Raw genomic sequence first — 54220 nt, 5'->3', positions numbered from 1 at the left:
TGAACTGTAGCCTGCCAGGCTTCTCTGTCTAAGGGATTCCCCAGGCAAGCATACTGGAGTGGGTTGCGATTTCTTCCTCTAGAAGATATTCCCAAACCAGGGATCAAATCCAAATTTCTTGTGTCTACTGCATTAGCAGGTGGATTCTTTGACCACTGAGCCACTTGGGAAGCCCTGTTCATATGGACCTGCGCTTAATCAGTAATGATATCTCTACCCAGATACTTGTGAGATAACCTTTATTGCCCAACATTTACAATCTCATTCTTGAGAAAGCTTTATGGAGGAGGCTAAATGCTGAATAATCCATCCATTTCCTTAGAAATTCCCAATGAAATTAAACTCACTGTGGAGACCTTTGTCCCCAACTTGCCTTGTATTAGCCACACATCAATTTCCGCTTAGACTGTATTGTGAAGCTTTGCCAAGGATGACACTGGATCACTCTGACATACAATAGCTTTGAGAATCCACAGGAGAAACTTCAGGTTTCAGTTAGGAGTAAGTGTGCCTCTAAGTAACTATCTTTTAAAGTCTCTGACTAATGGAACAAGTCACATATTAACAGATGTGAAGTTAAGCCAAATTTGCAGTCCACCTGTAGCAAGTCCATAGGACATTAATGGTATGCATTGTTCGGTACTTACCTTCTGGCTTTATCTGACTTTTTAAATTCTTACTGCACCTTTGCTCTGAATTCTATTTAAAAAAAGAAGTTTTGTATTATATTCTTGGAAATTCTCATTTTAAAACAAGGTAGAGTGTAAATAAAGATGTGGAGTGAATGAATTTTGTCTCTTTCACTAACTGACCGGGATAAGTTTTCTCAGCTATAAAATGAGGATCAAGTCTTACAGGCTTCTTAGGATTAAATGAAGTCAATGTGTATGAAGCACCCGACAAGGCCCCTGACATGGTGTAAGTGTTCAGTAGATACCCCCACGTTGTTTATGACGGACATAGCCTCTAAAATAATGAACAACAGATACCTCACCAAGCGTTATTTGAATATATTTATTCTTCAGAATATAAGCCAAAAATAAGTTATAGGCTGTGAGATTCTTGGGACACAAGTAGTAACGAGATGTTGTTTGGCCGTTAAGTCGTCTCCAACTCTTGCATGAACTGTAGCCCACATGAACTGTAGCCCACCAGGCCTCTCTATCCATGGGATTTCCCAGGCAGGAATACTGGACTGGGTTGCCATTTCCTCCTCCAGGGGTCTTCCCGACTGAAGGATCGAACCTCTGTCTCCTGCATTGGCAGGTGGATGGATTCTTTACCACAGCCACCAGGGAAACCCATAATGAGATATAGGCCTAGTCATTAAGAATTTTGCACTGTGGTTGTAAAGGGAGCTGGGTAAGTTGAGAGTTCCAGGACAGTGTGGTACACAGTAAGTCCCCTACATACAAACAAGTTCCAATCCAAAAGCACATTGGTCAAGTCCAATTTGTTCATAGTCCAAGCCTAGGTATCCAACTAACAGAATTAACTATGTAGTGCTGTACTGAAATAGGTTTATAATACTTTTCACACAAATAATACATAAAAAATTTTTTTAAATTAAACATTTTCATCTTACGGAACAGAAGTACCAGCTACGTCACCACTGCTTTTACACTTGCTTCTGGACATCCTGGTCTGGAAATAAAGGTCACACTACTGCGCTCTATGCAGTACTATAAAGTACACAGAAGCACGACCACTTTAGAGGATGCATGCATGTGACAGTGTACACCAAACATGTGAACACCTGTTTTGCATCCTTGAAAGTTCACAACTTGAAGGTTGTTACTGTAGCTGCTAAGCTGCTAAGTCGCTTCAGTTGTGTCCAACTCTGTGCAACCCCATAGACGGCAGCCCACCAGGCTCTCCCGTCCCCGGGATTCTCCAGGCAAGAACACTGGAGTGGGTTGCCATTTCCTTCTCCAATGTGTGAAAGTGAAAAGTGAAAGGGAAGTCGCTCAGTCGTGTCCGACTCTTAGCAACCCCATGGACTGCAGCCCACCAGGCTCCTCCGGTCCATGGGATTTTCCAGGCAAGAGTACTGGAGTGTAGGGGACATACTATATATTCTGTGACAACTCTTAATATAAGAGGGACAGCCAGCCTGGACTGGGGGAGTGAGGAAGGCTTCTTCAGAGGAGATGGGGCCTGAGCTCAACCTTGCGGGCAGTCTTTTAAAAACTGTTTTTGAGGGTATCAAATGATTACTTATGAATTGCACTTTCCCAAATTAAACTGGACATATGAGGGAGAGGATTATAGTAGGTAACTCCCAAGGCCCTTTTGAATTCTGAAATTATATGAGAATTACTTGAATTAAGGAAGGTCTGGTCCAATGACTTGATTAAGAGGAAAAGTGGAATTAATGCTGGCTGAATAAGCCAGAGATGACACCAACTCAAAGAGTAAAATAAGTGAGATATATTGTTATTTTCTAAATTAATATTTATGTTTCATTGAACATTTCAGAAATTTGAGAATCCACACTTGTGACTTTAATAAAGATATACTGAATAGATAAATGTACTTTAAAACACTGACTCGGGAATTCCCTGGCAGTCCAGTGGTTAGAACTTGGTGCTTTCACCGTCAGGGATCCAGGTTCAATCCCTGGTGAGGGAACAAAGATTCCATAAGGCGCACGGCCAAAAAATAAACTGGATGGTTTCTGGGGTAAAAACTGGCATAATTGAACTTAGTCTATAAACCACCAGAAGATGTCACTGTCTTCCAAATAATGGTCCATGACATTGGCTATTTTTCAGGTACAGATTTGAACACTCGCTGGGACAGATTGATGTCTAGCCTCTAGAACTGAATCTATGAGGAGGATAGGACCTCACAGAAAATACTTGTTGAAGGTGTGTAGGCTTGTTCCTTCGTGATTCTTAATGCCCTAGATACATGAGTCCTGTTCTTTACTTCATGTTTTGAGGTTAACTGGACACTCTGGATTTCATTTGTGCTTTCAAGAAAACTTAAGGTGGTGAAAAATCCTCCAAAATATCCTCTCTGATCTTGACTTCCTCTCACATTTTCAGGTTTCATTTTTATTATTATGCAAATGCATTCATCAAATTTTCCATGTTCTATCTGGGACACCATCTAAGATATCCTTGAATCTTTTCTAACTCAATTTTCATGGTGTGTAAAGCAAAACTGGAACATACTTCCCATACTGTAATAATACTGGATGAAATGAACCAGTATTTCCCGTTACTTAGATGCAGACATTTCAGACTGTCTGAGCCAATATATACCAATATATAATAGGAAGTAACACATTAAAGAAAAATAAATGATCTTTATAGCAAGAAAGTGAAAGCTGCTCAGTCATGTCCAACTGTTTGTGACACCATGGGCTATACAGTTCATGGAATTCTCCAGGCAAGAATACTGGAGTGGGTTGCCATTCCCTTCTCCAGGGGATCTTCCCAATCTAGGTATCTTCCCAATCTAGGGATCAAACCCGGGTCTCCCGCATTGCAGGTGGATTCTTTACCAGATAAGCCACAAGGGAAGCCCAAAGACAGGTTATATCCCTGGGTCAGGAAGATCTCCTGGAGGAGAGCAGGGCCTATAACAAGAGAACAGACTCAAAAATTGATCGCTGAGTGTCTTATGCCGGGGGCTATGGGAATGGGATTGTCCAGGATACAAGGGTTAATAATTTGTTAAAGGCAGTTAACGACAGCAACCAGATGAGTAGATGGGTATGAGTTCATCTTCAATTCTGCCCCAAACTACAAAAGAACTGAATACATCACTTGCCTTCTCCATGCCTGTTGGTTTCAACAGTAAAGTAGAATGGTCTGCCCAACCTATTTCTCTAGGTAGATATAAACTCAAAGGAACAGTGAATAATGAAGATAAAGAATTTCATAAATAAAAGAAATTTATATAAATTCTTTTATGAAAAATGCAAAATACTCAAATCATTTCATGCTGTGTAAAGACATCCTGTATTTCTGTATTTTTATTATTTGACTTTAAAGATTTCATTAATAGGAAAAATTTGGGAAATTCTTTCCATTAATTGTGAAAATTTTAAATTTTCATTAATTGGGGGAAAATATTTAAGCAGTTACATTGATGAACTGAAAATAGAACTTGATAGGTTTCTATTCCATGTATGCAGGCTTATGTTTGCAAAGAATTTTAGAGACATTTATTTAATAATGGCATAAAATTATGTTCCTACTAGGAATATAGAGACAAATAAATTGAATTCCAGCTCACAGTGAACTGAAATGTAATGAGACTAACAATGCTTTACTGTGGACTGGAAACAGTGCTGTATAATAAAATCAGTGCATTTGTAATCAACTGTTTTCAATCCTGGCTCCACCAAAAAACTTTGTAACCAAAAACTATGTGACTATGTAACTTCTTGAGTTTGCGCCTCAGTTTCCTGATAGATTTCAGTTTCAGCTCAGTTGTGTCCTACTCTTTGTGACCCCATGAACCGCACGCAGCATGCCAGGCCTCCCTGTCCATCACCAACTCCCGGAGTCCACCCAAACCCATGTCCATTGAGTTGGTGATGCCATCCCACCATCTCATCCTCTGTCATCCCCTTCTCCTCCTGCCCTCAATCTTTCTCAGCATCAGGGGCTTTTCCAGTGACTTAGCTCTTCCCATCAGGTGGCCAAAGTATTGGAGTTTCAGCTTCAACATCAGTCCTACCAATGAACACCCAGGACTGATCTCCTTTAGGATGGACTGGTTGGATCTCCTTGCAGTCCAAGGGGCTCTCAAGAGTCTTCTCCATCACCACAGTTCAAAAGCATAAATTTTTCTGCACTCAGCTTTCTTTATAGTCCAACTGTCACATCCATACACGACCACTGGAAAAACCATAGCCTTGACTAGACGGACCTTTGTTCGCAAAGTAATGTCTCTGCTTTTGAATATGCTATCTAGGTTGGTCATAACTTTCCTTCCAAGGAGTAAGAGTCTTTTAATTTCATGGCTGCAATCACCATCTGCAGTGATTTTGGAGCCCAGAAAAATAAAGTCTGACACTGTCTCTACTGTTTCCCCATCTATTTCCCATGAAGTGATGGGACCAGATGCCATGATTTTCATTTTCTGAATGTTGAGCTTTCAGCCAACTTTTTCACTCTCTTCTTTCACTTTCATCAAGAGGCTCTTTAGTTCTTATTCACTTTCTGCCATAAGGGTGGTGTCATCTGCATATCTGAGGTTATTGATAATTCTCCTGGCAATCTTGATTCCAGCTTGTGCTTCCTCCAGCCCAGCATTTCTCATGATATACTCTGCATATAAGTTAAATAAGTAGGGTGACAATAAACAGACTTGACGTACTCCTTTTCCTATTTGGAACCAGTCTGTTGTTACATGGAGATAATAACTGGTCATTCTACTTTGTCATTTCTAGTTTTTCATTCTCCTTTTTGAGAATGAAATGAGATCAGGAAATTCAAGTCAGCAATGACTTGAAATGAGGAAGCATTGACTGCAGAATGAGATCATTGTTCCCAATGGGCATGGGTTTGAGCAAACTCCAGGAAATAGTGAAGGGGTAGGGAAGCCTAGTGTGCTGCAGTCCATGACGTTGCTGAGTTGGACAGGACTGAGTGACTCAACAAAAGTCTCCCCCTTAGAAAAGGAGTCTTATCAGACTTGGGTGGCTGGTGGCACTCTTAATCCAGGGGCTGGTACATCAGTGTTTTATGTTAATTTCTCTTTATGTTACTGTTGGTTTGCCCTATTTTTTGATGGAACATTTTAGGGAAAGCAAACATTAATATATAACCTCAAAATTTTTTCTAAAATTTTTGCCCTTGCTATCACAAGCTTACCTATACATTCACCCCTTTATATCCCTGTGGGGGAGGGGTTCCAGCCCCCTACCCTTATCCCCTTCAGGATGCCAAAATCTTGGCAAGTCCAAATCTCTCAAGTCCCTTATTAGTCCTCTGTGTCCACAGATGCAGAATCCATAGATATGGAGGGCAGGCAGTAGTTCTGTGCTCAATGACTTTTTAAAGACACAAGGATTCTCAACACATCTTTCCTGAGTTGTTATGTTACAGTCTTTAGTACCCACAGTGGATTTATAGGATCACAGTGTACCGTGTATTGTACTGACACAAGCTCAGGAGATGGATTTAAGGACCTGCTCCCCAGTCTCCACGTTCTACTTGCCAGGCTACCTTGGGCAAAATTGCATCAGTTTCTTTATCTGCTTGTTATATAGGTGGTTGGGAGAATCAAATAAGATACTAGAAAGTGCTTTGTAAAACAGACTGTTAATAAAAGAATGTAAAAAATAGAGTGCAGTGAAAAAAATCAAGTTTTATATACATTCAGATTAGTACTAATGGTAGTTATCAACAATATACAAACTTTTAAAGGATGGGAGAAGTGTTGTTTAACAGAAAGTTTTATGTTGGTATCAGTATGTTATAGGGAGCAGAGGAGAGCAGTGTGGAACTGGGGTGTAGCATGAGGCCTGAAAAAGCTGCCATAGAATTCAGGAGAGAAGGAACCTCAGGAAGATTAATTTTCTTCATTACCTCTGTTTCTTTATAAAATTTCTTATCCTAAAAGGTGAATAATTTGGCCATTAGCTCTGAGCTGGGTTAAAATTTTCCACCTAACACTTTGATCTGATTTGATGAAATTATTTTCTTGAATACATATTATTTTCAAGTTGTTTGGGATTTGTTTACTTTTTAGGGGGAGGGAGGTCTAGGTAGATTGGAATGAAATGACTTCACTAACAACCAACTTAAGAGGCCCACTTTTTTCACTGTTGGGAGATTGGAGTCCTACCTAAAATAAAACTGAACAGTCAAGCTTGCCCTCATGGTGTTAAATACAGGCAGTATTAGCATTTCAGGATTTGGGTTTTATTTATTTATTTTAATATAAATTTATTTATTTTAATTGGAGGCTAATTACTTTACAACATTGTATTGGTTTTGCCATACATTGACATGAATCCGCCATGGGTGTACATGTGTTCCCCATCCTGAACCCCTCTCCCACCTCCCTCCCCATCCCATCCCTCTGGGTCATCCCAGTGCCCCAGCCCTGAGCACCCTGTATCATGTATCGAACCTGGACTGGCGATTTGTTTCACATATGATAATATACATGTTTCAATGCCATTCTCCCAAATCATCCCACCCTCGCCCTCTCCCACTGAGTCCAAAAGACTGTTCTATACATCTATGTCTCTTTTGCTGTCTCGCATACAGGGTTATTGTTACCATCTTTCTAAATTTGATTTGGGATTTGGGTTTTAAATAATTGATATAGGCAGGATTCTTTTTTTTCCTTTTTTTAAAAAAAAAAACTTTGGCCACACCCCATGGCATGTGGGACCATAGCTTCCCAAACAGACCCCCACCACATGCACTGGAAGGAGGCGTTTTAACCATTGGACCACCAGGGAAGTCCCTAATATAGTCAAGATTCTTCATCCATGAAGAGCAGGAACTGTCTTACCTAAAGTAAACTAAAAAGAGGACAATTGGTTACAAGGATGTGGATATTTCAGAAACCAGAGAGTAGAAGGGACAGCTGGGTCTAGACAGACAGGAACTGGAAGGCCATTAGAAACAGATACCCTTGCCCTGCTAAAGGTTCATTGTGTTTCATTCTTCTTACTGAGCCAGACGTGTGTTCTCTGCAGCTCCAGTCCATGATGTGAATATACTCCCTCTCCTACCCGCCCCCACCTCCCCCTCCGCCGCCCCGGCCAGGGTTCTGCAAGATAACTAGCAGTCTTACAATTCTAAAGTTAAACTACAGGAGAATTTGGCATCTGATTGGCTCAGCATGGTGCAGGTGCCCATCCTTGGTTCATCCAACAGTGGTCAGAGGAGACAAGAAACATCATAGCATATAAAGGATTTTGGGGGGCCTGTTGCCATAAAAGAGGAGGGAGATGGTAGTGGGAAGGAAGTTCCCTGAGAATGAGGAATTGCTATGATCTTGGCTAGAACCTCTAAAGATGTCCTGCTGCTGCTGCTGCTGCTAAGTCGCTTCAGTCGTGTCCGACTCTGTGCGACCCCATAGACAGCAGCCCACTAGGCTCCTCTGTCCCTGGGATTCTCCAGGCAAGAACATTGGAGTGGGTTGCCATTTCCTTCTCCAATGCATGAAAGTGAAAAGATGTCCTAGTCAATCTTATTTTCTCAAAGGGAAGAGGCTGTTTCTGGATAGAATGACAGGAAGTCATCAAGTGCTTGTCAACAGCTGGATTTTTTTCCTAATGCATATTCAGTCTACATATTCCCAGCATAGACCAAAGCTCTAATTTCATGGCCCTTGGGTTTCTGCTCTACACATCATTTCCTCTATCTTTGTTTTATTTGATATTTTGAGATGGGGAGCACATGTTTTAATGTTCTTCTGTAAATTATATAAAGCTCACAATCACTGTTCCAACCTTGTTTTCAACCACATGGTGCACTCACCTGACCCTCAAACTATGCAGCTTTCCCCCAGGCACCATCTCTTTCCTGCAAGTCTTCTCTCCCACTTTGTTTTCTTTCATTTGCCTCACTCTTTCATCCCTGAAAGCATATACTATCATCCCCTCTTCAAGGACACCATCGTCCATTCCTTAGCAAGCTAATTTAGGTGTCCTTACCTCTGCTTTCATTGCCAGATGCATCATTCATTACACCATATGGACTTATTCACTTTCTGGATTGTTTCTTCAAGGGAAACATCACAGTGCAACCTACATCACCAGTGTCTCAAAAGGCGTATCACATACTAGGCCCTCAAGGGAGGGAACAAATGAATACAATGAGCCTCAGTTCTGCAAGTCTGGCTTTATATTTTCTTATCTCTATTATCAACAGATCTAATGTGGACGTTATTATCAACACTAGTGCACTAGTATAGAGTGCAAGCGTAGTACTAGTGTAGAGTACAGGCTCTAATGCCAGACTTCCTGTGTCCACAGCTGATCTCTGCCTAGTTTCCTAATTGTGTGAACTTCAGTTCAGTCGCTCAGTCCTGTCCAACTCTTTGTGACCCCATGAATTGCAGCACGCCAGGCCTCCCTGTCCATCACCATCTCCCAGAGTTCACCCAAACTCCTGTCTATCGAGTCGGTGATGCCATCCAGCCATCTCATCCTCTGTCTTCCCCTTCTCCTCCTGCCTTCAATATTTCCCAGCATCAGGGTCTTTTCCAATGAGTCAACTCTTCGCATGAGGTGGCCAAAGTATTGGAGTTTCAGCTTCAGCATCAGTCCTTCCAGTGAACACCCAGGACTGATCTCCTTTAGGATGGACTGGTTGGATCTCCTTGTAGTCCAAGGGACTTTCAAGAGTCTTCTCCAACACCACAGTTCAAAAGCATCAATTCTTCGGCACTCAACTTTTTTCACAGTCCAACTCTCACATCCATACATGACTACTGGAAAAACCATAGCCTTGACTAGACAGACCTTTGTTGGTAAAGTAATGTCTCTGCTTTTGAATATGCTATCTAGGTTGGCCATAACTTTCCTTCCAATGAGTAAGCGTCTTTTAATTTCATGGCTGCAATCACCATCTGCAGTGATTTTGGAGCCCAGAAAAATAAAGTCTGACACTGTTTCCACTGTTTCCCCATCTATTTCCTGTGAAGTGATGGGACCAGATGCCATGATTTTAGTTGAGCTTTAAGCCAGCTTTTTCACTCTCCTCTTTCACTTTCATCAAGAGGCTGTTTAGTTCCTCTTCATTTTCTGCCATAAGGGTGGTGTCACCTGCATATCTGAGGTTATTGGTATTTCTCCTGGCAATCTTGATTCCAGCTTGTGCTTCTTCCAGCCCAGCGTTTCTCATGATGTACTCTGCATATAAATTAAATAAGCAGGGTGACAATATACAGCCTTGACATACTCCTTTTCCTATTTGAAACCAGTCTGTTGTTCCATGTCCAGTTCTAACTGTTGCTTCCTGACCTGCATACAGGTTTCTCAAGAGGCAGGTCAGGTGGTCTGCTATTCCCATCTCTTGAAGAATTTTCCACAGTTTATTGTGATCCACACAGTTAAAGGCTTTGGCATAGTCAAAAAAGCAGAAATAGATGTTTTTCTGGAACTCTCTTCCTTTTTATCTCTGGTTCCTCTGCCTTTTCTAAAACCAACTTGAACATCTGGAAGTTCATGGTTCACATATTGCTGAAGCCTGGCTTGGAGAATTTTGAGCATTACTTTACTAGCGTGTGAGGTGAGTGCAATTGTGCGGTAGTTTGAGCATTCTTTGGCATTGCTTTTCTTTGGGATTGGAATGAAAACTGACCTTTTCCAGCCCTCTGGCCACTGCTGAGTTTGTGTGAACTTAAGTTGACTTAAAATCTCTGTGCCCCAGTTTCCTCATTTGTAGATGGTAAAATGAGAGTACTCACCTAAGAGAGTCATTCTGGGGATTAAATTAGCTAAATGTGTAGAGTCTGGCCCCTAGAGGGTGCTCCATAAGTGTTAGTTATTATCACCAACCATCTAAATCACCACCAAAAATCCTTTGCAGTTTCAGATGCGTTCCATGAGCAATACATTCTCCAGGAATGGTTAGTGCTCTTAATAGTCATTGACCCTTAAGAGAGATTCATATGGTCTTTGCCTATTGGTGCTTCCATTATGTGCTCTAAGAGATCAGTAACTGAGGGTATCTGGAGATTGACAAGAAGGTTAAAAGCTTCACCAGAGAATGACTTCTGTAGCAAGAGAGTGTGTTTATCATATTTTAGTTAGATTGTATTTGCTTTTGATGAATGAGTGAGTTTTCTGGAGACAGGGTGAAGACATATTGGTGGAGTAATTAGATATGTGATTTCCTGGAGTCTTAGCATTCTCAGCCTTGATGGGTTGTGGGTGGCAAATTTGGTGGCCTGAAAATACCTATCCTTTTCAGAGCACAAGGCTGGACAGGATTTTTTACAGAAACTGATAAGTGGGTTCTAAAATTCATATGGAATTATGAAAGAATAGGCAAAACAATTTTAAAGAACAAAGTTGGAAGGATTTCATTTCCCGATTTCAAAACTTACTCTATAAAACTATAGTCAACAGAGTATAAATTGTTAGGAGGATAGACACAGAGATCAAAAGAAGAGAACTGAGTCCAGAAATAATTTTTTTTAATATTTATGTTTCACTGATTTTTGACAGGGGTGCTAAGGCAATTCATTAGACAAAGAATAGCCTACTAATAACTGGAGATCCACATGGGAAGAGTTGAACATAGATGTTTACCTTATACCTGTGTATACCTGTGTAAAAATGAACTCAAAATGGATCGTAGACTTAAATGTAAGAGCTAAACAAGCAAACTTTTAGGGGAAAAAAATAGAAAATCTTTAAGACCTCAAGTTAGGCAAAGATTTCTTTCTTAGGTGTATGAAAAAGGCACAGTCTATGAATGAATGAACAAAGAAGTTTGCACTTTTAAGTACAGCATGAAGAAAATGAAAAGACAAGCAGTAGACCGGGAGAAAACATTTGCAAATCATATTATCTGATGAAGAATTTGTATTGAGAATATATACTCATACACCTCACTAATAAGGAAAAAATTCATTTTAAAAATGGACAAAATATTTAAATAGAAAATTTACCCAAAATGTATACACAGGACTAATGAGCACACGACAAGATGATCAATGTCATTAGTCATCGGGGAAATGCAAATTAAAATCACAATGATATGCCACTTCATACCCACTTGAAAGTCTAAAAAAGACAATCAATATTGGTGATAGTGTCAGAAATGGGACCCCTCATACATGCTGCTGCTGCTAAGTCGCTTCAGTTGTGTCCGACTCTGTGCGACCTCATAGACCCCATAGGCAGCCTACCAGGCCCTGCCGTCCCTGGGATTCTCCAGGCAAGAACACTGGAGTGGGTTGCCATTTCCTTCTCCAATACATGAAAGTGAAAAGGGAAAGTGAAGTCGCTCAGTCGTGTCCGACTCTTAGCGACCCCATGGACTGCAGCCTATCAGGCTCCTCCATCCATGGAATTTTCCAGGCAAGAGTACTGGAGTGGGGTGCCATTGCCTTCTCTGCTCATACATGCTACTGGGAATGTAAAATAGTGCTGTCACTTTGGAAAGTAATTTGGCAGTTTCTTAAAAACACGCTTACCACGCAATCCACCAATTCCAATCCTAGGTATTTCCCAAGAGAAATGAAAAGATTTGTCCAAAGAAAGATTTGCACACAGATGTCCTTAACAATTTTGTTCATAATAGCCAGAGATTAGAAGCAACTAAACGTCCATCAACTGGTCAATGGATAGATACAATGTGATATGCCCATGCAATAAACTATTTCACTGAAAGCAGTGAAGGAGGAACAAACTACTGATAAAGTTGTAACATGGGCAAATCTGAAAATCATCATATTAAATGGAAGATGTCAGACACAAGAGACAATATACTGTATGGTATAGTGTGTTGATTCCATTTATAGAAAATGTCTGTTAAAGGAAAATTTATAGAGACAGAAAGACTGATGGTTGCCTGGTGCAGTGTGAGGGATGGGAGACAAGGATTAATAGTGAGTATGAGGGTTCTCATTGGGATGATAGAAATGTTCTATCTGCTTTGTGCTTTATGGTGATGCTTGCACAACATGATAAATTTACTAGAAATCATTGATTGTCCACTTGAAATGGGTAAGGTATATGATATGCAAAATATATCTCAGTAAATTCAGAGGAGGTAATATGGGTTGGGGGGGATGGAAGGATGGAGGAGGAGAAAGAAAGAGGGAGGAGAGAGAGCATGAGAACAGGACTGCATGAAGTCAGGCTGTTTGAATCTGAAACCTAGCAAGCCCAAACCTATCTTAGCCTCAGTTTCCTGTCAGTGAGGTTGGGGAAAATAATAATTAGCTTATCCACAAAGTAGTGTTGGAAAGATTGTGATAATATGTAAACAATGCTTAACACAAAGTTTGGACCATAAAGACAGCAATATATATTAGCCATTATAATAATAATTATTATTATTGATGGTAGTATTTAACCTGCCTAGGATCCAGCTCATTTAGATCAACTTAATTCAAATCCTGGAGAAGGATTTGGACTGCAGCTGCAGAAGGCAGGGACTGATCTTGTGGAAATGACTCCGGGGGAGTCTGAGAGTCTAAAGCACAGGGTCGGTCAGTCCATTGCAAGTTGGGAGACTGGACCTCTGGAGCCTCACAGATGCAGGCTGTTTCTTCATGGCAGCAGCGTTCGTGGAGGGGTCATCCTGCTGCCATCAGTGTGGGAGCAACATGTGCTGTTTCTACTCCAGTCCAACAAGGATTTTTTCACTGCTTCATGCCAGATCCTGTTGGCTTGGAGGACAGTGGATTCGGGGGCACAGAGGAGGGACACCTAACCTTGTCTATGAGGGCTTCTAGAGGAAGTGATGTCTCTGTGAGACAAGAATACGTTGGCATTTCCCAGATGAAGGGTGAGGAGAGTTACCCAGGCAGAAGGCACAGCTTGAGTAAACCCCAGAAGTGATAGGGAGATTGCAGAATTCAGTGAAGTGCTGATAGAAAGAGCAGAGTGACAAGAAGCAGGGCTGGAGTCACACAGAGTGTCTTCTGTGCTGTGATAAAGAATTTAGGTTTATTCTGAAGACAATGAAGACCAGAGAAGAGCACTAAGCAGGTTCTAGGACTGGCTCAGTTACCTTCAGTTCGAGGGTCCCAATGGCACTTAACACGCTACACCCTAAGTGAGCCTGCTCTGTTGATCAGACAGATGCCCTCCTAGAGGCATATGGCTTGGGTTTTGCGTTTAGCCTCCTCAAGTACAAATGTTCCTCCAAGGACCACATCCGTACTGGTGTCTGATGCAAAAACTGCTTCAACTCTCCCAAGAGAGACATAAAAGGCCCTAATGCAGTGGCTGAGAGCCTGTCTTGGGGGCCAGACCTCAGAAAAGCAGAGGACTTGTGGGTGTTGAACACACTTCATCCTGGGTGCTTGCTCTGGCTGAGAGCCATTAATAAGCCCAGCGGCCAAGGGACAGGTATTGTGCCGGTTACTATGGCATCACCTTGGAAAGGATCCCTCAGTGAAAGCCACAGCTGAGCTGAGTGAGGCAGGAGGGGAATGTGGTCAGAAGCAGGAGGGGCTGGAGATAGGCTGCAGAGGCTTTCGCTGGTCGCAGGACACTTCGTGGGCTGGAGCCCCCTTTAGCTTCTCCAGCTGCAGCCCAGGGAGGGAGCCGGGCTGCACTCAGCCTGAGAGTGGCTGCCTGAGACAGCACCACAGGCTGCTGCTGAGCTGGGAGCTGAGAGGGGCTGAATTCCCAGTCACAGATCATCTGGCCTCTCCTGTTTGGGGGCGCGGGTGTTGTGTCTCATCTGGAAAGATCTGGGCTGGGTTTCATGCCTTTTTTATTTTAAATAGTCACCTCCCTGAGAACTGACTTCCAGGTGTTCATCGAGGAAAGCAGAGTGATCCCCATGCTGGAATGAAGGATGAGAGTTCCTGAGACTGACTGTTGAAGGCTTGGAGGTACCCCAGTATCACAATGCCTTTTAAAGCATTCAATACCTTCAAAGAAAAAATTTTGAAACCTGGAAAGGAGGGAATGAAGAACACTGTGGGAGATTCGTTGGGGATTTTACAAAGGTAAAGTCTGAATGCAAACTTTAGATTTATTTCAGAGTAGCTTCACATTGCTGATGGTGTTTGAAAGAATTTGTCTTATGTTTTTAAAGCTACATTTTAAAAAGGAGTGGGAGGGTCAGAATAAAGGGCTTCTGGAGCCACTTCCAGCTCCAACAGACTACACCTGGAGGAAAAGAAGATGCATCAAAAGGATAAGGTTAAATTAGGAAAACACCAAGACAAGCACTCCGTTTATGCAGCAAGATTAGCACTTATTGGACACAGTAATATTGAAAGTTGTGTGTTTGTCATTGAATTAGAAAATATTTGGGGATATACCACTTTATGTTAATTCAATAGTAACAACAAAACCAGGAACCACTTTGCATGGTTATGCTTTGAGTTGAAATAATTTTTAATAATTTTTCACTGCAGATGAAAATTAGGTATTTTCAAATTGTATAGCTTGTAATATAAACTGTATGAAGTGGTTCTTGATTGTGTAGTTTTCAAAGAGAAGGATTATTGCACAATAATATGAAGAAAGTAACTTTAAAAATTAGTATTTAAAGCAGAAAATCTTACATGATTAAATGGGAAAGTGTTAAGTGGTGTCCTTGAATTGAATGTTTTTGTCCAAACAAAAAAATAGATCTTTTTTTTAAAGTAAAATATATTATTATTGAAAGGAGAATTTGCTATAAATGAATGAATTGATGTGATATTTAATTTGTGGTTTTTAAAATAGACGTAGTAAATGCCCTCCTAGGTTTTATAAATGAATTAATAAGCCATCCTTATGTGCAAGGTAAAATGATTCTTTTAATTTCTCTGATGTAAATAAATGTGAAAATAACTGATAAAATTTTTATCATTATTTCTAATTATGATGAATGCAAATTTCCTTTGGCATCTGCTTTTAACTTTTCTATCTATGTTTTCTCATAAATTTAAAAACTAGCCCACAGATTCATTCCACTTCTTGTGTTTTATAATACACAGACTCCTGCCAGTGTTAATTTTTCCTCTGTATCCCTTTGGTGAGCTTAGCAAGAGAACTGTGTTGGGCACTTATTACTTTGGTAATTAAAAACAAAAAGTTTCAGTCAGAACTACACTGAATTATCATATATAAATGAAAACCTACCTCAGTGACAGCAGGATAAACTAGCTAAACACAGGAAATGATTATAATAACCTTTTCTTTTAAGAATGTTTTATTCTTCTGTTCAGCATTCCCAGGTAACATCTTTTTATGGTGGTGTTTCATTTGATTAAAAATGCACAAGGAAGCTCAGTGGCTTAATTGGCGTATTCAAGTTATGATAACTATTTAGCTTTATATAAATACTTAGGAGTGTTCTTTTTCAACTTTAGCTGCTTTTTAAAATTTAATCACTTTTCTCAGTTCTAAGTGCTGGTTTTACTATGTTTGATTGAATGATCCACTTGAATATCCTTTTGTTTACCAGATTGGTTTGCTTTAGGGATATAACAAAATCAGTAATTTCCAAGTTGTGCAACTTCAGCCCCAAATTAAGCTATGTGTCTATTACTCTGAAGAGTTTTCTCAGAACTGGCTCACTGAACAATTAAAAAAAAAAAAACCCTGCTATCAGTTCTAGATAGAGAGCACACTAAATACATGCTAGATGTTATCATTGTTGTCATAATTATAGAATGATTGGTTTTAGAATAAAGCCAAATTCATACCTCGTCTTTCAGTGATCCCTGGAGAGAAATTATTGGCAGAAGTAGGCATTAACTGACTGGAAATCTGAACTGATCCTCAACTCTGGTGATCTTTGAGCAGAGCTCCAGAATTAGGGCTCCTCCAGCAAAAACAGCTTTGCTGTTTTAACACTGGGTGTTAACCTCAAGTCTATAAGATAATTATATATATATATATATATATATATATATATATATATATATATAATAGTTTGCCCAGAACCTAGTATGTAATGGATGTTTCCTCTCATGGTTGATTTTTACGTAAAACCAGTCGACAGGATCCAGTGTAAGAAAAAAGTCACAAAGAAATGTTTTCTGTTTTCTAAGGGGCAGGAACATTGGGAAGTTAAGAATCCCGACTTTCTAACTTAGCAATCAGTATAAATCATAGATGTCTAATAATGTTTACTACTGAGATCATCATCTGAATGGAATTTTCTGTATGCTTTTGAACTGTGGGGTCTTCCTCATGGTCAAGGGAGAGGTAAATGTATAGAGAAGTGTCTGGAGTCTACACATGGGGTTGATTACAGCCAGACACTGTCAGTCTTCCTGGAGAGCAGTCATTGATAAGAAGCAGCTGAGCAATTCATCAGCTAAAGGTACATTAATATTTTTGAAATGTAGGAAGAAAGATGATGTATTCACTTATCGTCCACTGTTGGAACAGATAGAAGGCATTGCATTTGGAAATTAATGTCCAGAAACTGATATACAGACTTTTTTCAGCTTAAATGATGAATGTTCTCTAATTGCTTATGTGTAGGCAATGGCACCCCACTCCAGTACTCTTGCCTGGAAAATCCCATGGATGGAGGAGCCTGGTAGGCTGCAGTCCATGGGGTCACTGAGGATCAGACACGACTGAGCGACTTCACTTTCACTTTTCACTTTCATGCATTGGAGAAGGAAATGGCAATGCACTCCAGTGTTCTTGCCTGGAGAATCCCAGGGACGGGAAGCCTGGTGGGCTTCCGTCTATGGGGTCACACAGAGTCGGACATGACTGAAGTGACGTAGCAGCAGCAGCAGCAGTAAATGATAGTAATAACACTATGTTCCAGGTACCATTAATTCTATTAACAACCCTATGAGGGAGGGCCAATTATAATCACAGTTTTACAGATGAGAAAACTGAGGCACAGAGAGGTTAAGTAATTTGCCCAAGGTGACACAGTTTGTAAGTGGCAGAGCTGGGTTTCAGACCAGACATTTTGTGCCCATCTTTCTTACTCATTACACTGTGCTACCACTCAAATCAACTGTCTGGTGGTAGACATTCATTTAATCTTAACCACAGCTCTATAAGATAAGTATTATATTCATTCATGCCAGAAATTCATGGATACCACTGGGGCTGCACATTATAAAGAGTCTTATGATCTGAATAACTCTTAGATATCAATATAAATGGCAGTAAATGGCATTTATGTTCATCCTAGCAGAGTGGACTCAGTAAGTGGTTATGAGGATTAATGTAATAAAAATAGCTGGCACATGTGTTAAGTTCTGTTCTAAATGATCTATTCTGTTGTTGTTTAGTGGCTAAGTTGTGTCCAATTCTCTGTGACCCCACAGACTGCAGCATACTAGGCTCCCCTGTCCATGGGATACTCCAGGCAATACTGGAATAGGTTGCCATGCCCTCCTCCAGGGGATCTTCCTGACCCATGAATCGAACCCATGTCTCTTACATCTCTTGCATTGGCAGGCGGGTTCTTTTACCACTAGAGCCACCTGGGAAGAAAGCTCAGAGAGGTTAACTAGGCCAAAGTCACACAGCTAAGTAAATGGAAGAGTACAAATTCAAACTAAGGGCGCTGATGCATAGATTGGATGGAGATTGGAGAAGAGATGCATCCAGGATGTCACCCAACTTTTTTTTCTGAGCAACCAAAGGAACAAAATTGTCATTACTTGGAATGCGAAAAGCTTCAGGAATTAACTTTTTTTTTTAGAGGGACTCAGTTTGGATATGTTAGGTTTGAGGTGCTGATCATGTGTCTACAAAGATGTCAAATAAATCTAGATATGAAAATTGAAATCTGTTAGCATATGCATGGTGTCTAAAGCCCAGAGATGAGTGAGGTCACCTAGAAAGTACAGACAGAAAACAAAAGCGATCTATAAACTGAGCTCTAGGCATCCCAGTGTTTACAGGTTGAGGAAGTAACAACTCAGCTTAAGAGACAAAACAGGAGTGTTCAGGGGATTAGAAGGACCACCAAGTGAGTGTGGTATCCATGAAGGAATCAAAGTCGTCAAGGAAGAAAGAATAATCAGTAGTGTCAAGTGCTGCTCACAGGTCAACTAGATGAGGACTAGAAAGAGCCTTTGGGTTGAACCATGTGGACTCATGGTTGACTCATTGGAAAAGACCCTGATGCTGGGAAATATTGAAGGCAGGAGGAGAAGGGGATGACAGAGGATGAGATGGTTGGATGGCATCACTGACTCCATGGACATGAGTTTGAGCAAGCTCCAGGAGTTGGTGATGGACAGGGAGGCCTGGCATGCTGCAGTCCATGGGGTTACAAAGAGTCAGACACGACTGAGCGACTGAACTGAACTGAACCATGTGGAGGGCATTGACAGCCCAAGAAGAGCAATTTTGGTGGACAGGTTTGGAGATATACCTGTTTGGAGTGTGTCCAAGAGAGAATGGGAGAAAGGGAAGTGAGACAGTGACTTCTGAGTTTTTCTATAAGAGGAAGGTGAGAAATAGGCAGGTAGCTGAAAGAGAAAGTGTTTTTATTTTAAATGTTGATGTGGGACAAATAAGGGCATATTTGTAGACAGTAGGAATGTTCTAGTAGAGAGGAGAAATAATTGATGAAATTTGTGGATAGGGATTTCCTTGAGTACATGAGAGGCAATGAGATCTAGTGCCCAGGGAAAGAGGTTGGCCTTAGCTGGAAGCTTGGAAGACAATCATAGAAGAAAACGTAGAACACATCAGCATACATGCAGGTAGGTTACAAAAGTGCATTGGGAGGTTGATGATGTTCTCTTCTGATTACTTCCATATTCTTGCATATTTATTAAGCTACCATTCTGACCTCACAAATTAAAATTGAAAGTTCCTTTCCTGTTTTATCACTGCACTTCACCTTGATTTCAAGAAAACCTACATCATCCAGCAATTACAACTGTGTATGTGTCTTTCTTCCTCTAAGAGCTGAAGGAGATCAGAAACCATGTCACTTTCTTTATTCTTCCGTAACACTCAGTATAGTGCCTGACACACAGTAGGCACTCAGTAAATATTTGATGAGCTGAATTAAATCCAGTACATGTGCTGTCTCTCAGCACAGTTCAGTGGCTCAGTCGTGTCCGACTTTTTGCAACCCCATGGACCGCAGCACGCCAGGCTTCCCTGTCCAGGCTCTCTCTATATGTGCTTTAACCTCATTTGCTTGAGTCATAAGAAGCTACTAAGATGATCTCTGCTATGAATTGGTGGGCAAATTATTTGTGCTTCTATGTAGTCTGTTAGACATTGTATTAGTTATTAATGAATATGATACTCTTGAAAACATATAAGCTTTGCTTATTTTTACAAAGACTTGGACCTTAATCAGCCATCTTCAGAAGGGTTATGGTACGTGTGATGATGCAAACAGCTCCTTTTATTATTGACAGATAGTGTTCAGTTTGCCCAATTACTTTTTTTTTTTTTAAAGAAGAGAGTAAATTCACTGCAATGGACTGCCAAAATCTGAATTTATGGGACTCAATGAGAAATCATGCCCTCTGTTTAAAAAGTGCCAGCAAATCACCATAGAACCACTTAAGAAAGAACAGATACACAACCAACTGGTTCGTGCTGTGATCAAAAATGTACCTCCTTACCTAGTATTGTATTAAGACTTAGAAAAAGAAGAAAAAAGAATCTGAAAATAAATTGATTTTTTACTGTATATCTTTTAGCAGGCTTCAAATGACATTAAAATTAAAGTCAAACATAATAGTCAGCTGGGTCATGTCATGTGGATGAAGTTTATAGATACTCTTTCAGCAGGATATTCAGTAAGGCATACTGTTGAGGATACAAACTCTGGACTTGAACTTGCATCCTACCTCAGAGGACTTGGTTTTTTGTCTATAAATGGACAAGATAACACTATCTACCTTGTGTAGCTGTTATGAGATTAAAATAAATTAATGTCTATAAGGGTGCAACACAATATCCAGAATATCAGTAAATTTTAACCAGTATAATTTATTTTAGTAATAATGATGATGATGTTAAAACATGCAGGATGCATCCTACTCTGAGTTTTCCTTTTTCTTTCTTGGTACACTTTTTCTTCTTCCCTAGTATACTTTGTAATCCTGGTCTTTCTTCCCTGTCCATTTGCCCGCTGTAGGAAAATTGATGGGACCAATGAGGAAGGAGGTAACATTGAGCTGAATGAAGAAGGGAGGCCCGTGCAGACGTCCAGGCGGAGGCCCCCACTCTGTGACTGCCACTGCTGTGGGGTCCCCAAGCGCTACATCATTGCTATCATGAGTGGGCTGGGGTTCTGCATTTCCTTTGGCATTCGGTGCAATCTTGGAGTTGCCATTGTGGAAATGGTCAATAACAGCACTGTATATGTTGATGGAAAACCGGAAATTCAGGTCAGTGTCTGCCTATGTCTATGTCAGTGTCTTTTAGCAACAGCTGTATTAATGTTTTAAATTCTTAAAGTAAAACACACAGGGGACTTCCTTGGTGGTCCAGTGGTTAAGACTCTGCACTTCCACTGCAGGAGATGAGGGTTTGATCCCTGGGTGGGGAGCTAAGATCCCCCACGCCACATGCTGCTGCTGCTGCTAAGTCGCTTCAGTCGTGTCCGACTCTGTGCGACCCCATAGAGGGCAGCCCACCAGGAGTGACTTAAATAAATAAGTAAATAAAATAAAACTTTAAAAAACACATAGGATCACAAAGGAAACCAATTATTTTAAATACAGATAACAAACTAAGAAATGAATTTGTGATATAGAAACATATGGGTTTCTTTATGAACACATCAGATGACAAAATCTAGCAATGGGTCTAATAATTTCTGTAATTTTGGTGTTTGAAGGGTGAACAATAATTTGAGATAATGACAACAGCCATCATGGGATAGAACATATTTACAATTTCTTCTAGTAATAGAATCACAAGTCCTGATAATATGACTGGGGTTTGTTGCCTACACTCACAATTATAGGAAATGCTGCTTTATTAGTTAGTAGCAATAAAGATGCTGATTTTTCCCCATTCAAGTTCATAGATCCACAGGATTCCATCCACAGACTCCAGTTAAGAATCCTGGTAAAAGGATAGAATGAGGTAAGCATCAAAAGAAGGAGGCAACAGGTAAAGTGGGGTTAGGTTGTGGAGAGCCCGGCAAGTCTAAGGGGAGTCAGGCGTGGGCTTTAAGCAGAGAAATGGTACCATCAGATCCATACTCCAGGATGATCACTGTCCAGCCAGTCATCTCCCAGTGGATCCAGTGGATCAGGACTGGAGTGAATAGAAGCAGAAGGCCCCATTCAAAGGCTCTTATAGTCATAAGCAAGCCTTTAGTGATGTCACTTAAACAGTACTGTTTTCATGAATCACTGAAAAGATGAAATCTGGTTTGTTTCTTAAATGATAAGCCTTGAGAAGTATTGAGATTATGGGAGAATAAAACAAAAATGTATGTCCAGTGGATACCCAATATATCTGTTTCATTGTGTTGAATGCACACACTGGAGTGACTCATGTGGAAATCCATCTGTTTGCAGAGAGACTTCTAGCACTGTGTACATGACCTTCCCAAAGTACTTACTACCCCTTCTCCCCAAGCCCTGGCAACCACAAGTTCGTTTTCTAAGTCTGTGAGTCTCTTTCTGTTTTGTAAGTAAGTTCATTTGTATCTTTTTTTTTAGATTCCATGTATAAAGGATATCAAATATTTCTCCTCTTTCTGGTCTGATTTATTTCACTCAGTATGACACTTGGTCCATCCCTGTTGCTGTGTGTAGCATTATTTCATTCTTTTTAATGGCTGAGTAATATTCCATCATGTATATGTAACACATCTTCTTCATCCATTTCTCTGTTGATGGACATTTAGGTTGCTTCCATGTCTTGGCTGGGGCTTCCGTGGTGGCTCAGATGGTAAAGAATCTGCCTGCAGTGCGGGAGACCTAGGTTAAATCCCTGGGTTGGGAAGGTCCCCTGCAGGAGGGCATGGTAATCCACTCCAGTATTCTTGCCTGGAGAATCCCCATTGACAAAGGAGTCTGGTGGGCTACAGTCCATGTGGTTGCAAAGGGTTGGACATGACTGAGTGACTAAGCGCAGACACACAGACACACACACACACACACACACATGCCTTGGCTATTGTGAACTGCTGCCAGGAACATGGGGGTGTATGTATCCTTTCAGATCATGTTTTTCTCCACACATATGCCCAGGAGTAGGATTGCAGGGTCATAAGGTAGCTCTATGTGTAGTTTGTTAAGGAACCTCCATATTGTTCTCCATAATGGCTGTACCAATTTACATTCCCACCAACAGTGCAGGAGGGTTCCTTTCTTGCAGAGAGACTTCTAATAGTTCTCCAGTCTCTACCCATGTTTGGGAAAGCATCTAGATCAGAGTTTCCCAAACTGGTGTCTGGACACCACTGTCCTGTAGGCTGTGCTTTGAAGAAGGTGTCATATGAACTAGGAACCTTTACTGTGCTGCGTCCTCTGAGAATCTCCAAGAGTGGGCCATGGTGTGCCTTATTTCCTGGGCTTAACTGCGGAATGCTTTCCTTCATGCTGTGTCTATCAGCATTACCTGGAACAGTTTCTGCCAAATACTGATTTCAGTTCATTAAAAATAAGTCTTTAGTTGGCCGGCAGATTCCCCCGCCCTTTTTCTTTTTTAACTAAGAGATTATTCTACCAGAAGAAAAGGGTACCATGGAGATTCTTCTAACCATTCTCTTTTTTTATGCCACAGTTGAATCTGTTTTTAAAAGGATATCCTGGTTGTTTATTTTGGGGGAGAGGGGCAGGGAGGGCAGTAGAAGTGTAAGAGGGATGTCATACATTTTGAAAATAAAGAATGATGGACATTAATGAGGTTTCAGATGGGTATCACATGCATTCTGGCAGCCTTTTGTGAGGAAAGGCAGCTAATTAAACTTGTCTGCTAAGGCCTGGATCAAAATTAGATGCTGGTTTGCATTTGTTTGTTGCATGAAAAGATAGGCCTAGGTCAACAGAATTTGCTTTGAGGCAAATGGAAAAGGCATTTTGATAAACTTAAGAAACAATGCTGTGTGTGCTCTCTAGTTTCTATGGTTTTGTCCTCTGGAGTCTTAGAGAAACTGATTAAGATCTAAAATACGCTTTACATCATTTTCTCTGGCCTCATAAGTAAGAGTTTAGTAGCATTTCAGAAGTTCTAATTTATAGCAGGCCATTTCTCACTTATCCAAACAGAACAAAGCTGAGATATCATCTGCGCATGTTCAACCCAATGACAAAGATTTCACTAATTGTATTAAGAAAGCCTCTCAATGGCTGGTAATTTTGTTTTGTTGACTTTATTGGAGAAAAACTAGATATTTTGCACTGAGATATTTTTAAATATTTATTTTCAATAGAGGGAGAAAAGTAAGTAGTATGGATAGGTGTGCGTGCTCAGTTGCTCAGTCGTGTCTGACTATTTGCAGCCCCATACACTGTATAGCCTGCCAGGCTCCTCTGTCCATGGAGTTTTCCAGGCATGAATATTGGAGTGCGTTCCATTTCCTACTCCAGGTATAAATAGGTAGGCCTTGCAAATAACTGGCATATATTCTGATAGTCGTATAAACAGTAGCTTCAGTTGATGTGTGAAACATAATCATTTTTTTTAGTTTAATAATTATGAGTTTTAAGACATGTGAATCATATAGAACAGTGTCTGGCACATGGTAAGCAATAAATGACTGAAGTTTGAGAAACTTGGAGATTAGTTCTCATTACCCTCAGGGAAAACCCAAACTCCTTCTCATGAATCATGAGCCCTGTAGGGTTAAGAAGAATCGGGCTTTGGAATCTTCCAGACCTGATTTCACACTTGACTCTGTTGTTTATTAGCTCTGGGACCTTGAGCAAGTTGCCCTTCTGTCCTGGTTAGGGATTGCTGGTTGCAAAGAACAGAAATGGGAAACCAGCTCAAGTTAAAAAGGAAATGACTATAGGGCTATAGGGGATCTCAGGAAAGTGAAGGGTGGAAAGCTATCTGCTGTGTATGCTTGTGCAGTCTGTGCCCCAGAAGGAGCCAGCCTGAGGAGGGACTGAGATCCAGGCTGTACTGCACTGTGGGGCGGAGAAGGAGTCAGGAGGGGCAGAGTGGAGCCGGACCTCATGGGAACTAGGAAATCCTCAGCTTACTCTCCAACTTGCTGGCCTTTCAGGGTCTTGCATCTGCTTCTCTCTGAGTTGGCTCCATTCTCCCAGGTCTCTCCATAGACTGTTTTTTTGTTTTTTCTTTTCCGTGGTATCTCACTGCTCTCCAAAGCCAAAGTTCCTCAAGCCGTTGCCTTGCTGGGGAGCTGACTTACCTGGCCCTGACTCCGATGCAGCTTGTTTCAAGTGTGCAGTATTGTCTAACTAGAATCTCCGGGTTCAGATTAGAGAGAGAGAAAGAGAAAGAAGAGAGACAGACAGACAGGTAGGCTGAGTCCAGCCTATACGTTGGCTCCCTCTATTCAGATGTCCATCCACAGTCACGGGGGAGAGGCCCCTGGCACTGAGGGGAGGAGGAGAATCCTCTCAGAAGGAAATGTGAGCAGGGAGGTAGAAACTGGCATTTCTAGAAATTCTTTATTAAGTCTCATTGCTGTATTGTGAAATGGGAATAAAAGGCCTGATTGCAGATCAAATGAGATAATCTGGTACCAATGTATTAAACACCTCTATTACTTTCCTAAGGCTGCTGTAACAAATGACCATGAACATGTGGCTTAAAAACAGTGGGAATTTAGTCTCTCATAGTCAGGGAGGCCAGAAATCAACTCGACTTTGGAGGGAGCCACACTTCCTCCAAAGGCTCCAGGGGAGAATCCATCTTTGCCTTTTCCAGCTTTGGCGGCTCCAAGCGTTCCTTGGCTTGTACCAGCATCACTCTAGTCTCTGCCTCCATCTTCACATGGCCTTCTTTCCTCTTATGTCTCAAGTCTCCCCCTGCCTTTCTCTTACAAGGACACTTGTCATCAGATTTAGGGCCCAGTTAGATAATCCAGAAAAACTCACCTTGAGATCCTTGACTTTATCACATCAGCAAAACCCTTTTCTCAAATAAAACAGCCTGTATAGATTCTGGGGGTTTTGTGCATGTATCTTTGGGGACCATTTTCTCAGCCTAATACCGTCTCTGACATAGCACCTGGCTTATTATAAGAATTCATACATAGGACCATTATGATTCTCATGGACTCAATGATAGTGAAAGTCAGTTCTTGGCAGGCACAAGTACTTTTCTTCAGGTAACTTTGTCCAACTGGAAAGAAGCACCATTCTGTCAGAGGGAAAGACATGAGCAGGGGATGATGTGATTGACAGTTAGTTGTTGAATGAAGTGGATCCCTCTGTCTTGGATCTTTGGTTTCTTGGGAGCATTCTGTGACTCAAGGCAAGGAAGTCTAGTCTCTACTTCTTAGTGAGAAAGTCAAGTCTCCAGAGCAATGGAAAGAATATAGTCTTTTGGTAAGAGGTCTTGGTCTTGGCTTTCTTTACAACTGGTTCTATGACTTGGGGCAAGTAAATTAATCTCAATTTCCTCTTCTATAGAAAATGACGTAATTAACTCTAGGTATTGTAAAGAGGAAATACATGGAAAGTGACTTAAAATCATGTCCTTCGGCTCAGTGCTTCCATCTCTTTTTGAGTAAAAGTCAAAGTCCTTATGGTGACTTAGAAGGCCCTTCATCACTTGAATCTCTCCTATTTTAATGCCTGTTATTCTCTTCCTCATCCATCACCCTCCAACTCCTCTGACATCTGGCTGTTCCTCTAACACACAAGACACATCCTTATCTCAGGGCCTTTGCACTTGCTATTTCTTTGTCTAGAAAGCAATTTATTCTGATAAGGAAAAGCCTCACTTGCTCCCTTTCTTCCTTTAGGAGTTCACTCAGAAATAATTTCTTCAGGGAAAGCTTCCCTGACCACTCTGTGTAAAATATCTCCCTACATCACTCCTACCCAACATTTCCTGTCTCCTTCTCTGTTCATATTTCTTTCTTCCTCACTGATTACCATCTAACACAGTAAACACCTGTATATACTCCCTGCCATCCCCACTGACATCTTGTGAAAACAGCAATTACTGTTGTTGTTCACTGCTACGTGCCCAGTGTCTAGTACAATGTGTGGCACTTAGTAGCATAAAATAAAAATTTGGTGAACTGATTTGAATGAATGATGGTTAGGTTCATTTTACTCTTGAGTTTCAACTTCCTAGTCTGCAAAATGGGAACTACAGTGCAGAGCATATGCCAATATTACCTGCACTGTGATCTCCTAGAAGGCAAAGGCAACACTTGAGTTTGTATTTATACTATCACCTGACCTGGCACACAGGAAGCACACAGTGCATATTGAATAAATGAGCAAATAAGTACATAACAATTTGTGATAGGAAAACAAAATGTGATGAAAATTCATAAAAGGTACTATGTTGATAATTAAGAACTCTTACTCCATAATAGGAACATCTTGGATTTTGATACCAATGCTTTACAAAGCCATTCATTAATTTGGCAAATATTTACTTGCATCTTCTATGTTGTAGACACTTGTTTTAGGTACAGAGGTTATAAAGTCAAAAGGACACAGCTGCCACCTTAGTCACCTGCCACCTCATGTGGGAAATGGACATGTGACAGGCTAGTTTGAGAACAGGGGTGGCGTGCCATGACTGCAAGAACAGAGGTCTGTGGACCAACGCCTAGGAAAAATGATTACTTCAATTCAGGGAGGCTGAGGAGCTTCCTCAGAGGAGGGAGATTTGTAAGAAATCTGAAAAGCGTGAGTTACTTTGCTGGAAAAGAAAGCGAGGAAAGCGTCAGTGGTCTGAGAGCTGTGTAAGGGCGTTTTGTTGCCATTGTCATCATCAGAGCGAAAACAACAGCTGCTAACATTTACTGAATCTACACTGTGCTCCAGGCATTATCCTAATGTGTTAAATGCAAAAATCTCTAAGCAGAGGAATAACCTACTAGAAATATTCATGGCATTTATCCCCAGACATCCTATGGGTAGGTAGGTTTTATTATCTTCATAAAGAAAAGAGAGGCATGACTGTCATTCCCTTAGTGTCTGACTAAACTGGTACCTAAATAACCCAGTAAACCTAGAATTTACCTTTTGTTTTCTTTACAAGTTGTTTTATTTTCTTCTTAGCCTTCATCATTTTTTTTTAACTTGTTCATAGTCTCTCCTTTCTCTCACCAGAAGTTGAGCTCAATGACAACAAGGACTTTGCTGTGTCCCTGCTGTCGTTGAGGCCCCCCATCAATATTTGCTGAATATCCCTTCACTGTTCACCTGAAACAATCACAGCATTGTTAATCTGCTGTACCCCAACACAAATTAAAAAATTAAAAAATATTTGCTGAATTTAAAGGAGGGAAAGAAAGACTTTGTAGGGTTATTATATAAGATCATCAGTGAATGATGACAGGCGAGTGTTTTCTTACAAACCAAGTGTATCTGATTTGTCATTTCCAGACAGCACAATTTAACTGGGATCCAGAGACGGTGGGCCTTATCCATGGATCTTTTTTCTGGGGTTATATTGTGACACAAATTCCAGGTGGTTTCATTTCAAATAAATTTGCTGCGAACAGGTAAGATAAATTGGCTTAACATGAGTGCTACACAGATCATAATGTGGCTTTGTATGCTTTTATCAATTCTGCACAACTGGCTCTCAATTTAGGGGTGCAGAATGAAAGATAGAAGTCATTCCTAAAGATATGATTCACAGACATTGATCTTATATGATCCTGTTACTAAGAATCTTTTTGTTTACTTTTTTGTTTAATCTATCTCACAATTCTTTAACTGATTATGTAGTTGAAAAAAAAATCAACTGCATCTGAGTCTGGAGAAACAGTTTCTGGACCCTAAGTAACTCACTTGGTAACCTCTACCGAGTTCCTCTTTTTCCCTGGACCTCCATTTCCTCATCTGTGAGATGAAACATGGATTAGATTGTGTCTGAGTTCCCTTTGACCAATGACATTCTGTGATGCTGTTTACTATGTTGATATTATCCTGTACTATACTGGTTTTGTCATGTGAGTAGGAGGGGCTTGTCTCTAGACTGTAAGATGTCTTTCATACCCTTGGGATTCTATAGGAGGTGTTTGAGCAAATAAAAGTAGGTCCAAGAAAAAATGAGCTGCCTCAAGGAGTAGTAGTTCTCTGTTACTAAAAGTATTTAAGCAAAAGTTGATGGCCACTTGGGAGATATGTAATATGTATATGTACTAGAAAAGGAGTGTACTAGGAGAGTACTAATTATTTCCAGGTCATTTCTAATTATAATTGACTTAACATATATGTATTTTGTGAAGTGTATATTTTATGAAGCAGTATTTTTCAAACTCTAAAACAGAACTTATTAGATGGTAATAAAATCAATAGTGATTTACCAATATCTATTTTTCTAAAAAGAGAGAAATAGAAGGAAAGATAACGAAATAGAATAGAAAATATCTTAGCCCATTGCACATTTTAGAATCGTGTTATGGAAATTGTTTTGGTTACATCTGTGTGTATTAGAGTGTGTTGGGTTGCATTATAAAATTTATTTTGTTTTATGGATCAAGGAAAAAAAGTCTGAAAGTCATATCCATATGTAAAGTCATTTCTATGAGCATGACTCAAATTTTACTTATGTTCTTATCTAATTTGTGTCCTTTATTTATTGTCACTTGCCTGTTGTATGCTTCTTAAAAAGTGATAAAATCCTGGTTCCTATGGTCTTTGAAGTCACTATTCATACTCTGCCCTAAAAAGCAATAACATATAATAAGATTTCCCAGAATATAAAAGATCCGAAGCATCATTAGCATGTGTGAGAAAGAAATAAAATGATGCTTGCTCTCTTTTCCTGGGACACTCCTGTCCAGGCAAAGAAGAGACACACAGTACTTGGCAGAAAGCTGGAGGCTGAGACAGGTACCCGGCCTGTCCTGTGCTTGGCTGGTCCCAGGACACAGCATGCTTCTCAGATTGTTGGTATCCCCATCTGCTAACATGAGGGCAGAACTGGGAAGCAGGAGATACAACCCAAATGTGCAGAAGTCATGAGGTAGTAGTCAGAATGGATCATTCGGGTAGAATCTAGAAGAATGGTGGGTCTCCAGTAAGTTTACCTCATGCAGGTAAGTCTCCAGCTTCTGGATCTTATCTAGGCAGAACACCCCTGTACTGCCCCAAACCTTCCCATTATTGGCCCAAGGACTGGAGCTGGGGAATCAAAGCAACCTGACAGTCTAGCATGGCACACACCAGACCCTAACATGTCTATTTCTCTATTAATTTATACAGTGATCTTCCATGAACTGGTAGATTTGTTCCTGATGTTTAACTTATGTGCCACATCCATGGTGGGCCTGCCCAGTAACACAGTGTTTTGGTCTCTCAGGGTCTTTGGGGCTGCCATCTTCTTAACATCAACCTTGAACATGTTCATTCCATCTGCAGCCAGAGCGCATTACGGCTGTGTCATGTGTGTCAGGATTTTGCAAGGTTTAGTGGAGGTAAGAGACCCTTTTCTCAACAAATTTTGATATTGTTGGAGACAACATGAGTTTTTAGAAATTTTAATTTTTGAAGAAAACCTCCTTTATCAGTTTTCCTATCTCCCACCTTGTCTGGCTATCTGAACTTTCTGTTATATGATTATAATTATGAATACTTTAATTAAAATTCCATGTGTGATTCCAAATTTATACACAATGAAGGATCATTGCACAGAGTGCAGAATTTCAGATGAGCCAGGAGTGATCTTAGAGGTAATTTAATCCAACCACTTCTGCTTAATAAATTTTGAAACTGAAGCCCAAGGCCTTCAGTTCACATAACCAAGGCTCTTTCTACTAAAACAATTTAAATGGATTTATTAATAAATCTGTACATTTCCAGGGGTGTAGTCTTACACAGAGATTTAACTTGATGAAGTGGGTAGCATAATATAGAACCAGAAGGTAAATATTTTGTACTCTGCTGGCCATACTGTGGTCTGTTGCAACTTCTCAACTCTGCCATTGTTTACAAAAGCAGCCAGAGATATATAAATGTGTAGGCATGGCTACTTTCCAGTGAAACTTTTTGGACACTGATATTTTTTTTATTTCATATGATTTTTACATGCCAAGAAATGTAATTCTTTAAAAAAATTTTTCCTGGTCACTTAAAAATTTAAAAACCATTCTTTGCTTGAGGGCTGGACAAAAACAGATGGTGGGCCACATCAGGCCATAATCCGCTACCACCTGATGTAGAGAAATGTTTCCCAAACTCAGTCATTCACCTCTAACCATTGCCACTTTTGTCATATTCACACTATGATTCATATAGTTACTTGCTTATAGTTTTCCCCTGGTCAATTTACTTAAAAACAAAACAAAATAAAAGAACCTCGTCATAAGCAACAATATTTTTGATATCATGGGTTTAATGTGCTAGTTATATTTTTCTAAAGCATATTAGAATATATATGTAACAATGATAATAAAAATGTAGGTTGTTTTAGTACTTTAAATCCAATTCTTATCCCATTGGAGGGACATATACCACACTTTGGAAAATACTAACACAGTAGAAAGAATATGATATTAGCAGCCCTGAAGACTAGAATCTAGTCACTTAATGGCCGTCAGCCTCAGGTTCTATATCTTTAAATGAGAGGATGGATCAGCTGATTGTGGAAATCCATTTCCACACTGATATTAAATAATAAGAAATATGAAGACCCGCTTCCCTATTCCCCACCTTGCTTACCTTTGAACTAGTATTTGAACTTTAGCATCTCTGCTGTGAGTCAATGGAGAAGGCAATGGCACCCCACTCCAGTACTCTTGCCTGGAAAATCCCATGGGTGGAGGAGCCTGGTGGGCTGCAGTCCATGGGGTCGCAAAGAGTCAGACACGACTGAACGACTTCACTTTCACTTTTCACTTTCATGCATTGGAGAAGGAAATGGCAACCCACTCCAGTGTTCTTGCCTGGAGAATCCCAGGGACGGGGGAGCCTGGTGGGCTGCCGTCTATAGGGTCGCACAGAGTCGGACACAACTGAAGTGACTTAGCAGCAGCAGCTGTGAGTCAAAATAGCTGACACATGTTATTTAGTTTCTGTAAGTTGGGCTTTTATATTGTAGTGTCAAAGAGGCAAAGTCCAAGTTTTAAACATAAAACGAAACTGGAGTCCAATCAAATCATCCATTTTCATCTGTTTTGCCAGGGTGTGACATACCCAGCATGTCACGGGATGTGGAGTAAGTGGGCACCACCTTTGGAGAGAAGCAGACTGGCTACAACCTCCTTTTGTGGTGAGTGTATTAGAATAATAGCAAGTTTCATATAGGAATGCTTTTGGCTTTAGATGAAGACCTTGCTAAATAAAATTAATTTTTCCACGTAACAGAAGTCCAAAGGTGAATGGTTGGTTGCTAGTGTTGATTCTGCTGGCCTGTAATCTATCCAGGCCCTGTGCATGTTCTGACTTTCTACTCCACTGTCCTTAGAGTGATAACTTTTTGCATTCATGCATATTCCTCATGTCACAAAATGGCTACCACAATTCCAGGCATTAAGTCCATATTAAAGGCAGAAAGAAGAGGGGATGGGTGTCCTAACCACCTCTATTCTTTTCCATCAGGAAAGAAAAAGCTTTCCCAATTCCCCTAGCAGGCTTCCAGTTTTATTTGCTTGGTCCTAACTGTGTCATATGGAGAAGGCAATGGCAAGCCACTCCAGTACTCTTGCCTAGAAAATCCCATGGATGGAGGAGCCTGGTAGGCTGCAGTCCATGGGGTCGCTACAAGTCGGACGCGACTGAGAGACTTCACTTTCACTTTTCACTTTCACACAATGGAGAAGGCAATGGCAACCCACTCCAGTGTTCTTGCCTGGAGAATCCCAGAGACGGCAGAGCCTGGTGGGCTGCTGTCTATGGGGTCGCACAGAGTCGGACACGACTGAAGCAACTTAGCAGCAGCAGCAGCAACTGTGTCATAGGCTTTACTAACTGCAGAGAAAGCTGGGAAAGCCAGTGCCTAGCTTTTCTAACGTCTTTAATAGAGAAAAGTAAGAAAATAGTCATTGGAAATTGTTGTAGGATTAGCCAACAAATATTTCCCAAAGTTGAAAGTAGAAGATATAGAATAGTCAAGGCCCCAGTCCTTTTCTTTTTACAAATGGAGAAATTAAAACTAAAATTTAAAATTTCATTTCATTGAACTAAAACAGAAGTCCAGTGACTTGCTCAAGATCACATAGCTACCAAAGAATGGAGCAGTAGCTAGAACACTGGATTCTTGATTCAAAGCTTTCCTCACCACACACTACATTGTTCACATTGTCATCAGTTCAGTTCAGTTCAGTTGCTCAGTCATGTCCGACTCTTTGCAACCCCATAGACTGCAGCACACCAGGCTTCCCTGTCCGTGTCCTCCTATCACCAACATCCAGAGCCTATTCAAACTCATGTCCATCACATCAGTGATGCCATCCAACCATCTCATCCTCTGACGTCCCCTTCTCCTCCTTCCCTCAATCTTTCCCAGCATTAGGGTCTTTTCTAATGAGTCAGCTCTTCCCATCAGGTGGCCAAAGTATTGGAGTTTCAGCTTCAGCATCAGTCCTTCCAATGAACACCCAGGACTGATCTCCTTTAGGATGGACTGGTTGGATCTCCTTGTAGTCCAAGGGACTCTCAAGAGTCTTCTCCAACACCACAGTTCAAAAGCATCAATATTTTGGCACTCAGCTTTCCTTATAGTCCAGCTCTCACATCCATACATGACTACTGGAAAAACCGTAGCTTTGACTAGACAGACCTTTGTTGATAAAGTAATGTCTCTGCCTTTTAATATGCTGTCTAGGTTGGTCATAGCTTTTCTTCCAAGGAGCAAGTGTCTTTTAATTTCATGGCTGCAGTCACCATCTGCAGTGATTTGTCATAGAGACCATTTAATCAACTTTTGCTATTATCTTCCAGAAAAAAAAAAAGAAGAGGACATCATCCATTTTACCCAAAAGCAAATTAATAGCCCTTAAGTACTAATGTGACTTTAACTCCTAGGTGTCCAAATTTCACCTTGCTAAGGTTGCCTCATTTGAAGTCATGCCTTTGGGACTGGCCCCTCTATGAATCTCTGAGAATAATCAGTGTTCAGAAGACTCTACTAGGTACCCATCAATATTTGAACAAGAACAGCATATGCTGCCACCAATATTTGCAAATATTTTTTTAATGGGGGAAGAGGCCCAAGAAGACAAAAGTGACTTAGGCCACAAAAGTTAACAATGGGCCCACACAGAATTAGGATCAGAATTTAAGTCTGCTTAGTTTTTCAAGCTAGCATATCTTTCCTAACACAAGCTAACCTGTACATTTTAGCTAAGGAGGAAGCTTTACTTCTCTGAATATATTTATTTATTTTTCCCTCTCCTTCTTTGGGGCTTCCCTGATAGCTCAGACATTAAAGAATCTGCCTGCAATGCAGGGACCTGGGTTTGATCCCTGGGTTGGGAAAATCCCCTGGAGAAGGAAATGGCAACCAACTCTGGTATTCTTGCCTGGAAAATTCCATGGACAGAGAAGCATGGTGGGCTAGAGTTCATGGAGTCACAAAGAGTTGAACACAGCTAAGTGACTAACACTTTCACTTTCTCTTCTATAGCTGCACGAGTAGTAATAGTGCCAGCAGCAGCAGCAGCAGTAACAGCAATAGTAGTAATAAAGGATCCCAGGGAATTTGGTGTGAAACATTCACCCACGTGCCTATTTTGTGTCTCATTTGGAAATGCACGCACAGCTGAGATGCCTTTACATCTTTAGTCTTCCCCATCCTTAGGAACCATTTTTGTCCTCTTGCTTGCAGTTCAAGATCAACTCCACCTCCCCTACTGATCTTATACCAACTCTAGAAGAATGTAAGATTCTGCCACAGCTGACCTTGACCTGTTTTCTTCAGATGATTTACTTATAAGGCCTTTTATCTTGATTTGCCAGCAAACAAGAACAACTAGCAGCCACTCCCCATTCTTAGTGTTTTTATAGCCCTAAAATGGCTAATTTAAGAAATGATTTGATGCTCAAGGAAAGTTACCTGATCAAGGTCACAGGCTTTATTGCATTTCTCAGCTAAGGTGTGGCCTTGGTTTCAAAGAAGAGCACAGCAAAAATGTCATTAGAAGTAAACCCAGGCTTGGAGATAAATGGTTCTTATACTTAAAAAGTGTTGCAGTTGGAAGAGTCTTTAGAAAACATCTAGTCACATTCATTGTTTTATTTTTTAATTAATTTTTAAAGAAATAAAACTGGCTTTATTCAAAGACATAGCTTTTCAGTTTTGTTTTCCCCTAGTTTTATTGAGATGGAAGAGACATAGAGCACTGTTTACATTTCAGGTGTTCAATGTAATGATTTGACTTACATACATCATGAAATATTTGTCACAATAGGTTTAGTGAATGTCATCATCTCACACAGATACAACATCAAAGAAATAGGCAAAAAATCGTTTTTCCTTGTGATGAGAACTCTTAGGCTTTACTGTCTTACCAACTTTCATTTACAACATACATCAGGGTTAGTTATCTTTATTATGTTGTGTGATACACCCCTAGTACTTACTTATACCTGGCAATTTGTACTTTTTTATTGCCTTCATATGATTTCCCCCTCTACCCACCCCTGCCTCTGATAGCCACAAATCTGAATTCTTTTTCTAACTCCATTGTTTTATAGTAGAGGAGACTGATGTTCAGGGAGGGGGGAAAAGATATAAATTCTCATAGAAAGTGAGGACAGAACTGGGGACTCTCTCATCCCCAGTTCAGCTACTCCTCTCTGTCTATGCCATTCAATAAGCACCCTCCTCTTCCTCTGTGGTGACCACACAGAAGGATCAAGGTGCAGTTAGGGTAATATGGGTGGAGAGTGCTATTGGGGTATGCTCAGGGCCTATGGATGTGATAGGAGATCACATTCAACCACATTTGGAAGGATGAGGAAGAGTTATCTAAAAGACAGGAAAGGACAATTTCAAGCTGTAAAATTTCCTCAGTGGAAGAATGCTTCTTACTATGAGGAATTATTGGCTATTGTTGAATGGAAGAAGCAGGACTGAATTATTAAACAGTTAAGGTTAAAGGCTTTGGATTCCTGCAGACCTAGATTCTGGTTGCTTACACCAATATGACCTCAGGAAATTTACCTCCCATCTCAAGCATTCTTGTAAAATGAGGATGACACTAGTAGCAATGTTACCAGATTGAAAAAAAGGTTAAGTAAAATCAGGGGTCCAGAGTACTCGGCACAATACTAGAAATCACACAGCACTCGATGCATCTTATAGTCAGTTCAGTTCAGTCACTCAGTCGTGTCCGACTCTTTGCAACCCCATGAACCACAGCATACCAGGCCTCTCTGTCCATCACCAACTCCTGGAGTCCACCCAAACCCATGTCCATCGAGTCAGTGATGCCATCCAGCCTCTCATCCTCTGTTGTCTGCTTCTCCTCCTGCCCTCAATCCTTCCCAGCATCAGGGTCTTTTCCAATGAGTCTGCTCTTCCCATCAGGTGGCCAAAGTATTGGAGTTTCAGCTTCAGCATCAGTCCTTCCAATGAACACCCAGGACTGATCTCCTTTAGGATGGACTGGTTGGATCTCCTTGCAGTCCAGGGGACTCTCAAGAGTCTTCTCCAACACCACAGTTCAAAAGCATCAATTCTTTGGCGCTCAGCTTTCTTTATAGTCCAACTCTCACATCCATACATGACCACTGGAAAAACCATAGCCTTGACTAGATGGACCTTCATTGGCAAAGTAATGTCTCTGCTTTTTAATATTCTATCTACGTTGGTCATAACTTTCCTTCCAAGGAGTAGGCGTCTTTTAATTTCATGGCTGCAATCAGCATCTGCAGTGATTTTGGAGCCCAGAAAAATAAAGTCAGCCACTGTTTCCCCTATTTCCCCATCTATTTCCCATGAAGTGATGGGACCAGATGCCATGATCTTAATTTTCTGAATGTTGAGCTTTAAGCCAACTTTTTCACTCTCCTCTTTCACTTTCATCAAGGCTCTTTAGTTCTTCCTCACGTTCTGCCGTAAGGGTGGTGTCATCTGCATATCTGAGGTTATTGATATTTCTCCCAGCAATCTTGATTCCAGCTTGTGCTTCCTCCAGCCCAGCATTTCTCATGATATACTCTGCATATAAGTTCAATAGATGGTTATCCCCGACCCTCCCCATTTGCATCATCTAAACTGGAGCTCCCACCTCCCACTCCCAGGGTATTTGCTCCAGGAAAGGAGACCACCTTCTCCACACGCACAGAGGAATCAGATCTGTAGCTCTTCTTTATAGATGATATGTCCTGGAACATTTGCCTTATCAGTCTAAGGAAGTCTGAGGTTAAAAAAATTAAAAGTGCTCTATTATTCTGTTGGAGAAGGCAGTGGCACCCCACTCCAGTACTCTTGCCTGGAAAATCCCATGGGTGGAGGAGCCTGGTAGGCTGCAGTCCACAGGGTCGCGAAGAGTCAGGCACGACTGAGCATCTTCACTTTCACTTTTCACTTTCATGCATTGGAGAAGGAAATGGCAACCCACTCCAGTGTTCTTGCCTGGAGAATCCCAGGGACGGGAGAGCCTGGTGGTCTGCCGTCTATGGGGTTGCAGTGAGTCGGACACGACTGAAGTGACTTAGCAGTAGCAGTATTATTCTATACACAATAGCAGCATTAATAGTTGATGTTTGAAAGTAAAAGTGTTAGTCCCTCAGTCGTGTCTGACTCTTTGCAACCCCGTGGACTGTAGCCCACCAGGCTTCTCTATCCATGGAATTCTCCAGGCAAGAATACTGGAGTGGATTGCCATTCCTTTCTCCAGGGGATCTTCCTGCCCCAGGGATTGAACCCAGGTCTCCTGCATTGCAGGCTGATTCTTTACCATCTGAGTCACCAGGGAAGCCCAGTTGGTGTTTGAAAGTGAGAGTGTTAGTTTCTCAGTCATGTCTGACTCTTTGTGACCCCATGGACTGTAACTCACCAGTCTCCTCTGTCTATGGAGTTCTCCAGGCAAGAATACAGGAGTGGTTGCCGTTTCCTTCTCCAAGGGATCTTCCTGATCCAGGGATCACCCCAGGTCCCTTGCATTGCAGGCAGATTCTTTTACTACTAGCGCCACCTGGGAAGCTGTAAAAAGCAGCCCAGTTGGCTTGGTTCCATTGGGACTCGAACCCAGGAGTTTACACACTTCTGTGTGTAAAGCAGACATGATAACCACTACTCTAGTTGGTGTTTATGTAACACTTAATTAGAGCATCTTCATATAGTAACTTATTTGCTCCTCAAAACAACCTTGTAAGACAGAGATTTCACTTCCATCTGAAAAAAATGATTTGTAGGAAATTGAGAGACTTCCTCAGGGGTCCTGATATTCAGATCCGGGATTCCAGGTCAGGCGTTTCATAGCCAGCTGGGCCCAACTTGGAAAGATGGGATTTAATTTCTTTGTCTGGAAACTCTCCAAGCTCCCGTTTCCTGAAGATCTTCCTTAGCACTGGGTTATGGGATACAGCATTTCCTTTTGCTGCTCACTTGTGCTGAAGCAAGAATTTTTTCCACTCATACCCAGAGGGAATTTCATATAGTAATTTTTTGGATTCAGTTAATATTTATTGGGAGTTCGCAGGGCTCGTGTCTCTCCACCAGATATCATAGAGCTGCAGGAGATAGTGAAGGTGAGGTCACTGCCTCTAGCCCTTGTTATCTTGTCTAGACAAGATAAACATCCACACACAGGTAAGTATTTACAAGGTTAGGTATTTCAAAGTAAGAAACTAAAAAATGTACCCATTTAGGAGGCGGATGAAGACAGTAGCTATCCTGGTCATCCTGCCATCCTGAAATTTAACAGTTTTCTGGTATTAAAAAAAAAAAATTGAGACACTAAAAAGCATGATCCTTTCATAGTTTGAAGTTCCTTATTTAAAGACCTAGGTGAATTATATATCAATATAATTATATCTCAATAAAACAGGGAGAAGAAAATTTTTTAAAAATAAAGACCTAGGTAATAATCCTTCTGAATTGTGAACCCTGAGAGATAGATACATAAATGCCTTCACTTTCTTTCTTTCTTTTTAATGTTCTGGCTATTTATTTACTTATTGGCTGTATTCCGAGTATGTGGGATGTTAATTTCCTGACCCGGGATTGAACCCATGCCCCCTGCAATAGAAGCACAGAGTCTTAACCACTGGACCACACTTCACACACAGTGAAGTCCCTGTTCCTTCACTTTCTGTCTTCAGCACCCAATATTGTGCCTGGTTGACTTTTTCAGAGTTCTGTCACATTTTTCTCATTTTTTTTCATTCCATTTTCTTGTAATTCCAAATCAAGGTGCCTGAGCCATCTCTGTCTAATCCTTCCATGCTGTCTGGATGAAGTTAAAGGGTATCCTGGAGACCTTTCTCTCTCGGAGGCCTGTTTTTAGGCACGGTGGGAGTTGGCCAGCTCCTCTGCACAGAGGCATCCTAACTCCCACTCAGTGTGATTGGTCTTCAGGTTGACTGTTGAACTCTAAATGGGTTGGATGGGCTTGCCTGATGACTGGTAAGTTTCCTTCAACTTTTCTTGTCCTAGGTTCCTATGCAGGAGCAGTGATTGCCATGCCGCTGGCTGGGGTGTTGGTCCAGTACATTGGATGGGCCTCTGTCTTTTATATTTATGGTGAGTGATTTGATTTCATGAGTTCCCATGGATAACTAGGTTTCCCAGGTGGCTCAGTGGTGAAGAATCCCCAGCCACTGCAGGAGATGCAGGAAATGGAGGTCTGATCCCCGGGTTGGGAAGATCCCCTGGAGGAGGGAATGGCAACCCACTTCAATATTCTTGCCTGGAGAATCCCATGGACAGAGGAGCCTGGTGGGCTACAATCCATAGGGTTACGAAGACTTGGACAGGACTGAACTGACTGAGCACACATGCGCACATGGGTAATTGATAGATATGACATTTGACTATCTAATGGGGTTGGCTTAAGAGTTTACTGTATGAAAATAGGGATCACTAAGACAAGTTTATCACATAAATGGAATACTTGTCTAACAATGATTCATTTAATGTGTATATAAAAGTTGATTTCTTAATGAGCAGAACATAATCTTTCTTTAAATACCAGTTAATAACATAATGACAGGAAAAAATCAACCAAATGCTTTCTCCTAGCTGAATATAGTGCCATTTGAGAATACTTTGAAATTTGACAAATTTAGAGATGGAAGAAAATGAGACGATATCATCAAGTTTTTGTTTTTCAATTGCAGGTATTTTGGGGATTATTTGGTACATGTTTTGGCTGTTGCAGGCCTATGAATGTCCAGCAGCTCACCCAACAATATCCCAGGAGGAGAGGACCTATATAGAGACAAGTATAGGAGAAGGAGCCAACTTGGTTAGTCTCAGTGTAAGTAGAAAGGGGGAGATGAAGACTTCCCTCTTTTTTATGAGTATTTCTTTCAGTGATTGTGTTAGCCTCATAAGAAAAATAATCTGTCAGTATATTCACTAAAAATCTCACTGTATTTTCACTTTCTAGAAATTTAATACACCATGGAAAAGATTTTTCACGTCATTGCCAGTGTATGCAATCATTGTGGCCAATTTTTGCAGAAGCTGGACATTTTATTTGCTGTTAATAAGTCAGCCTGCTTACTTTGAAGAGGTCTTTGGATTTGCAATAAGTAAGGTAAACATACAGATTCTTGAACTTTAAATCTCTTGCTTCTACTGTGAAAATCTTTGCTTGATAAAATAATTACATTACTGATCAAAATTCATAACAGTTCTGTGACACCTAATACCCTGGAGGTCAGACAAGTTATGCATTCTATGCACAATATACATAGCTATTTAATTTCTTCTTAGTAAGGATCAGAGCTGTATTAAGCTGCTTTTAAAGATTTATGTTCTCCCCATTCTCAAAGTGTTTCTGAAGCTGACTCAAGAACTGCATATTAGGCAAAGATCAAAAGATTTAAGGGTGCGAGGTTTTTTTTTTTTTTCCTATAAATTATTCAGGGAGGAGCAGTAAGAACCTTAAAGCTCATTTTGCAGATCACAGTCATAGCACTAATGACCAGTACTTTATGGTTTAGAAAGAACCTTTTACAGTGTCCCCAACCACTGCTATCAGGTTGCCTGTGTTTCAGGTAGGAAGAGTGTGGATGGTAAAACATAAGCTGTCATCCTGCAAGTATTAAGTCTCCTTCCCACAGGATAAAGAACAGAGGCCTAGTAGAGGTAGATATCCGCATAGCTACAGGTACTGTCAGAAGTGACTATGGAAGAGCTAGCACAACCAGCAGTGGCTGCCATCAGGGAGCACTCACTCTGTGCCAAGGCTCTAACTGCCATGTGCTAGGTACTTAAACACCCATTGGGTACTGGGACCTCTGTGAACGATTTTAAGACCTACCCATCCCAAGGAGCTTCCTATCTGGTAGAGGAGATGAGTAGGTCTATTCTTAAAGTTGTTCACTCATTCATTGTTTATTCATTACAAACTTCAGGCCTGTCTCAGTCCCATATAATTAGATGATTAAATTTGGTGGTGAGGGTGAGGGGTCAGTGGAGATGGTGAGGGTGTTAAAGAAGTACATCTTTCAGAAGTAGCTAAAAACAGCTCACTGTTTCTTTTCATTCCAGGTGGGTCTCTTGTCAGCAGTCCCACACATGGTTATGACGATCATTGTGCCTATTGGAGGACAATTGGCTGATTACTTAAGAAGCAGAAAAATTCTGACCACAACTGCTGTCAGAAAAATCATGAACTGCGGAGGTACTGTGGATTTCATAGGTGGCTTAAGCAGCTTTTATAGAATGAGATGAAACTGAATTGCAAACCATATTTTTGAGGTTATGTCGAAGCACTGAGAAGGCTCTTAAAGGCCCCTAAGTCCATCCCCTAGTTGATACTTGAGTGTCCTTCACACCCCTGCCTAGTGGTCATTCAGCCTGTACTTGTGCAACCTGAGATATGATGATTTGCAAATTCCTTGGCGCTCCAGCGGTTAGAACTTTGTGTTCTCACTGACAAGGGCCTGGGTTCAATCCCTGGTTGGGGCACTAAGATGTGGGGTACTATTTTGGTCATGTGGCCAAAAAAGAGATATTTTTTAAAAAGATATGACAGGGAAGCCTGGTGTGCTGCCGTTCATGGGGGCTCAAAGAGTCGGACATGACTGAGTGTCTGGACAACAATATAGAAGGTGGAAAGTGTGACTGAGGTAAAAAAATCCCAGTCTGGCTGAATTGGTTGCCTATGTGAACTTCAGGTTGTTTTAATATGAAATGAAAAAATGTCTCAGACCTTTCAATTCTAGTTCTTGTCAGCTTGGAATAGTTTCACTTCCTAGGATCTCTTGATTACCCATAAAGTTTAAATTTTATCCTTCAGCTCCTGAAACATATAGTCCTAGCATTTTCACTGTAGATAGGAGTCACTTATGCTCTTAAATGGTTTTTCTTTCTTTGAAAGTCCATTATTTGGCAAAAATCTTTTTTTTTTCCTTATTGATGAATCAGTGTATCATTTATAGATTTTATTCACACAATGCCTTTATTCTAATTCTTTTGGGGGAATGAACTTTCTGGTGCCACTTTTTTAATACTGTTAAGATAAGGGAAGTTTGAGCCATGTGCCTTGTTGTATAAGACAGGCCACTTCCAAAACACAAATAGTATACAATGGTGTGCGTGTGTGCATGTGCTCAGTCATGTCCAACTCTTTGCTACTCCCTAGACTATAGCCTGCCAGGCTCCTCTGTCTATGGAATCTTCCAGGCAAGAATACTGGAGTGGGTTGCCATTTCCTTCTCTAGGGGATCTTCCTGACTCAAGGATTGAACCCACTTCTCCTGCATCAGCAGGCGGATTCTTTACCGCTGAGCCACCTGGGAAGCGCTTATACCATTACTACTTGTTATTAATTTTGTTTCCACAATTTGAATTATATACAGGGAAAAATAACCTGCCAATGCAGGAGACACAAAAGACACCGGTTTGATCCCTGGGTCAGGAAGATCCCCTGGAGGAAGAAGTAGCAACCCACTCTAGTATTCTTGCTGGGATAATCCCATGGACAAAGGAGCCTGGGGGGCTGCTGTCCATGGGGTCACAAAGAGTCGGACATGACTGAAGTGACTGAGCATGAATGCATGGTTCACTTCAGTTGCTCAGTTGTGTTCGACTCTTTGCGACCGCATGGACTGCACCACTCCAGTCTTCCCTGTCCATCACCAGCTCCCGGAGCTTGCTCAAACTCATTTCCATCGAGTCGGTGATGCCATCCAACCATATCATCCTCTGTCATCCCCTTCTCCTCCTGCCTTCAATCTTTCCTAGCATCAGAGTCTTTTCTAAGGAGTCAGTTCTTCGCATCAGGTGGCCAGAGTATTGGAGCTTCAGCTTCAGCATCAGTCCTTCCAATGAATATTCAGGACTGATTTCCTTTAGGGTTGACTGACTTGATCTTGCTGTCCAAGGGACTCTGGCAGTTCAAAAGCAACAGTTCTTTGGTACTTAGCTTTCTTTATGATCCAACTTTCACATCCATACATGACTACTGGAAAAATCATAGCTTAGGCTAGAGAGTCCTTTGTCAGCAAAGTAGTGTCTCTGCTTTTTAATATGCTGTCTAGGTTTGTCATAGCTTTTCTTCCAAGGAGCAAAATTCCATGGCTGCAGTTACCATATGCAGTGATTTTGGAGCCTTAGGAAATTAAGTCTGTCACTGTTTCCATTGTTTCCCCATTTATTTGCCATGAGGTGATGGGACATGGATGCCCAGTAATGGTATAAAGTCCACAGTTTAAAAAAATATTGATTAATTAAAATTTAAAAACTTTTAAATACAATTTTGAAGCTTTTGTTCCATTTAGAATTGTTATAAAATAGTGGCTATGTTCTTCCTGTTGTACAACACACATCCTTGAGCCTGTCTCACATCCAGTAGTTTGTACCTTTCATTCCCTTACCCCTATACTGCCCCTCCCTCTCTCCATCCTCCCACTGGCAAGCACTAATTTATTCTCTGTATCAATGAGTCTGTGAAGCTCACAGCTTAAAAAGCACCTCTGTGCCCATAATTTCACTGATTCTCTTTAGATGACCATCTAAAACAATCATTGATGCTTGCCCTATTTCTATAATAGTTTTGAAGAATGGATTCAGAAAGGTAAGCGACTTATTAAGGTTTGCAAAAAAGTGCCTTGGCTTGTATTTCAACTTAATCTTGATTTTCCTTTCTTTCCTTTGCATTAATTATCGAGTTCCCACTACATACTTGCCAGGCTCTGTACTGTATCCATGGTACCTTCCCTGGATAATATCACAGTTTTGTTGGGGAAGGCAGAAACACAAATGAAAAACTACAGGGCAATGCTGGAAAGTTCTATGAAATGAGTAAGAAGAAGGAGATGTCAGCTTCAGTGGTGGTGAGTGGCAGGGTTGTCAGCTTCTAAAGCAATATTTGAACTGGATTTTAAAGAATAGTAAGATTTCTCCAGAAATAAGAAGTAAGTGATACGAGAGGAGTACTGCAGATGAAGGAACAGTCTGTGGAAATACAGTATGGGCACAAAACAGTGTTGTGATCAGGAAATGGTGGAGAGACATGTGCAACAGTAGAGGGCTTTCCATGGGCTTTGGATGGTGAGCAAGGGGGTTAGAGTGACAGAAAATGAAACTGGGACAGCAGGAGGAATTTATTATAGACACTGTACTTATAGTATGGAACCACTGACATACGTTTTAAGTAAAGGGGCAACTGATCAGATTTGTAGTTTATAAAAATAATGACCCAGAGAATGGATCAGAGGAAAAAGAGATGGGAAGACCAATAAAGAGGTTTTTGAAGTTGTCTGGGTGAGAGGTAGTGGAGTCCAGAACTAAGACAATGGTAGGGGAAGGAAAAGCAGATATTTCTAAGGCCAATGTCATGGATTCTTATCTGAAAACTGAAGAAAAAGAGAAAAGTCCAAGTTGATTCTGAGATTTCTGCTTTGAACATTCAATTACCATTTGTTGAGTCATGCCCATGGCGGGTGATCATGCTCAACACCTTATATATCCAATTTCAGTTAATCTTTTGCCTGTTTTGGAGTGAATATAGGGGACAGAGACTTGATTTGGGCCTGTTATCTTTGAGGTAACTCAAAGGACAATTGTGTAGCGATGTCTGGAATCAGCAGACGGTCTCTAGGATGAAGCATCATTTCACTGTCTTCTATCTCCCAGGGTACTTCCTGTCCCTGGAAACAGTACTTATATCATCTTTCTGTCTGCTATCAACTGAACATGTGTGTGTGTTTGTGTGTTGGTGAGAAGGATCTTCATCATTTCCTTACCCTTTTTTATTGTGCTGGATTCACTTATTTTGAATGAGAGAAGCAAAAAGTATTTCTGTCCCACTGTATTTTATGTGCAAATATCTCATGGCATTATAAAGAGGCCTGAAAGCTTGGTAAACTTCTGAAAAGGAAGAATTTTGCCTTATGCTTTACAGATGGTGAGGTTCTGCTTTTTGTTTCAGATATTCACTACTGCTTTCTAATCACTTTTGGCAATAATAATACTATTTTATTTTTAAATTTTATTTTTGTTTCGTTTTCTGTGAGAGACCATTGCTTGTGTAATCAATGGAGAATCACTGACGATCTTAGAAATGGCAGGGGGAACTACCCATGAACAACTGATAATAAACATTCCTCATCCCATGGGCATCATTGTACCTCCTGGGACTATACAGTGTTCAAGGCACACCAGGAAATTGTTGGAAAGCTCACAGAACACCTGGGTAATATTAGCAAAGTCGTGTAGTCAAGAAATATCCCTATAAGGTTGTAAATATTGTGCCAAAATATGTGTACTAAAAGCTTGGGTCCATGAAAATAAATTCTTTGTGATAAATTCATGAACTTGGGCTGACTGACATGAAAATGACATTTTCCCCTGCTGTTTCCATTCACAGGTTTTGGCATGGAGGCAACCTTGCTCCTCGTGGTTGGCTTTTCCCATACCAAAGGGATGGCTATCTCCTTTCTGGTGCTTGCTGTAGGATTTAGTGGTTTTGCTATTTCAGGTAAAGTGTCCTTTGGGTTTCCAAATCTTTTCCATAGATTCAGCAAGACTTGGGAGAAAGGAAGGAAAGGATATTGAGCATCTACCTTTGGCAGCCAGGCCATTCCCAAGGATCAGGGCCACTGGCTAGAGATTTTCATCTAGTGGGGATGATTTTGAGTATCACTGAGAACTGGTCTTAGGAGCCCAGCCAAGCTGGAATTATCATTACTTTCTCCATCTTGGGAAAGACAACATGCAGATACCCTCTCTGGGGCCTGGGCAGAATGTGTGTTGCTGGGCAAAGTGGCACCTTCATACTTTAGCACCAGGCCACCCGACCTACCAGAGGCTCTTGTTACTTTTTTGATTCTCACTTCCTATAGGAGAACTGCTAACATTAACTCACAATCAAATGATGTAGTCATTTGTAAAGTTATAGAATCAGAAGGGCTTCCCAGGTGGCGCTAGTGGTAAAGAATCTGTCTGCCAATGCAGAAGGTGCCAGGAATGTGGATTCAGTCCCTGGGTTGGGGAGATCCCCTGGAGGAGGAAATGGCAACCCACCCCAGTATTCTTGCCTGGAGAATTGCAAGGACAGAGGAGCCTGGTGGGCTACAGTCCAGGAGGTCACAAAGAGTTGGACATGACTGAGCACATGCATACACACACATAGAATCAGAAAGTTTTAAGGATGCAATTTTTCTTTAGTTTTCTGTCTTCTCCATGGCTTTCATTTTCCAAACAAGGACATGCAGGTCCGGAGAGGTGATGTGACTTGCTAAGCCAGCAAGACTTAAGAAGAATAGTAATGATGATGTGAGCTAACATTGATCAGGCACAAACTCTGTGCTGGGGGCTGTTCACAACCCACTCTTGTGTATTAATCCCTGCAATTCTGACAGCTACCCTAGGGCCTTCAGTCTCCCCATTTTATAGAAGCAGAAACCAGCTACTGTATGAGAGGTAACAGTGCTAGCATATTACAGACTTCAGAAGTTCCCTGTGCAAAACTGGGTGAAAAAGCAAAACTTAGGGATTTTTTTCCCCTATCTTTAAAAAAGATTGTAATACTAAAAATTGTCATTTAATGGAACATTTGACATTGCATGTCTGACAACATTGTGAAGCAAATGATATTACCATTATTTTACTGAGGAATAACTTAAAGCTCAGGAAAATGAAGGACTTTCCTATTGTTATACAACTGGAGACAAAGGAAGAACTAAGGTGCAGTCCTGCCTGGTCTTCATGCCTGAGCTCTTTCCATGATTCTGGGCTGTCTTAAAGATCAAACAGGGTGATAATATCCTAGAACAGAAAAGCACCCAACCTCTGGTCAAAACTACTCTTAAAACAGGGTCTTGGTCTTATCAAAATACAGCTGACCCTTGAACGATGTGGGGGTTATAGGTGCTGATCCCCCAACCTGCACAGTCAAAAATCTGACTATATGGGAGTGGGTAGCCTTTCCCTTCTCCAGGGAATCTTCCCAACCCAGGGATTGAACCCGGGTCTCCTGCATTGCAGGTGGATTCTTTACCAGCTGAGCCACAAGGGAAGCCCAAAATACTGGAGTGGGTAGCCCATCCCTTCTCCAGTGGAACTTCCCAATCCAGGAATCAAACCAGGGTTTCTTGCATTGCAGGCAGATTCTTTACCAACTGAGCTATGAGGGAAGCCCTCTGTATAAAGTATTCCCCTGCGTCCTGGGTTTTGTTGTATCCTCGATTTTGCATCTGAGGAGTCAGTCAACCACAGATCCTGAGCATGCATGCTTGCATGCTTAGTTGCTCAGTCGTATCTGACTTTTTGCGACCCTGTGAACTGTACACCACCAAGCTCCTCCGTCCATGGAATTTTCCAGACAAGAATACTGGAGCGGGTTGCTATTTCTTCCTCCTAGCGATCTTTCCGACTCAGGGATTGAACCCATGTCTCCTGCATCTCCTGCAATACTGTAGTATTTACTGCTGAGAACTAAATCTGCCTGTAACTAGACCCATGCAGCTCCAACCCACTTTGTTCAAGGGTCAACTATAAATAGAGCTGATGAATAGTTAAAGTGGAAAAAAATGTTTGCACTTAAAGTAGCTTGAAGCTAACAACTTGGGTTTAGGGATGCAAAGACCTAGGTGTAAGGCCCCTCTTTAGTCCTTACTATTTACAGAAGGCAAAAAAAAAAAAAAAAAAAAGCTGAGTTATTTAAATTCTCAGCCTCAGTTTACTTATCTAGAGACTGGAGAGATATAATGGCAACTTCATAGGGTTGTTGGGAGATTGCGATGAACTGAGGTCATTCTCTCATTCCTTCACACTTCCCAAGAGTCAGACACTGTTCTTGGCGCAGCAGATACTGCAGTGAAAAAAAGAAAAGTTTCTGTCCTTATAAAGTTTACATTCTAGTGGAAATAAAGCTTTTGAAGATCTTAGTCTCAGTACCAGATGCATAAAACAATTTAAAAATATTCACTACAGTTGTTCAATTATTATTCAATCTAGCCCAAAACTTCTCAAAATTTAATGGTGCATACAAGTCACCTTACTGCTACTGCTAAGTCACTTCAGTCATGTCCGACTCTGTGCGACCCCATAGACAGCAGCCACCAGGCTCCCCATCCCTGGGATTCTCCAGGCAAGAACACTGGAGTGGGTTGCCATTTCCTTCTCCAATGCATGAAAGTGAAAAGTCAAAGTGAAGTTGCTCAGTCGTGTCCAACTCTTAGTGACCCCATGGACTGCAGCCTACCAGGCTCTTCCATCCATGGGATTTTCCAGGCAAGAGTACTGGAGTGGCGTGCCATCGCCTTCTCCAACAAGTCACCTTAGGATCTTGCAAAAATGCAGATTCTGATTTAGCCAGTGTAGAGTGGAGCCTGAGATCCTGCATTTCGAGCAGGCTCCCCAGTGAAGTTGACGCCACTGATCAATAGTCCACACTTTGAATAGCAAGGATAGAATTGTTCCCAGCAGGATGTTAAGGGACATCTTCTTTTGATAGCTCTGTAATGCAAAAGAGATTCATATCCTGTCCACAGAGATATTGAAATATTCAGGCTCATATTGTCCCCAGATTGCCAGTTTAAGCGACAATCAGACGGAGAGAAATTTTTTTTTTCAGCATTTACACCATGCTGGTCACTTTTAAGGTATGAACTCATTTAATCCCTGTAGCAGCCTGATGAGAAGAGTATTGCTATGTTCATTTTACTAGTGAGGACACTGAGGCTTGGAGAGGTGACTTAACTTACTCAGGTAAATTAAATGATTAGGATTGGAATAAAGGTTTATCTGATTCAACAGTGAGACTATGGGAGGGACTATGGTCATGGGGAGGACGATTCCTTAGGATCGGCTGTATGTCAACTTTATAAGGAGTTAATAGGGATGCTAAGGGAGACTTGCTCAGTTTAGGGACTGATTATAAATAGGAGAGCTGAGGCAGGTGAGATTAGAAAGGTACAAAGAATGGGTGATATCTGCTTTAGAAGATGTCCTGTGTAGAGAAGACAGACTCTCAACTTGTGTGTAACTTGCTTTATGTGTCTGCTTCAAAAAAACAAACAAAAAAAATCTATTAGTATCTCAGTTTCTCAATGATATTTCCCCCAAACCCCAGGATTATGTAGCTAGAAACTGAAATGGCTTTTCTCATATTATCTTTAGCTGAACGCAGATGTCTAGGCTTTGTATCAGAATATAATACTCGCCAATCATATTAATTGCTTCTTATCTCTGGGTTCTTTTCTAATAAAGTGTTTATCACATTCAAATAAACAGTAAGATTAATTAATCTTGCAGCTGTTTTATATTCTGATTTTCTGCCACTTTGATCTGCAAGAGAAGGTGTGTTTATTCCAGAAAGGTTTTCTTAAAATTCTCTCTGAACAGAGGTAAGAAATAAAACAAGCAGCCAATAGGCTGGATTAGAAAAAGAATTTTTTTAAATTATATTTTTAGTTCTTTGCACAAAATAGAGCATTAAAAAGCAAGACAAGGGAAAATAAAAATATGAGTAAATAAAACCTATAACCCCCTGCTGTAATTTCAGAGTTCAAGTTGGTAATTAATTAAATAATTATATATTGAGTACCTACTATGTGCCAGACACTTTGCCAGCTCAGGAAAGTAAACTGGGTAGATAGATGTTGTACTGAAAAGAACCTGATGTTGGCTTTCACCTCCTTGAACCTATGTAATTGACATATATTATTTATCTTAATTCTTACAACAGTTTTATAAGAATGATTATCCCAGTTTATAGATGAAGAAGCTGAGGTTCAGAAAGATTAAATCATTTGTCCAGGTTTGCATCTCAATTAAAAAGCCAGATCCAAGGTCTGACTCTAAAATGCAACCGTGGGCTACACTGGCAGAATTGGTTCCCAGTGCCTGATGCCTCCTCTTTCAAAGCCTTGTCCTTCCTCTGCCTTCCTGCTTCCTTCATTCCACTCATCCTTTTCTCCTGAAAAACAGATGAATAGTGAGGTACTGGTGATTTTTTATTTTACCACTCCTTGCAGCATTACCTATTCATTAAAGACCCCAGAGTGACGGGTGTGTTTTACAGTGGCAGCAACAGCAGCGATGCTGATATTGCTGATATAACCGTGATAGTTACTAGAGCTCAGCTGTTGCCAAGAGCTCTCGCATACATATTTCCCCGAAGTCTCATCTCACAGCATCTTTATGAGTTAAGGAGTAATATGACCCTCAAAATAGAGATGAGGAAACAAAGTCCTAAAGATGACTTGTTTAAGAGATAAGAATAAGATTCGAATCCAGATTTACAAATTCCAAATCAAGTATGTATGTGGAAGTGTTTTGTAAATTACAGAGGATCCTGCAAATGTTTGTATAAATTTTTCTTATCCAAAAAGAGCCCTTTATAATATGCCATGTGGTACTAAGGCAGACCTACCTGTGGCGGCCTTTTGGGAGTGAGCTGAGAGCTAGGAAGGAGGATATTACGAAGCAAGATTTAGTTTTAATCACACTGTATGTGATTGTGTGGGCTTACCTGGTGGCTCGGTGGTAAAGAATCTGCCTGCAGTGCAGGGTTAAGAAGATCCCCTGGAGAAGGAAATGGCAACCCACTCCAGTATTCTTGCCTGGGAAATCCCATGGTCAGAGGAACCTGGAGGGCTATAGTTCATGGGTTGCAAAAGAGTCGAATACGACTTAGGGACTAAACAACAACAATGTAATTGTGTGATTGCTTACTCTGAATAAATGTGATCCAGGCTGTGCTTTTCAGTATTGCCCCAAACACCATTATTTTGGGGTTTCAAGCCGAGAAGGTAGAGGTGCCATAATTCTCCCCATGAAGAACCCGTTGTAGCCGTTACTAATCAATCACAGCATGGTTTTCTGCTATGACCAGACGCAGCCTGACAATTCTCAAGCCAGCCCTTTTGGTACAGGTATCCATTAGTAGAGGAAAGAGATTGATGAGAGTTGGGGAAAGCTAAATATTTTCCAAAATGTATTTGGATTTCTGTTCCTGAGTCTGATTTTGAGATGTTTGGATTCACTATAGGTTTCAATGTCAACCACTTGGATATTGCCCCTCGCTATGCCAGCATTCTCATGGGAATCTCAAATGGAGTGGGAACCCTCTCTGGAATGGTCTGTCCCCTTATTGTGGGTGCAATGACCAAGCACAAGGTAATGGTTTCCTTTGGGGTTGTGGGTTACAGTATGAGAGGACCGAAATACTGCACAAAGTCTCAAGGCCCTATCCCAGCCTGTGTAAAGTGTATGTCCTTGACTTGGCTGAGTCACTTGAGCTTCTATTTTTTTTCATTTTTCTTCTTCTTTTAAAAAAGTATCATTTATTGATGGCAGCAGGACTGACTGATGTTTGGTTCTATGTTTCTTTTTTTTTTTTTTATTTTATTTTTAAACTTTACATAATTGTATTAGTTTTGCCAAATATCCAAATGAATCCGCCACAGGTATACATGTGTTCCCCATCCTGAACCCTCCTCCCTCCTCCCTCCCCATTCCATCCCTCTGGGTCTATGTTTCTTAAACTGAGAAATAGAAGTGGGGTGTGTGTGTGTAGAAGAAGTGATAATACCATAAAGACTGTTTAAAGACACAAAAAGAAACTGAGGCAATCAATTCAGGATAAATAAATTACCCAAGGTTGTTTTATAATTCCAAGTAATTAGACTTTATCGCCATTTCCAATTATTGCTTAGCATGCTCCAGCATGAAAATATCAGTGCAGTTATACTTCCTTATTATGAAGAAAACAAACAAGACATTAATGACCCTTCCTAAGAACCTACGCAGGTGTGGCAGTAGGTCATTACTGCAGGTTTGTGTATTTAGACTAAGGTGGGTAGTACAGGAGGATCCCAGATCCGTCCAGAATTCAGCCACAGGCCAGATGGTTTCTTCATCTCTGTCTTTGAAAGGGTTTTAGATATGCTGCCTTCTGCAAATTAACATTGTTTGATACTCTGGCATTTTTACCCAACTATTTCTTTATTGTTGCATATCCTATTAAAAATATAACTTCAGAAATCCTCCCAGTTTCTTGGAGAAGAAAGTGTGGGATAACATTTCTTATCTTTTGATAGAAAAGAAAGGTGGGCTCTGGTGACTTTACAGGCAGAGGATCCAAACTCTCTCTCTGTTCATGAGACAATAGGATTGGTAATATGATTATTAATTCTGTTAGTAAATCTTTCAACGCAAATTCCCATTATTTTTTATACAATATATTTTCACAGAAAATACGATTATACATAAGCTACTGGGCAGTACAAACTGAGCATTTTCGTGACTCAAATTGTCATATATCCAAAGCAAGCAAGAAGGAGACCTCTGATATTTACAATGGTGGGTTCCTAAAGCAAATTTAATTTAACCTCATTTGTATATTTAGGAGAGCTGTGAAATGGTGCAGCAAGGATCTTACAGGATGTTTATTTTATAAAATATTTTTCTAAATTAAAAAAAAATGCATATTCACTGTAGTCTTAACTTTGATTTTTTAAACACTCAAATTCCATTTGGGTCCTGGGCATGCATCTGCCACATGTCTTCCCAAGAAGCACGGCATTGCTTTGCGGTGACTAAGTGCTTTTGTCCCAGCGGAGGACTCCAGAAGACACTGTTCATTTCTGTTTTGGGTTAAAATATTAATTGGTACTGTTTCCTTGTTCAGACCCGTGAGGAGTGGCAGAATGTGTTCCTCATAGCTGCCTTGGTGCACTACAGTGGTGTCATCTTCTATGGGGTCTTTGCTTCTGGGGAGAAACAGGAGTGGGCAGACCCCGAAAACCTTTCTGAGGAGAAGTGTGGAATCATTGACCAGGATGAATTAGCTGAGGAGACAGAACTCAACTATGAGAGTTTTGCAAGTCCCAGAAAGATGTCATATGGAGCCACCACCCAGAATTGTGAAGTCCAGAGAAAGGAGTGGAGAGGACAGAGAGGAGTGACCCTCAACGAGGAAGAGCTGACATCCTACCAGAATGAAGGGGAAAACTTCTCAGATGCATCCTAATGTCTGAGGGGCACTTCCGGCTCCTCCGCACTTTAGAACCAGAAAGTATCCATACCCATTGTTTTCTCCATAGGCTGGCTTGCCAGGGGGTTAACTCTAGGGACGTTGTTGCACGTGGGGGAGCAGGGAGAGATTTACTCAGCAGTAGGGAAACAACTTGCTCTAAGTTCATAAAACGTATGGCTATAAGTTTTTTGATTTGCAGTTGATTCTTCTCTCAAAGAATAAACTATTCAGGAAGGAATGATTGGAAGAATAAGAGACAAAATGCCATGTTTTTCAAAGAAAAATGGAAGGAAATGGGGATATTTGGCCTGGAGGAGAGAAAAAAATAGCTGTTACTACCTGTATGAGAGCAGCCATGCAGGGGTGGGTTTCCTATTCCTAATAAAGGCCACTGCTTTCAAAGGCCCTGTATTGTGCCAGATGCTTTATTACATTCTCATTTAATCTCCACACCCCATGACATAACAATTCTTATCCCCATTTTACAACTGAGGAAAAGAAAGCAACAAAAGACGGACTTGCTCAGGGTCATCCTGCCAGAGGCAGTGCTGAGATTGTGTGCATGCATGCATGCTCAGCCATGTCCGATTCTTTGCAATCCCATGGACTTCAGCCCTTCAGGCTCCTCTGTTCATGGGATTTCCAGAGAAGAATACTGGAGTGGGTTGCCATTTCCTACTCCAAGTGTTGAGATTGGTGGAGTCCAAAATAGATGTCAGTTTTGGAGAAGAAGGTTTTGCTTCAGGTTAGAAGAGATATTTTTAATAATGAAAACTGTAAATGGAGTGGGTTGTCATGTGCATAATTCCCTATCTTGGCAGGCATGGAGGATGGAAAACATTTGGGTTGATGTGGCAGAGAACATTCAAACATCATATGGGGGACTGGATTCAAACATCCTTAGGGCCCTAGGTAATCTGAGAGCCAAATGAGTCTGTGAATTCATATGCATGTGAAAGTTGCTT

The 54220-nt window shown here is 40.9% G+C and overlaps 1 protein-coding gene across 1 annotated transcript; it reads left to right on the top strand.

The window, feature by feature from the left end:
- The first annotated feature begins 14110 nt into the window (after positions 1-14110).
- SLC17A8 (solute carrier family 17 member 8) lies at positions 14111-53658 on the top strand. The gene is made up of 12 exons (XM_055576139.1): positions 14111-14625; positions 20709-20961; positions 28081-28199; positions 30008-30122; positions 31828-31915; positions 39251-39337; positions 39934-40073; positions 40206-40355; positions 41315-41447; positions 45639-45749; positions 51267-51394; positions 52908-53658. The coding sequence occupies exons 1-12, from the start codon at positions 14525-14527 to the stop codon at positions 53247-53249; spliced, it is 1767 nt and encodes a 588-aa protein (XP_055432114.1). The 5' UTR covers positions 14111-14524; the 3' UTR covers positions 53250-53658.
- Positions 53659-54220: the final 562 nt, after the last annotated feature.

Source organism: Bubalus kerabau, chromosome 1 (assembly GCF_029407905.1).
Source record: "Bubalus kerabau isolate K-KA32 ecotype Philippines breed swamp buffalo chromosome 1, PCC_UOA_SB_1v2, whole genome shotgun sequence".
NCBI classification, from domain to species: Eukaryota; Metazoa; Chordata; class Mammalia; order Artiodactyla; family Bovidae; genus Bubalus; species Bubalus kerabau.
Note: the sequence above shows the minus strand (reverse complement) of the source record. Positions and strands in the feature narration are given on the sequence as shown.

Bases quoted from the DNA above. Each gene is read 5' to 3' on its own strand.
- SLC17A8 (XM_055576139.1), top strand. From the start codon at position 14,525: ATGCCTTTTAAAGCATTCAATACCTTCAAAGAAAAAATTTTGAAACCT. The intron at 28,200-30,007 runs GTAAGATAAATT...TTGGTCTCTCAG, and splicing joins AATAAATTTGCTGCGAACAG to GGTCTTTGGGGCTGCCATCT. The intron at 31,916-39,250 runs GTGAGTGTATTA...TTCTTGTCCTAG, and splicing joins GGCTACAACCTCCTTTTGTG to GTTCCTATGCAGGAGCAGTG.